Genomic DNA, 59,895 nt, shown 5'->3' on the forward strand with positions numbered 1-59,895 from the left:
GCTATAATGATGTTTATCGACACCGGTGAAGGTAGCTAACTTAAGCTGAGTTAGATTACTGGATTGTAGCACATGTAGACAGTGCTTGTGCCCGGTGGTTGGAACTCAATAAGTCTTACAGAAATGGGAGTTTGTCCCATGATGCATCTGATTTTAATCATACACATACCCATTTATTCATAGGCATAAAACGGTGGGTAGATTTTATTTTCCTCTAAAAATTCACCCAGAGGACACAGTTTGACTTACTGTGACTGCACCCAAAATTAGTTCGGGCTAGATCAGCTCCCTGTGTCCCTTACACAGATGTATCCTGAAATACGTTTAAATAAAATTGACCATGAAAGGGTTTAGACGTTCCTAGGGAGGAGTAACTTATTCTATTTGAAGTGTATGGAACCCACGGCCTGGTGTAGTTAGTATGTGTGTGTGTGTGTCCTAGGTTGCTAGGTGCTAGGTGTATTGTTAAGAGAGAGTTGTGTGCGTAGCCCAAGTGGAAACCCTGGTTGCTAAGCTAGCCCAAATCTTGTCTGCCTCATGGCCATACCTAGCTCCTTTATGTTCTGTCTCTGCTGATGGCCCTCTGCACCTTTGGTTCAAGCATGGACCCAGGCATCCACGGCTTGTAGAAATTATATAGTTGGGTCTGTACCGACCATTTACAGACATATCTTCCTTGTTATTGTTTCCTAAATCATACAGACTAGCAACTATTTACAATGTTGTGTGCAGAATAAGTAACCTAGAGATGGCTCACATCTGATGAGAGAGCAGGTTATAGGTGTACAAGCCTATATCAGCACAAACAGGATGAGGCAGGGGGATTACTATTGTGAGATAGTTTAGGTCATGTAGTAAGACTGTGTTCCAACAAAACAACATAAAAAAGCAAAAAGACAAAGAGAGGCAAGGATGCACTGTGCTACACACAAAGATTATGCCATTGGAGCAAGGGACATGGAGGACCAGCAAGAAGCTCAGAGAGTAAAAGGCCTTGCCCCCAAGCCTGATAACCTGACTTCAGCCTCCAGGTCCCACACTGTGGAAAGGGAAAACAAACTTCTGCAATTATCCTCTGACCTCTGCTTGTATTCCATGGCACCTATGTGCACAGCGTGCGTGTGCACACACACAAATAAATAAATGCAATAAAATAAGGGAGGCTGAGTGTGGTAGCACATGTCTCTAATTCCAGCACTCAGCGGGGCAGAGGCAAGCAAGCTCTCTGTTCGTTCAAGGCCTTCTTGTCTTATGTAGTGAGTTCTAGGACAATCAGAGCTACAAAGTGAAACCCCATCTCAAAAACACCTAAATAAATAAGAAACTAAGGGACTTAGAAATCTAGAGATTTTAGTGTTGACCCGGGCTCTGGGGGAAACCCCGAGGATGCTGGAGAATGGCTGCGTACCTTAGCGAGGGCATTTCTCAGTGCCCCTTCTTCACACTTCTACTGAGCTTCTCCTTGAAAACCTTTATGCGTCCATTTGTGTGTGTGTTCACACCACGGCATGCATGCTCATGGAGGTCAGAGAACAACTTCCAGGAGACATTTCTGTTATCATGCTGGTTCCAAGAATCAAACTCGGACCACCATGTGCCTTCAACTGAGTCACCTCACTGACCTCATTTTTTTTTCTTTTTATCTAGCTGAAATTCCAGTCTAACTAAGTGTCCTAAGTTTTGTCCAGCCACCCCACAAGCATGATCAGCAGGCTATCCGCACTTGCGAGTGGTGGGGCTTGACAGAGTTAGCATTGCTTCCAGTTGCTCTGAGTAACTGGTGAGAGTCTCTTTGTTGTTGCTCTTAGATTTCCCAGCCTCTGGCCTCCTAACTCAGTGAGTACTATCCCCGGAACCAGCGTTCTAGGTACTGAACAGTTCGATATTTATCACCTTAATGTCAACAGAGTAGCCCTAGGCTCGTGTAAACCTCCTACCCTAGATTAAAGAGGGCCATGGATCCCTCGCATATGCTCACACCCACACAGACACACTCAGCAATGGAGCCTAAAGTGGAGCCCTGATATCAGGTGGGCCTTAGTGACTCCTTGTGTATAGAGCACAGCAGGAATGCTTGGGCTCTTTGAAGCCTACACAGAGTTGCTGGATCTCCTACAGTCTTCTTTCTGGAAACCCTGAATCTCCAGGCAAGAAATCTGACTTCAGATGGAGATAGTCAATGCAGGTTCTCTGGAGGTTGGTGCCACTGGAGGGCAGTCTTCCATATTTTTTTTAAAATATTTTATTTATTTATTATGTATACAATATTCTGTCTCTCTTTGTGTGTGTGTGTCTGCTGGCCAGAAGGGGGCACCAGACCTCATTACAGATGGTTGTGAGCCACCATGTGGTTACTGGGAATGGAACTCAGGACCTTTGGAAGAGCAGGCAATGCTCTTAACCTCTGAGCCATCTCTCCAGCCCCAGTCTTCCATATTTTGCCATATTTGCCCAGCATATGAATGAACCTCCAGATTGGTGAATTCAGCTAGCCTGCTATACCAACTAGCCTTCATTGATGCCACAGTGATAGAAAGTGTTGGGCATGCCGAGCCTGGTACTGCCCAAATTCAGATCCACAAAATCATGAATTATAATAAGACAGAAATAAAGAGGTCATTGCTTCAAATCCTCAAGGGTTAGGCTGCCTTTGACAGCCAGAGAACCCCTACCCCAGAGGGCCCTTCTCTACCTTTCGGAGAGGGCCCTCCCCATCTTCCAGTCTCCACCTGGGTGGAAGAGGAGAGGTGATGGCTGAGCAGAGGGGACAGAGAACACCAGCTGCTGCTTGACTTCAGCCTCACCTTGGTAAAGATCTACTTTCAGAGGCACCTGGTACGGCCGGGTCCTTCAGATCTTGAAAAATGAGATCACATTTCACGCTGGCTCTTGGCTGTCTCCTGGCACCGGCTCTGCTTTCTCAGACTGGCTACTGCATCTGTCACCTGGCTTCCTGCTTCTCGGTTGCCGGAGGAGCTCTGTTGTTGCTTTTCCTCTCTGTTCCCTCAGCCTTGAGAGATATTTATGTGTATGCAGTGCTGGGGGTTAAATCCATGGCCTTGTGAGTGCTTAGCATGTGTTTTACCACTGAGCTATGTCCTTAAAACCATTGAAAGTTTTTGTTGTTGTTTTTCTTCTTTGAGACAGGGGCTCATGTATCCCAGACTGGCAAAGTAGCTGAGGACAACCTTGAATTCTGATCCTTCTGCTCCACCTCCCAAGTGCTGGGATTACAGGTGTGTACCACCAAACCCAGGTTTGTTGTAAGAAAAAAAAGTCTATCCTTGCTTTCATTCAACTTCAGGAGAAATCTGAAGTAAATATATGTTGTACCCATTTTGAAGTATGCTTGTCCGTGCACCACTTGCGTGCCTGGAACCCATGGAGGCCAGAGGAGATTGCAGTATCACTTGGAACTGGAGTTATAGATGGTTTAAGACAGCAAGCAGGTACTGGAAATTGAACCTGGGGTCTTCTCGCAGAGTTGCCAGTGCTCTTTTTATATTTATAAAAGAGACGTGTTATTTACTTTATGTGTGTGAGTGTTTTGTCTGCAAGTATGTATGTGTGTCATGTATGCCTGGTGCCTGCAAAGGTCAGAAGAGGACATTTATAGAAGGTTGTGAACCACCATGTGGGTTCTGGGAGCTGAACCTAAGTCCTGTACAAGGGCAGCCAGTGCTCTTAACCACTGAGCCATCTCTCTAGCCCCTCGTCCTGAGATCTTTGATGTGAAGTCTCTCTGAGTCCTTACATTGGACAACTCTATTGTCCTAATGTTCTGTCCTAGGTCAGGTTCCCCAGAAATAGAACAGGATGTAGATGCCCTGTTAGTGCTCCCTTGAGGACATTCCCAGGAGAACCCTGTAGGTTATTGGAAGAAGCTGTGAGGGACCGCTGGGAGCTCAGAGACAAGACTGCTGGAGGCCAGCCATCCTCTGATCCCAGATGCGTGAGCGCTGGCCAGATGTAGTCCTGGCTTCTGGTGTCCCATAAAAGGCTCAGTTAGGGACTGGAGAGATCAGCAGTTAAGAGCACTGGTTCTTCCAGAGGACTTGGGTTCAATTTCCAGCACCTACATGGAAGCTCACGACTGTCCATAACTCTAATCCCATGGGGACCCAATGCTAGTGTCTCCTCCCCATGCGGAAACTTAGAAACATTTAGGTCTTCAACAACATGAAAGGACAGGCCCAAGTCTAGATCTGTTGTCTCCTCCTGAACCCACAGCTGCTAACCACACAATAAGCTACCTTCTAGACATGTTGCTGATATAATTTAATGTAATGACCACATGGGTTTTGATTGGCTGGATAGCAAACATGGCCCAAAGCAAGCCATTCTTTGTTAAATAAAATTGAAGGTTACTGTAGAGGCACAGGCTCGGTTCTTCAAGCATTCCCTGCACCTGCTGCAAGAGGCGTGTGCCCCAGTCGGGTACACAAGTGTCAGCAACGAGAGAGCGAAAGCCAGACTGGTCAACCAAGCAACTAGCAGTAGGGGGTTCAGCAGGAAACCAGGAGCTGCTCCTAATGACAGTCCGTAAAGGTGCCTGTACCCGCCTCCCTGCACTGTTCCCAGGACTCTGGAGACGGAAACTATTTCCTTTAAGGGAGACATGGAACTGCTAGGAATTTTCTGGAACATAAGTTGTAGTGTAGAACAGAATTGTGCCCTCGGGTGTCATTTTCTACTTTTCCTGCCCACCCTGGGCGTATGAACCCCGGATGCCCGGCTCGAGCGCTGAGACTCAGGGCGATGTGTGGCCCCTGCGGTACTCAAGGCTGAGATCTTGGACTGGGGACCCGAGTGGGGTCTGGCTGTGCAGGTTAGGGGTCCCGAGTGGGTTTTGGAGGTGCATGGCCAGGGTCCTGAGTGGGTTTTGGCGGTGCACGTGCCAGATCCTTTGTTGGGTTAGAGTCGTGAGTGGGGTAGGAAAGTCGAGTGTGAGTGGGATCCGCAGCCAGAGCGTCCTCGGGCGCCGCCTGGTGCGGAATGGAGGGGCGGGGGCGAGTCTTGAATGTCTCTAGCAGTGCTCGGCCTGGGAGGGACTTTTCATCCCGTGGGCTGAGGGACAACCAGGAACTCTGGCTCAGTCTCCACCCCAGGACGGGGCGGGTCCTGTCGGCCCGAACGAGGGTGTGGCAGCCGCAGTAGGCTCACAGCCGGTCTCCGCGCGGGAGGTAAGGGGCTTGAGCCGGGGTTCAGACATTGAGGGTGGGCTCTGGGTTCTGGGTGTGGATCCTACGCTCCCCGCCGGTGTTTTAGGATCGGACCTGGAGATCTAGACTTGGTTGGGAGACTCTGGGTTCGGCCGCAGGTCCTAGGCTGGGGCCTGGAGACCTGAACTTGATCTCGGGATCCTGGGCTCCGTCGCAGGTCTTGGGCTCCTGCCTGGTAGTCTTGGGCTCCTGCCGGCTGTCCTCGGCTGTGGCTGGGGGTCGTAAGCTCAGGGACCGGGTGCTGCGACCAGGCGCTGTTCTTTGGGCCACCTGGCACTGCTCCCAGGGCGCGTGCGGTCCCGAGCCGGAGCAACCACCTGGGAAGCAGTGGGAAGGAGCAGGCGGAGCTGTACACACTACTACCCAGACCTGCCCACCATTCCCAGACCCCTGTAGTCCTTTGCTGGGTCCAAGCGCCTGTCTCCACATGAAGGAAAAAGGACAGAGTTAACACTCGTTGAAGCTCACCCCAGCACTACTTGTGTTGCCTTTTCTTCTGTACAAATAAGTTTGCTTTCTCTTATTCTTAGCGCCTTCCTTGCCCACCTTGTCCAAACGACCTCGGCACAGTGCCTGGCACACAGGAATCATCTTATTCTGAGCTGTGTGTCCCTTGTCTGCCGGTGGCTATAGTCTCACTCGGTTCTCAGAGCCTTGACCAGCCTGGGACTCTGGTACCTAAGAGGATGGCGACTTAAACACTCTGCTTGCTTGAGGTGCACCCCAAGTGTGTGGGAAGCCTCCAGTTTCTGGAGGAGCACTGTGGGCTCTGAGTATCTGTGGCTTTTGTTAAACCTGGGCTCCTGGCTCTCCTACATCCTCCTAGAGTTGTGTCTCTTTGATAAGGCACAGGCGTTCCCCTGCATTGGTGAACGCTGGCTCTCCAGTTGATGGTGGAAGGGTGGATGGGATGACCCGCTAGTTACCTGTCCCTCTGCCCATCGTTTCCAGACTCCTCGCTTTCTTAGGTGGGAAGCAACTCTCCGATTGCCAACGAATCCATAGAGAGAAGAGAGAAGAATAAGTAAGGGAACCAGAGATATACTTGCGTTGATAGAGTGACCGCTTAGCATTCCAGAAGCCCTGGGTTTCATCCTTGACTCTGAGGAAACCAGGTGTTCTCTTGCCTGAAATCCCAGTGCCTCAGGACAGTCGGTAGTTCGGGGTAAGGTTGGAAACTAACCTGCACCGCATGAGAGAAAGACCCAAACAACCTTAAACAAACACAAGAGCAGGTAGGGGCTGGAGAGGTGGCTCAGTGGTAAAGAGCACTTGCTGCTCTTCCAGAGGGCTATGGTTGGATCCCCAGCATCCACTTGAGAGGATTCACACTGCCTGCAACTCTGGCTCCAGGGGATCTGACACCTTACGGCCTTGGAGAACACACACACATGCACTAACAAAATCTTTTTATTAAAAAGTAAGCCGGAGAAGGGAGCTAGATCGGAAAGCGATGATAACCACAGGCACCCGAGAGCCGCTGACTTTGGCGATGGCTATCTTGTCAAAGCCAGTCAGAACAGGCTTTGGCTGATTGCAGGGAACACACAGAGGTACACTCTTCCATTGGTACTAGAGGCACAACTATCAGGCCAAGGGCAATGATTTCCTCCTAGCTGGACTCATTGCTTTTGTTAGGGATCATTTTTTTTTCTCTGCAAGCAGCCTGACATTCAGGGTAGCCAAGGATGTCCTCAAACTTCTTATTCTATTGCCTCTACTCCTGAGTGCTGGGATTACAGATGTGCACAACTATGCCCAGTTTATTCGGTGCTGGGGAGTCGAACCCAGGACTTCGTGCGTGCTAGACAAGTACGCTACCAACTGAGCTGCATCTCCAGCCGCCAAAATTATACAGCTTTAAAATCTAAACCAGAACGCTTCCATAAAGGTGTTGCTTGAGTTTGGGAATGTAATTTTTCCCAAGCGAAGCCTTTGGAGGTTTGTGCTCCTGCAGTTAGTGTACGGAGGAAGTTTCCTAGGTGCCGGGGTAGCCTTCTCAGAGTGTCTCTGAGTTATGCTCAGTGTACGCCATTTATTTCTAATTCTCTTCAGCCTGAGATGGGCTCTTTCATAACCCGGTTTAACAGAAGAAGAAACATGGTTCAAGTCCCGGTTCTACTACTTCCCCAAACTTCAGGGTGCATTATAATCCCCTAGGAAGTCTAAACAAAATTTAGATTCTTGCCCTACTTTTGTTTTGCTTGTTTATTTACAGGGTCTTATTATGTAGCCCTGAATGTCCTGGAACTCACCGTGTAGACTAGGCTGGGCTGGACTCACAGAGAGCCACCTGCTCCTGCCTTCCAAGTGCTGGGATTAAAGGCATGCACTCCAATGCCTGACTCTAGCACTATTCTTAAAAAGAAATTTGGGGGTGGGGTCTTACTGTGCAACCCAGGCCAGCCTGGAATTTGACACCCTTCTGTCTCAGTCTTCTGGGCCCTGTTTTTACTGACTACAGGTGTGCACCCTCACCCTCTGGAGGGTCACTGCCCCAGGTTCTGACCCAGTATGGTGGATGGGGGTCCCATCAGTGAGAAAATAGGCCTTACACACTCACAAATGAGCATGCTGAACGAAGTGTGAAAGCGTGACCTTCCATGGGCCTCTGGTCTGTCATTGCGCTACCGCTCTAGGTGATGTGAAGAGAAACACTCTTAACCCTCATTCCATGGGACAGTTCTCTACTACACAGTCAGTATAGCGGAGATCTGATGAACAACAGACACTTCTCCCTCCAACATCAATTCTGAGTGAGTGTGTGTGGTGATGGTGTGAATACACGGACACATGTGCTTGTAGAAGCCAGGGACAACATCAGCTACTGTTCCTCAGGTGCTGGCCACCTTCTGTATTTTGAGACGGGTTCTCTCATTGTCTCACCACTAATCCAGGCTGACTGGCTGCCGAGCTTCCCCAGCAGTGGGATTCTAAGCGCATCTACCACCCCTCCCTGTTTAAAAACACAGTTTCTGGAGACCAAACTGTTCTGTTTACGAGACAGCCCCTTACCAACGGCTCTGTTACCGTAGTCCTTCAATGTAGTCTCCAGTGCTCAGCACTTCTAGGCTTAGCTCCAGCTCAAGGTTTTCTGTTTGCTGCTGTTTCCAGGATTGAGGCTGAGATGGATTAATGCAGTCTGTTAGCTGTCTTAAGAACCAAGGGTCTCTGGGGCCCACTGTGGCTTAGGGGGGTATAATTCCTTGCTGTCTGGTTGTGTTTGAACCGAGCTGGGATTTTTGCTGTGGGACCATGAAATGCCATTTCTGAAGAGCGTTTTCTAAACTCAAAGGTCCCTATTCCTTGAGGTCAGTAAACTGTCGCACCATGTCCTGAGCTTGTCATAAAACTTCTGTGAATGTTATCGCCGCCATCAGCACAGGCATAAACGGTGACTAAAGGCCAGGCCATAGGTTGCCACGTAGAATCCCATGGGCTCCTCCCCACCTCTCCCCTAACAGGCAGGCCTGGATGCCACGCAGAGTCTGAACAATGAGATGCCAGGGAGCTCTTTCTGGCCAACAAGGATGTGTTGTCTGTGTGAAGGGACCATCCCCCTGGAGAGGGACCATGTGGCATTGCTATCGGAGGCTGACATGGGGTCTTGTTCTCCTGATTCACTTGTGCCTGAGCTCTCTTCCTTAGAGAAGGGAGCCTAGCCTTTACAGGAATTGGATCCCGACATCTGCCTCCCAGGGAGCAAAGGAACAAGCACATTTTCTGGAGTTTAGTGCCATTGTCTGCGGGTGTCCTTCTGATGCTCTTGAGGACCTGCTGACTCAGTGGTTCTCATCCTTGGTAGATGGGCCCTCCCCACACACATAAGAATGTAACTCAAGCCACCTGTCCCTTCTTGAGAATAATGAACGCATACTTAACATTCTCCAGAGTTTCAAAAGGTTTCCCTAGTTCCTTCTTGGGAAGGGCCAGGGTATTTGGAGAGTGCCTGAGGGTCATGGGAAGAACAGCTCGGCAATTTGGAAGCATTTGTCAAATTTTCATATGAAGACATTCTAGCGACTTCAATTCTAGGACTTTTCCCTGGATTTACACTTGGGATGTAGAGCTGCGGGCATAGGTGCAAATGCTGCGGGCTTGCTGTAGGGACAGGAAACTGGAGCTGCTTACGTGTCTGTCTGTAAAGGACAGAGTGAGTTCCAGCTCGTTTGCAGCGCACACGGCCCTGAGCTACATGGGAGTTGGTGTGATGGAAGAGTGTGAATTCTCTAAAAGGCTAGATATGGTGATGGCGTGGATATTGGAAACCAAGGGTCTGGAGAGGTGCTCACTGTAAAGAGCGGGCGCACCAGGAGGCTTCCAACAGCCTGCAACTCCAGCTCCGGGGGATCTGCCCCCCCCCCCCACATGCATGCACACACACTCAATTAAAAAAATTAAAGGAAATCCTTTAAAAAAGTGAAAAGAATAGCACACAAAATTAGTATTGTTAGATCTGACTAAGAAAAGTAGAAACAAAACCTCTAAGCCCCCAAACTGGAATGAACAGGAAAAAAGACTGTGGGTTTGCATTGCTTTAGCAAGCCCTTTTCAGGACTTACAGCTAATATAATTTATGAAAGCAGGACGGGAAATAGATTGTAGGTGTCTCCGATGTCCCCAGTTCTGAGAGTTGCGCTTTCCATCTGAAGGGGTGGACAGAGCCATTCATGGCCTCTCACGCGTAGCTGAAATAATGGCAGAAGGGAAGGCACAGGTGAGAGGGCACAGTGACAAACAGCTCCGGTCACCAGGGTCCACCCCACTGCAAAGTTGCCAAGATCGATAGACGGCAATAAGGTGAAATAATACTGTTTCTGCCAATATACACGTTATCCTTAAAATAAAAATATAAGCAAAGGGTCCGAAGCTGAGCCTGCAGCTCACTTGGCGGAGTGCTTGCTTAGTGTGTGTGAAGGCCTGGACCTCCAGCACCGCATCGAGCAGGTATCCCAGCACATGCCTGTAATCCAGCTTAGGGAGATGGAAGCATACAGATCAGAAGTTCTAGGTCATCCTCGTCTACATAGCAAGTTCAGAGGCTACATGAGACTCTACCTCAAAATAAATAAGTAACAAATGTTATTTGCTTATTAGTATTTCCTATGGTTCCTTGATATGTTAGTGTTAAATTTGTTAGTGTAATCACTTGGCCAACTCAAAGGGATGGAAAAAAATAACCACAGAAAATCAATCCTGGTGATGTTGAGTATAGGAAATTTGAGCAGAAACTGTTGGTCTCAGAGGATTTATTGATAATATTTAAGTCACCTTCCAGTGCCCTTTAGAATGTTGTGTTCTTCTAAGGCCTATAGATGTATGTGTGTTGATTCAAATAGTTATTTTGGATTGTTTAAAATAAATAAATCATACAAGTGCTTAGTTCTCCTGGGCCAAGAACAAATTTTAATGTATTTGAAGATTTTTATTTTCTGAGTGACTCTTCCGCGCAGACTTGAATTTTCTTTGAGACAGGGTCTCATGCAGTCGGGGCTAGCCTTGAACTGCTGTCCTTTCTGCACTCACTTCCCTGGTGGTGGGTTACTCTTATGTGCCACCACATCTGGTTTTATTAGCAAGCAGTGCTGGACATCGTACCCAGGATTTGTGCAGGCCAGGCAAGCACTCTGCCAACCAAGCTACACGCCAGCTGCCTTCTAGCTTTTGAGAATGCGCCCTGTATGATTAATATCCGAAGTCACCCTCTTGTGCAGTCCACACCAGACCTCCTTATTCTGTCTAACCAAAACCCAGCACCTCTGATTAATCTCTCCCCCTTGTCTCCAGTAATCACCTGTCTGCTCACAGCCTCTGTGACTGCGCCTGCTTCCTATTCCACACGAGGGAGGTAGCGTGGTGCTTGTCTTTCTGTGTTTGCCTCAGTTCCGTGTCCTCCAGGTCCATCCCAGTAGCTGTGATTCACAGTGCACACTGTGTATGTTCGTTGGGTTTTTCTTTTGTCTTGACCATCCATCAGTTGGCACATGGCAGTGATAACATTCACGGAAGTATTCTGACCACTCAGGAGGTGGTACAACAATTTACTGACCTCAAGCGATAGGAACCTTTGCGTTTAGAAAATGCTCTTCAGAGCTCCTCTGTATGGTCCAACCCTCCCAGTCCTCAGTATAACTCAGAGGAGAGAAATCAGTGTGTAAAAGAGGCACCCGCTCTCCCATGTTCTCTGCAGCCCTGGCATTGCATAGAAAACAAAATAAAAGACAAGACTTGGTTATTTTACAGCATATTCAAAGTGTGAGCATAAATAATCAATAAAAATTGTTAATGACTGCTCTTCAGTTTATGCTGATATTTTACAGTGATGACCCATTCGAGTTTCAGTGTTTGCTTGTCACCAGAAAAATTGGATGTGTATTTGGATTCACAGTATTTATAGTTTTACCGCCAATTTGCATGCTTAGAATATTTTAAACGTACTTAAGATTTTTATAGTAGCTAAATTAAGTACCAGAAAGTTTTTTCATGAGCTGGGTATGCAGTTCAGTTGATAGAGCCTCGCGCTCACAAAGCACCACGTAAAATGTCTGTAGTGAGGCAGGCCTATGACGCTAGCACCGGGGGTGGAGGGAGGAGGAGAATCAGACTCTCAGGCTCATCCTTGGCAATACAGTGAGTTAGCTGCCAGCCTGGATTGCACGAGACTCTGTCCCAATTTTTAAAAATTTCCATTAAATATTTAAAACCTCTTTTAGCAAACAGGTTCATCTTTTCCAGAAGAATTTTATTTGAACCAAAGGCCTATGGCTTATAGGACTGCATGTGTCCTAGTGACTTATGAGCTCCTGTGTCAACTCCTTCATTTTCTCTTTATGGTGACAATACTGAAGTTTCTGACATCTGTCATTTCTACATGGAGAGCAAGCTTCCATTTAAAATTCTTAAATATCAGTGAGGTGTTGTAGTGCCTACCTTTAATCCCCAGTACTTGGGAGATAAGGGCAGGTGGACTTCTGTGAGTTTGAGGTCAGCATGGTTCTAGGCCAACCAGAGCTACACAATGATACCCTGTCTAAAATATTTGCATATATAAAATATATACTATATATGTTTTATATATACATATATACCGTCATTTACCCTTTTAAGCTAGAAAATAATATAATTAAGATAACTAGCCAAATTCAAATTGCAAATGAGTACCTTGTGCTGTCTGTGAACCATATTCAAATGAACACATTAAAATATTGCTTAGTTCCTGGAAAAATATTCAAAGTGAACAAAGCTGCTGATACCAATTGGTGGTTACAAGTAACACAGACAGGACGCCTTCTGCCTGGCAGGTGCTTTGTGCACAGCGGTCAAGGCAGACTTCAGGCCTGCAGGAGCAGAAGTCAATGCGTTCTAAAGTGTTCATTCTTATGGGGGAAATAATGCTTTATAAAGAGTAAATCCCATCAGGATGATACAAACCTTAAAAACAGAGCTACTCCGTAGCTGTAGCCACACCACCCACTGCTTGCTCAGAAGCCACATGTGGTTCATGGGCAAGGTGAAGGGACTGGGAGTCAGCGGAGCACTCAGGGTCACCCGGGTGTGCTGACACCCACTCTCCTGTAGGGGAAGGCTGCTTTCCAGGAATCTGCTCTTTTTTTTTTTTTTTTTGGTTTATCGAAACACGGTTTCTTTGTAGACCAGGCTGGTCTCGAACTCACAGAGATCCGCCTGCCTCTGCCTCCCAAGTGCTGTGATTAAAGGCGTGCGCCACCACCACCCAGCTCAGGAATCTCCTCTAATTCTCAGTTTCTACCAGTTAAAAGTACTTTATTATTGACAAGCTCAGCAAAATAGTCCAAGTGCTCCTCAAACAAGTCTCCTGCCTCAGTCTCCTGAGTCCTGGGGATGATTTGATTGATGGTCATGCCTTATGACAGCCACTACTCGGTTCTCTGTCTCTGTGTGTGTGTGTTACACTTTCTCTAGGGCTGTGAGCGTCTCATACATGCATGTTGACATCAGAGGACAAATTGCTAGAGTCGGGTCTCTCCTTCCTCCCAGTGGGTCCTGGAATGAGCTAAGGTCTTCAGGCTTGGAGAAAAGGGCTTTGATCCACTGAGCCAGCCTTCTGTTTCTTTTTTCTAACTCAATGGCTGGTTCTCCGAGGGAAGAACATTCTCATATATACATGCATCGCCCATCTGTCCTGACTTTATGGTGTCCACCCCAGCACCTCCTTTGGAATAGGTTTGGGGGAGAGCAGGGCAGTCACTGGTGTCACCCTCTTCCCCCACTTTTTCCACTTCCATCCTCAGAACTTCTTCCCTCGCAGCCACCTCAGGTCGGTCCTGCTCTTTCCAGTTTTGCCAGAAGTCTTTTTCTTACACCCGCCTTGAAGAGGATTCAAATACTAAACCAGGGGAGGAGGCGTCGCCATAAATAGCCAAGTTCCCTCCATGACTCAGAGAGCCTCAGTGGAAGCTTGAACACTCTGTTTTCTGTCTTTCCACCAGACTCAGCTTGAATTCTGGAAAGAACCCTGCCTGGACCCAGGGAGGTGCGGTTGAGGGAGGTGTGGTTGAGGGAGGTGCTGCCCACACAGTTGGCCGGACCTGAGGTCACTAGCAGAGCGGAGTGCTTTCTGCTCACTTTCTTCCTCAGTCTGTGGAGGAAAAACATGCTGCTCTTCCTGTTCGTCTGGAAACCGTGTGCTCTTCCCTCCCAGGGTGGCCAGGTGGCCACCTCTATAGCAGGAAGGACAGGGTCACATAACACCTGTATCTCATTCTGTAGCAAAAGATGCCCAGTAGGACTTCTGGAAGCCTGACGACATTGTTGCCCCTTCCTGCTGCACTGTGTGCATTAGTGTGGGGGGCCAGGTGGATGCCAGGTGTCTTGTCTGGGGCCAGGTGGGTGCCAGGTGTCTTGTCTGGGGCCAGGTGGATGCCAGGTGTCTTGTCTGGGGCCAGGTGGGTGCCAGGTGTCTTGTCTGGGGCCAGGTGGATGCCAGGTGTCTTGTCTGGGGCCAGGTGGATGCCAGGTGTCTTGTCTGGGGCCAGGTGGGTGCCAGATGTCTTGTCTGGGGCCAGGTGGATGCCAGGTGTCTTGTCTTTGCTCCCCGCCTTGTTTTTACTAACAGTGTGATTCGCTGAGTCCGGACTTCACTGATTTATCTAGGCTGACTGGCCAGTGAGTCCCAGGGATCCTCCTGCCTCCACTCTCCTGCCCCCAGCTGTGCTTACAGGCTCATTGCCTTGCCCTTTTCTGTTTATTATTATTATTAAACATTGGTGCTTGGGGATCTGACTCCCAGCTCCAGTAACCACCATTGTCCTCCCTCAAAGGCCCACCCTCCTGCTGCCTCTCCCTGAATGCTGGGATGATAGACACCAGGCCCTGTGCACCCCCTGGGTTCTGAGTCTTTTTGTGCTGGGCTTATTTCACTTAGCACAATGCTCTTTTCTTTGATCTGTTGTCACAATGACCACATTCTCTTTAAAAGTAAAGAGCATCCCAGGTATGTGTTTACCACTTTTCTTTGCCCATTCACCTGCCGATGGACACTTATGTTGATTCTATGATCAGCCTTGGTGAACAGTGCTGCTGTTAACTCAGGGGCAGACTTCTGTTCAACATACTCATTTCCAGTCTTAGAGCATGGTGTAATTCTGGGCAAGTGCTCTCTACCACAGGTCGACACCCCCAGCCCTAGGTTTTCAGGTTTTTTGTTTTGTTTTTATTTTGAGATTTATTTGTTTTTATGTGTATGAGTATTTTTGCCTATATGTATGTCTGTGTACCATGTGCGTGTCTGGTGCCTTTGCAGACCAGAAGAGAGAATCAGATCCTAGAGTTAAGGATAGTTGTGAGCTACTATGTGGGTGTCGGGAACTGAACCCAGGTCCTCTGCAAGAACAGCAAGTGCTCTTAATCACTGTGCCATCGCTCCAGCCCTTCCTTCTAGCACCAATTTTGACTTTAAAAATTGTTTTTTACATTTTTTGGGGGGAGGGGGTGGTACATGCCACGTTCCTTTGCCTGTCAATTCTTTCTCTCTCCACCACCTGTATTCTAGGGCTTGAACTCAGGTCATAGGGCTTGGCAGCAGGTGCCTTTACCGGCTGAGTGACCTGAACAGCCCTAATCTTAGCATTTTGAAGGACCCTCCATGGCACTTCCCATGACTATTGAACTGGCTGCCATCTGTAACCCCACTGCGCAGGGTTCCCCTCAAACTCTCTTACTTGGATTCACGCTGTCCTTCTCCCGTGTCCCCAGGATTTTGTAAAGAAAGATGGAAAGATTTTAATCTCTTGGGGAAAGAGCACGCAAGAGTTAAGTGTCTGAGTTGTATCACCGCATACCTTTTAGTCCCAGCACTCGGGAGGCAGAGGCGGGCGGATCCCTGTGAGTTCAAGGTCAGCCTGGGCTACAGAGTGAACTTAAGACAGACTATGTAGAGAGACCCTGTCAGAAGAATAAGAAGACCCATCTTGACTTCCCTGATAAAGTGCCCTTGTTCTGAGCCTAAGACAGGATTGCTAGGATGAAAGGAGACACCAGCAGCTTTGGAATCTTGGTCTTGGTGTACGATGGCCTGTGGTTGTGGATCCATAAGGAGCGACCAGGGTGGTGCCTGTGCGGATAGTATATGAGAGTGAATCTCTGGTGAGAGATAAGAGCTAGAGACCCCTGCTGGTGGGTCCCAACCAGCCAGCTGAGGTTCCCGCACGAGATCCCCACATGCCTAGAAGAGTGTATTTACAGTCTTCCTGAGGAGGACCATGGAACCAAGGGACCTTCCATATTTTCATGAGAGCTTTTGATTCCAAAACCATCCTGGATTTGGTCAGGAAAGAGATGCACCCTGTGAAAGAGCCTGGTTGTTGACAGAGTCTCTCTTTAAGTGGTTGTTACCCTGAGGAGACACAACTTTACCCATGATGCTGTGGGAAAACCATATGGGCCTTCGGATTTCACCGAGTCTGTTTGCTTGAGAGTGGGTGTTGATCAGCGGAAGGAAAGCACAATGTGTCCCCAGAGGCGATGGCTGTGTCTTGGGCTGTAAAAATGAATGTTACTTTATTGAGGCATAATATTCATAACCAGAAATTGCACAGATTTGAAGTGATTAGGGATTGCTATAAAGGATCTTTTAAAAGGACATTAAAAAGGACACATTCCTAAGGGAATGGCGAGATGGCTCAGTTGGTAAAGTACTTGGCACCCAAGCAGGAGAGCCTGGGTTTCATCCTTTGAATCCAGAAAGGTCAGTTGGACATGGCGGTGCAGACTTGGTGGCAATAGGAAAGCCTGCTCCGCAAGCTCCAGGCCAGTGGGAGACCCTGTCTCAAAAGACAAGGTGCTTAAGGAGGAACGATGCCAAAAGTTGACCTTTGGCCTGCGCGCTCACATGCACACACATGCACACATGCCTATATGCAAACATGCACCCCAAAAAGCATGCCTGTGCACATGCCCAGAACAGCTGAGGTAAAATACACATAGGGTAAGCTAGTTACCATGCGTCAGTGTATTCCACATTATGTTTGCAGCCTTCAGTACTGCTCATTCACAGAACTCATTCCTCATGTAAGGCCACAGCTGTCTGGACCCACTAAGCTGTGAGTGGAAAATGCTAGACTTCAGAGATGCGGTGGGGAAGGGCTCTTTAGGGAGAATCACCTGCAGATTTGCCTTGGCCTGACAGCAGCCATCTTGCATCTAACCACCATGATTGCCCCTGGGTATCCCTGGTTGGTCTCCAATCCCTCCTTCCCACACGGCTTCCTAGCTCACTCCAAACAAACATTAAAGTGATGGTGCAGCTCATTACCAGACTCCGGGGCCAGGAATGTTCCTGTGTCTTTGATTTTTGCTTGAGGTAATGTGGGCGCTTTCAGGCTTGGATAAGGTAGCTTTTGTCTTAATATATTTCTGACACAAGAACAACCTGGTCTTGCTAGGGGAGGGGGGGAGCACCCTCTTCACGCACCAAGCACCCAATTAGTTTCACTCTGAGCAACGCTGGACCGTTTTCATTTGATCTCACTGTGGTGTGCGGCTGGTTCTCATAGACGGGACCTCATTATTCCAGAACAAACAGCAATAAAAGGAAGAGATAAATGCTGTCAGGTCATAATGTGTTTGCTCTTCTAAGAATGTAGAGTGGTAGCTTGATTCTTATTTGTATCACTAGTTCTTGCTATTGATTCTATGTGACCCACGAGGAAACTGTGATCGGGAAACTGTACCTTGGCCCAAACTTCATGGCTAGGGAGTATAGAGAGAGATTATTAGAACGAGTGACCCACAGGACTCCGCCCACTTTATTCTGGAGAGAGGGTAGCATGAGATTTAAAGAGACGTTTCTGCTCCGAGTGGCTAGGATGAGAAATTTTCAGCTAAGCTGGGACGCCGGTTTCGCTGCCCTTGGGTCTGGACTCCCCGTGGCTACTCCTCATCAGATAGCATGGCTCTCTGCGGCAGGGTTTACCTGTGCTGCCCATGGCGAGTCTGCCCAAAGAGCCTTTAAACTGCTACCAGGCCGTCATCGTTCACTGTGGATGAGACTGTTGACCTTCTGCAAATCAGGGTTCTGTACCGCAATAATCCAACCCTGGCAGGAATACAATTTCTCTGGGGCCCTGCATTTCCATCCCTGCTTCCTTGTTCAAAAAGATTTATTAGCTGGGTATGGTGGCACATACCTTTGATCTCAGCACTCAGGAGGTAGAGGCAGAAGGATTTCTGTGAGTTGGAGGCCAGCCTGGTCTACATAGTTCCAGGACAGTCAAGATTACATAGCGAGACCCTATTTCAAAAAGACAATCAGAAGATTTATATGTTTTTATTTTCTCTGGGTGTGTGCACCAAATGCATGCAGTGCCCACAGAGAACAGAAGAGGGCGCTATATCCCCTGGACCGAGAGTTACAGATGGTTTTAGCTACCATGTGGGTGCTGGGAACAGAATTCGGGTCCTCTGCAAAAGCAAGTGCTCTTAAAGCACTGAGCCATCTCTCCAGTCCCGAATTTCTGTCTCCTTTGTGGACTCTCATGGTTTTCTCAGCTGTGGTGTGCTTGGCAGTTTGATCTGAAATAAAGAAAACCCGTTCTAACGGAGCAACAACATAGTTGTGTTTTAGTCTGGAGGACACTGCCGTGATAACTTAAGTCAGCCACTCTCTGGGCTTGAAAAGTTGTATCATGACTTTGTCCGCCTCGTCGGAGGTTTTGCATGAAAACCCCTAGTGCTTTCAGTTCATAGCAAAGCCCAGAAGAGCTGTTTCTGCTGCTCCTCACTCTTCTGCTGGTATCTGCTGGGTATTCTTCAGTCTGCAGCTGCGCGGGTAGACGGCTGGTGGGCTCAGTCTGACTAACACACCCCCCCACCACCACAGACGCTGGATGCATACTAACCAATGGCATCATTCTCCAGTGAGCTGTGGGAGCCAGCAGAGTGTGTGTGTGCGTGCGTGCGTGCATGCATGCATGCATGCGCGTGTGCATGTGTGTGAGAGAGACACATACTACGGTCTTGTTATGTAACTCAGCTGCCTCAGACTTTCTGTCCTCCTGCATTAGCTTCCTGTACTGTGGGTACTCCTGTGACTATGGGTGTGGCTACTGTGTCCAGCATTTGCATATTGTGGGTGATTCACTTGCGTGCGCAGGATGCCCGCCCCTGCTCTGTTCTAAGGTGGGCACAGAATGTGCCTGTTGGAATCCAGCGGCCTCATCTGGAAATGGCATGCTGCTGACCACACGGCAGCTCCAAGCAGCATTTCCCAAAGGCAGGACAGCTGAGCCTCCACTGGGCGCGGCAGTCAGAAACTGTTTCTGGATTAGCACGGCACCAGCTTTTGCCTTTGACCAGCAGCCAGCCCTCAACCAGATTAAGCATGCTTCAGTCTCAGCCAATTCATCTGGGAAGAGCATTTTCTCACCGTTTTAGCTTTTGCATCCAGTTTGCTAAAGATGAGAAACAAACAAATCAGCTGATTTAACAAGAAACATGTCAATTTAATTTTTTTTATTTTAATTATGTGTGTACATGTTGCAGGGCTGGGGTGCATGTGAATATGACTGCAGATGCCTGTGGAAGCCCAGAGTGTCAGATCCCCTGGAGCTGAAGTTACAGGCAGTTCCAAACTTTGTAACATGGGAACCAAATTTGGGTCCTCGGCAAGAGCAATATAAACTCTTAGCTGCAGATCCATCTCTCCAGCCCTAACCACTTAAGTTTTTATTCCGTTATTATTTTGAAGGCTTCTAGAATTGTCATCTGCCTTTAGAGTTAATTTACATGTGTGCACTCTCATGACACAGAGAGCATGGGATCTGAGTGAAGACCCTGTCACTCCTGTGCAAGTGACCTGGGACCCCATGCTTAATTTCTCTACGGTGTACATGATAGCCCCCACTTCTCTAGACGAGAGGGACAAGTGACCTAGTCTTGATAAAATATCTGTCATTTAGTGCGACTCAGGAGTCAATATTTGTTTAAAAATAACCCCATGTTGCTCCAGAGAGCAGGTTGTGGACTGTAAGCCCAGTTTCGTGCCTCTCAGCAGGACAGAAGCTGCTGTGGAGGAGCAAGCTGTCACCTGTGGGACTGAGGGCAGCTGGGCAGCGACACTGGGAAGGTTGGAGAGTCCTCACCAGCTCCTAAATCACGACCAGAGGTTTTCATGAATTATGAATGCTCGGCCTAACTTAGGCTCATTTCTGGCTAGCTCTTTTTTTTTTTTTTGAGCAACAGTGTTGTTTAATCCACAGTACCGCTGTCTCATCCTGAGTGTACTTGGCTGTGACCTCTCAGTCTCTATACACCACAGTGACAGAATAGCTCTGTTTCAGAGGCCATCTAACTGGCTAGCTCTTTTAACTTCATCTACATTTTACCTTTCTCCTTTCTTCTTTCTTCTTTCTCTGTTTCTCGTGTCTTTTTTAAAATTTATTTATTTATTAAAGATTTCTGTCTCTTCCCCGCTACCGCCTCCCATTTCCCTCCCCCTTCCCCAATTAAGTCCCCCCCCCTCAGCCCGAAAAGCTGGCAGCTGCCTGGCTTCTGCCCCTCCCCGTGTGTCCCTCTCTTTCTCATTCTCTCCTCTTTTCTCTCTTGTTCTTCTGAAGCCTAGTTTCTCCTCCTATTTATTCTTTCTGCCTGCCAGCCCTGCCTATCCCTTTCCTGCTTAGCTATTGGCTGTTCATCTTTTTATTAGACCAATCAGGTGCCTTAGGCAGGCAAGGTGGAACAAATACAACACATTTTTACATAATTAAACACACATCCTTACATTGTTAAACAAACACAACATAAAAAATGTAGCACACCTTTACACAGTTAAAGTAATATTCTGGAGCATAAACAAATGTAACACATAGATAAATATTCCATGACATCAAACTCATAGGTCTGCCTGCCTCTGCCTCTGCCTCCCAAGTGCTAGAACACTTTTTAAAGATCTCACAACCACACTAACAAAATGATGCAGACAAACAGAATTCCAGAGGTCTCCAGTCCTTAGGTACTGCTGAGAGCTGTTGAGGAAGCGGTGGGGAGGAAGAGAGAAAGAATCTAAAGCACTGTGATGATGTATGTGAACTAAGAATAGATGTCACCAGATACACTTATAAAGTTTGTTACAATAACCCCTGTATGTCCTATGTGAACCTTATGACTGGGGAAACTGAGGTAAGACATGAATTAGCTAAATATGCAGGACCCAACCAGTTTCCCTGACAACCACCTAGGCCAGGCTGGCTCTTTTTTGTTTTAGCAAAATGTAGATTTTTTTTTTTTACTTTGCTTCTTAATACAACGCAGTCAGTTTTTGCTATTGTAGCATTCTGATCAATTTGAAATATTTCAAACAAGACAGAGGAAGCTGGGCTCAATTGCTCATGCCTGAAATCCCAAAACTTAGAAGACTGAAGCAGGATTGTGGAGAGTTTCAGGTCAGTCTGGATTATGTAGCGAATTCTGTGCTAGCATAAACTACAAAATGAGACCTCTCCTCCCACTCCTTACAAACAAACAACAACAAGAAAACAAAAAAACAAGGAACAACTCAAACCAAACAGGATGAAGTGAGGTCTTATCCTAGCCCGGTCATGAGCTGACTGTTGACCTCACACCGGTTACACAGAGTTGCTAAGCCTCAGTTTTTGTCTTAGAAAATGAAGAGGATGATGAAGACTCCCCAGGAAGCCAGGAGCATTAGTTCAGGCAATGGAGAAGCCCGTGTAATCAATGTTCCCAGGTCTTCCCTCTGCCATTTAGATAAAGGAGACATTGGACTAGAGTTCAAACTTGGTATGTTTAAAATCATATATAAAGTAATTGTTTCTCAATCTGTTAGCTAAGCTTAGTTAAACCATATGTGACATCTGTGTCTTTGAGAGATCCTGTCGTTGTTTCCCATGCTGCTGTAAGTACGTGTATAGGATTTAGACCAAACATTGTGTGCAGAGACCCGAAGTGTCTTTCTCCATTGCTCCGCACTTTACTCATTGAGGAACTCTCTCTCTCTCTCTCTCTCTCTCTCTCTCTCTCTCTCTCTCTCTCTCTCCCTTCCTCCTCCTCCCTCTCCCTCCCTCCAGAGAGCTAGGATCACAGACAGACTGCCATGCCTACAGGACTAGTGTGGAGGGTCTAAACTCCAGTCTTCAGCTTTGCATGGCAAACTCTTTGCCCACTGAGCTGTGTCCTCATCTGTCTTCCTGTTTGTTAAAGTTTCAGTTTGCTTAAGTGACATTAGCACCAGCGACTCCATTTGAGTCTGTGGGCACCCGATGCTGGAGCTCAGCCTGGAACCTTCCGTGGATTTTTCTCAATATAGGTTTGTTCCTAAACTCACATGGACATATGTATCCTGTCCTTGAGGAAAAGTTGGAAATACCTATGTCCCTGTCTCAAAACCCATCACTCCAACATCACTTGTCTTATGAAGGATTTAAGTTTCAAGAAAGAGAGTAGAGAGTCGCTGTTGCTTTTCCACGTTGCTGGCAGTTTTGAAAGGCCTCCTGCTTGGGTGGTGCCCGCTCACCACCCTTCACTGGCCCCGGAGACCAGAAGTTAAATCTGTCCTTGTGGGCTGTAAAATGAAACTGTGTTCCAGCAAAGTGAGTGGGTGAGTCACTCACATGTGACTTCCCCAGGGAAGCGAGAATGTTCCAGAGTTAGAACGTGGGGCAGACAAGTCCATTTCTGAAGAAGGCTCAGGTCGCCTGTCCTGGGGTGTGGGTCAGTGTCTGGATCTACCTTTCCTTGGGACAGGAAGACTCTGTCGTAGAGAATCTCTGTGGACTGTGAGGGAAGCTTGCGTGTTGACGGGCAGTCTCTCTTTAGATTTGCAAACCCTTCCAGCTGGCCTGCTCAGACTGGCTGTTCTTGCTGGAATAACTTTGCATATCTGCATTTTGATGTTAGTTGATTTTACTGCCTAATGTTCAGGGCAAAGGGGGCATCTTGTTTGCCTCTTTTCCAGGAGGAGGGGTCTCAGGCTGTGGCTGTGGGGTTTTGTTGTCGTTTTGCATTTTTGGGCAGAGGCTCACTGTGTAGACCAAGCTGGCTTTGAACGCATTAAAATAGCCCAACAGCAGGCTCTCGCTCCACATATGGGCAGACCGGACATGGGAAGTGTGGTGCCTGAGTGAGCCTTCAGCTCAGGGCAGTGGCGCTGCGCATGACAGGAACACAGGATGGCCGCTGGTGGGGTTGTGCATTGGCTCTTCGAGATGTCATCCTGGGAAATGAGAGATGTGTTCTTGACAACCCAGTTCTGAAGTGTTTCTGTGGCTGTCTGCCCTCCAGTGAAGCAGGTGACTGGCTGAGTCCTGAGCTTCCCTTCTGTGACTGCTGTTGTGTTATTTTGATTCCCAGCTTCCTCTCAGTTGCTCTTTAAGACGCGGTCTCAATATGTAGCCCAATCTAGCCTCAGACATCCTCCTGCCTCAGCCTCCTGAGTGCTGGGCTTACAGGTGTGCACCACCACATCTGGCTAAACTATTGCTTCAAAGCTTTCCTCTCCCAAACCCCTTATACATGTGACATCTGGACATGGTTAGGAGGTGGCACACTCTACACACGGCTCTGTATGTCCCTTAGGGGTTCCAGAAAGTTCTAAAAAGATGTGTTGCCTCCAGTTGTCACTTCTCACCTGGAACAGTCCTGGGGCTTTTGAGGTCAGAAATGTGTTTGCATTTTTCCAGAGTAAGAGCTGAGTTCTGGCTGCTCATTATTGTACCCTTCTTGTGAGAGCACAACTTAAAACCCCAACATAATCCCGACCCATTGAAAACATGGTCCTATAGTTAGTTAGTTCCGCTTAGGGAATTCTAGGCAGACCCTCAGAAAGAAAAGTCTAAGGTATCCAGGGAGTCACTAGGCAAGGATACATTGTAGCAAACCTTTGGACCCTCTGGGATGGGAAGATAGCGTTATCTTGTGCATCTAGGAAGAGATGTGACAATTCTGGCTCAGAACTTGAGGGCAGCCAGTCATGGAGAGAAAGGCAGCAGGTCACTCAGGATCCATAGTCAGGAAGCAGAGAGAGAGAGATGGCCACCGGTGCTCAGCTCTCTTTCTCTTTTTTATTCAACCCAGGAGCCCAGCCTACCAGATGGCACTGCCCACACTGAGGGTGCATCCTCCCCTCTCATCTAATCCAGCTCATAACCCCCTCACAGTCATGTCCAGAGGTTTGTCCCCTGGGTGGCTCTAGGTCCTGAGAAATTGACAGTCGATATTAAACTCTAAACCTTACTTTCCGCTCCTCTTCTTCCCCCTTGCCAAGAGTCTGTTGCTCGGAGCCTGGCACTGTTCGAGGGCGGGTTGGTAGACTAACTTCACATTACCCACAGCCGAGAAAGAATCAGAGGCACCACTTTCCCGATCTATCATCTGCGCAGACACACATGTGCACTGGTGAGGAGACGCGAGTTGCCTTGAGTAGACAGACCTAGCGTGCGTGCTGTCCATAGCTCCACATAAACTGTCCACCTAAGACTCTGTTCTTGGCTTTCTGAGTAAACTGTTCCTGGCTCCTTGAGCAGTGACTCAAGATTGCCCAAAGGCATGGCCCTGGCGTTTCCCCACTTCTTATGGAGTAGGAAGCGGTTGAAAAGTTCCTAGTCTAGACTCCCCCCTTTTGGGAGGTTCCTTCTTTCCTGCCCCTTCATTTGCCATCTGCTCCTCACTTAAGTGGTAGCAACAGCAGCTGGGTTGAACTCCTGGACTCACCCTTTGGGAGGGACACACATCTGGATGCCTGGGGGGGTGGGGCGTGTGACATGGGGGAGGGGCAGCACAGGGCAGTGGCAGGAGCTCTGCTCATGACTTTTGGTTTTACCTTCATTCATATTTGTTTCATTCACCCTTTTTAAATCTTTTAACTACATATTTGTTTGTTTGTTTTGCCCATAAATGTCACATGTGTGTTTGCGCACACATGTGACAAAGTGAATGTGGAGGTCAGAAGCCGCCTTCTGGGGGTGTGTTCTTTCTTTCCGTGAACGTGAGTGTGTTCATCTTGTTTTTCAATAACCATTTAGAGATGTGCTTCCAGATTGGGAACGCAGTTCAGCTGGTAGAGTGCTTGGCCAGCACGTGCAAAGCTCTGGGTTTAGTACCCAGTGCTCATAACCAATCGTGGAGGTGCCTGCCTGTAATCCCAGCATGTCAGAGAAGGAGGCAGGCAGATCAGGAGTTCAAAGCCATCCCAAACTACATATAGAGTGTAAGGACAGCCTAGGCTAGAGACCTGTGTTTTAAAAAAAAGAGACATGCATGCCCTTCTCCAAGCAGGGGCTCGACTTGGTGGTAGGCATATGTGGAGGGTGACTGTCCCAGTTATCACGAAGCTGGGCCCATGTGCTTGCATACCCACCTAGCAGCTGCTCTGGTTGCTGTGTCCTACACATCTCTCTCCGTGTAATCGGCCTCACTGTGGTCCCATGGCAGTGGCTTCTCTGCAGTCCCCAGACTGACATTCCCTCAGGAAAATGTGCTTGTCTGGTCATGGACATCTGCTTGATAGTTCCGCAGCGACTGTGGGGCTCCCGCAAATGTGTGCTTCTCCTCTGAATCTTTCAAAACCAAAGACACTGCCCCAAGACGTTACTCCTAATGCCTATTTCCATGAGGGTTCAGGAAGTTAATGGTGCCCACTGACAGGATGAAGCTGCTCTCCCTGGGGTCAGCAGTTCCTTGGCCCCAACCTCCTCCTCCATGTGAAGTCTGTAGACCAGGGTTTGCTTCTTCCCATCCCAGCATAACGTTCCCCCAGTGGTGGCTTTGAGGTTAGCAGCCAACGCTGCTTCCAATCTAATTCTTTAATTCAGTACCCTCCCCACCCCTGTGGGTTCATGTGGAGACCAGAAGACAAACTCTTGGGTTGTTCCTCTGATACTGCCACCCTTTCTTTTCTTTTCTTTTCTTTTTCTTTTTCTTCTTATTCTTATTCTTTTTGAAAGAGTCTCTCGTTGGCTCAACCAGTGAGCCCAGGTATCTGCCTGGCTCTGCCACCCTAGTGCTGGGCTCACAAGAGAGCACCTCTTCATGCATAGGCTCTTGGGGACTGAGCTTCGACCTGATGCTTGTAAGACAATCTCCCCAGAGCTCTTGCTTTTGATTTTTTTTTCCAGGATCTCATGTAAACCAGACTGGTCTTGACTCTTAACATCTGGTGCCATATAATACAAAATAGTGATATGGCTAACAGTCCTATAATGAGAAGTTTAACACATAAAAAGCTTAACACATTTATTTAATCAATGTTTTATATGAGACTCAAGTCTTCATAAATGAAGACCCTGAAAACCCAAGGACAATTCTGAGATTTTTTTTTTTTGGTTGGTTGGCTTTGTGTCTTAAAAGCAGGGCGCCACTGTGTAGTCCTGGCTGTCCTGGAACTCACTGTGTAGACCAGGTTGGTCTCAAACTCCTTGAGATCTGCCCGCCTCTGCCTCCCAAGTGTTAGCATTTGAAGGTGTGTGCCATCACACCAGGCCTGGGGAAATTGGGTGAATGTATAGAAATCCTACCAGGCAGAAGGCTTGATCCAGTGGTGGTTCCCTAGGAGGAGGCCGCAAGACCTCTGTGGGGATTCTCCTTGGACTGTGCATTCCTTTCTGAGCATTGTGCAGGAGCCAGCTGCAATGAGAGTCCCCGGATTTACTGTCAAACAAGACAGATAAGAGAATTTCCTTATGGCCAGCTCCTACACAGAAATACAGGGAAAGGTTAACTCAACATTCTGGGTCCTGTGGCTTACTTAAGGGGGAGGGGGAGGAACTCTAGACGCCTGGTGTCCATGACCAATTTTAAAAAAGTCAAATAGGTAAGAAACCAGAGAGACCTGGGCTCTCCGAATGTTTCTGAGGCCTTTCGTTCTCCTTCAATTAGAGGGGCTCAGCCTGTCAGCAGAGTGCCAGGCACTAGATGTGGGGGTGGTGGGTTCCCACACCAAGCAATTCTTCAGTTCTTTCTCAGCTCCAAGTGGGTACCCTGCACCTTAATGCAGTTCCAATACTACTAGGGGCTAAAGGCTCTGTCCCACCACACTGCCCACTCAGGTGCCTCTCAAACCCAGGAAGTGCTTCTGGACCACGGACAATAAACCAAAGGATCCCGTAGCTCCCTTGCCTTTGATGGCTGGAGCAGTGTGCAGAACTCAGGCAAAGAGTATGCCGAATGAATCACCCATGCTTTTAGAAAAGATGGATCTCAGAAGCAGACACAGAGGCTGGGGAAGGGACAGGGAATGGGACAGGGAGTTTCCTGTTCCCCTCCCTTTTATGAGCATCTTATCTTGATCCATAGAATCATTGGCCACACCAGCTCGTTTCTGCCTCAAGATCGTTGTACAACTATTCCCTCCACCTGGAACTTGGTGAGGCTGTGTCTGCCCTTCAGTAGTGCCTCATTCAGCTGAGCTGGGGCTGTAGCGCCATGGGCAGGATGCCTTCCCAGCATGCACTAAGCCGTGGGTTCAGTCCTCAGTACCAGATGAACAGGGCGTGGCACTGTAGTCCTTAATCCCAGCACCCAGGAAGTGGGGCCAGGAGCGTAAATTCAAGGTCATTTTTGACTATCTGGAGTTAAGGCCAGCCTGAGCTCTTCCTTCAGCTTAGATAGCATTTCCTCAGAGGTGCTTCTAGGCTACCCTATCAGGCCTGCTTCTTCCTGGTACCCTGATTATAATAGCCTCCATGTTAAAGACAAAACAGCAATGAACCCAGCTCTGCAGATCGTAATGGCTTTATGATCCTGGACCCAGGCCAGAGCCCAGATCAGATGGTCAGAATGCCCATTCGGTGGTACCAGCTCTTAATTAAAACCAGAAGGAAAGAGAGTACAGAAAGATGTACAGAAAAGGGAAATGAGATGTAAGGTAGTCTAGAAGCACCCAATTGGCTAAGTTCTCATCTGTCTTATCAGAAGGTGGGTAGAACAAATGTTGCTTGAATGTGGCTGGCATTCAGCTTCCTATTACAAGGGTAGATTCCATGCTGGGCTCTGGCCCAGAGGTTCCTGCATGCTAGGTGAGCATTCTATCAACTGAGCTATGTTTCCAGCCATGTTGTGTATTTTTTGAGACAGAGTCTCATTTTGTAGACTAGGCTGACCTTGAGCTCACAATTCTCCTGCCTCAGCCTCATGAGTTCTGTGGTTCCACCCAGCTGATTCTGCGATTTCTCAAGCTCTCAAATGTCCTCATTGTTGGTTCCAGGGTGACTCTTGGAGTGTTGAGGTGCCATGTCCACACGACTTAGATGTGGGAACTGGAGGCAGTAGGCCTGATCCTCACAAGGGAACCCCACAAGAGAGCGGGAGCACACAGGGAAAGTTTGGCACACAAGTGTTCCTGATGGAGGAGGAGCACTGGAAACTGAATGTGAAGACGTGCGGGATCAATGAGGGAAAGTTCTAGACCTGAGATGGCGAAGGAAAAATAGCATCCGGGAAATGGACAGAGTCAGTGCCGGGTGGGCTGTCAAGACACGCGGACATTTACACAGATGTATGCAGACACATGCATGCACATAGATGCAGGGATGATGCAGGCACACACACGCCTGAACACACAGGATACAGGTGCGTGCACACACATGTGAACGCATACTGGGCAGTCCTGAGTTCTCTAGTTTCTTGTTCAGAGAGCTTGTTCCTTCACGCCCTGTTCTGACCTGCAGTAGGGTATAATTCAGAATCTCTGTCTGTCCTGAGAATCAGTTACAGCACTTCACCCCAACAACACAGCACGGGCGTAGCATGCACCTCCAAACAGGAGCAATTAGGAAGCTGCGGTTGGCACAATAAACTCAACTGCTCAATCTTCCTTTAATGATTAGCCTGGCCCAGGAGCTCTGGCTCCTCCACGGGTGACCTTTCGATGAGTTATGGATCATTTCCTCTTGGCTCGGCTTCACGCAAACATGGTACCCTAACTAATGAGCAATGCCACATCCCTGGTCTCAGTAATTTCTCTTCTGCTTTGCTCACAGGAACTTCTGCCGAGGTGACTGAACTCTCAACGTGACCTACAGCCATGGTAAGTGCCTCGCCCCACCTGGTACCAGCCACCGGCGGGCACAGGATGTGTACTTAGGGAGCTGTGGCTTAAACAAAGCCCTATTTGTTCAGCAGAGGGCGGGGAGCTCGGAGGCACCACGTTTCTCCAGTGCTCAGCACTATCTATCGTCCCACCCTCTCATCTCACATCTTCCCATGGGAGTACTCACAACAGTGCCTCCCGTGTTTCTAGTGTTCCCTTGTCATTCTTTCCTGTGTCATTGTCTTAGTCAGGGTCACCATTGCTGTGATGAAAACCCATGCCCAAAGCAACTTGATGAGGGAAGGGTTGATTTCGCTCACAGTTCCATCTAACAGTTCATCATCAAAAGCAGCGAGGGCAGGAACTCAAGCAGGGCAGGAACCTGGAGGCAGGAGCTGATGCAGAGGTCACAGAGGGTTGCTGCTTACTGGCTTGTTCCTCATGGCTTCTCATGTTTTCTCATAGAACCCAGAACCACCAGCCCAGGAGTGGCACCACCCGTAATGGGCTGGGACCTCCCCCAACAATCACTAATTAAGAAAATGCCTTCCAATCAGGTCTTATAGAGGCACTTTCTCAACTGAGGGTCCTTCCTTTCTGATGACTCTGGCCTGTGTCCACAAAACTAGCCAGGACAGTGATGTGTCCTTTGCCACCTCAGCAAACTTTCCTGGTGTAGATGGACACCAACCACCCCTCTCCATCTTCCTCAAAAAGATTATTGTACACTGTGACCTGGAATTTAATCAGTACAGACACTCATAAGAACGACAATGGAAAACACCTCCTGGCCTTGCCCCTAGAATAAGGGAGAGTTGCTCGTGATGGTACCAGGTAAAGGAAACCACCCTTGCCAATCTCTCTATCGATTCCCCTTGTTAGACATTAAATCTTATCTCACAACAGTGTCGTCAGCAGTGCAGGTTAAACTTGAACTCGGTGTTTGAGAACAATCCTAAAACCTTCATTACCAGAATTCCAAAGACTTCAGGAAACATTAAAGCAGGAAGTTGAGGGTGTGAGCTGCCATATGTGAGGCCCTGGGTTGCGTCTTCAGTACATGCATACATAGTTGCACACACATGCGCGCGCGCGCGCGCACACACACACACACACACACACGAGTCTCATGATGAGCTCATAGACTAAATTAAACCAATTTAGAATTTTCACAGAAAATTACTAATAAAAGGTAAAATAAAGAAGCCAGGTGCGTATATCATGTTTCCATGATTCCTGTATCAAGTGCCACAACCCCAGTAACTTTAAATAAAAATAAATAAACAAACAAATAAATAAATAAATGTTTTGCTTCATTGGTCTGGAGGCCCAGATTCTAAACCCCAGGGGTCAACCTGGCTCATTATCTCTGAACCTTAGGGTGTGGAGACTCCTCCTTGGCCCTTCCCAATTTAGTGGTCTTAGAGTTCTTCAAATGCTGCACAGCTGCATAAATCCAGTTCTGCCTTCCTGTGAGGACACCAGCCCCATAGGTCGGGGGCCCACCCTGCACTAGCCCCTGTGAGGACACCAGCCCCATAGGTCTGGGGCCCACCCTGCACTAGCCCCTGTGAGGACACCAGCCCCATAGGTCGGGGGTCCACCCTGCACTAGCCCCTGTGAGGACACCAGCCCCATAGGTCGGGGGCCCACCCTGCACTAGCCCGTGAGGATACCAGCCCCGTAGGTCGGGGGCCCACCCTGCACTAGCCCCTGTGAGGACACCAGCCCCATAGGTCGGGGGCCCACCCTGCACTAGCCCCTGTGAGGACACCAGCCCCATAGGTCGGGGGCCCACCCTGCACTAGCCCCTGTGAGAACACCAGCCCCATAGGTCGGGGGCCCACCCTGCACTAGCCCGTGAGGATACCAGCCCCGTAGGTCGGGGGCCCACCCTGCACTAGCCCGTGAGGATACCAGCCCCATAGGTCTGGGGCCCACCCTGCACTAGCCCCTGTGAGGACACCAGCCCCATAGGTCGGGGGCCCACCCTGCACTAGCCCCTGTGAGGACACCAGCCCCATAGGTCGGGGGCCCACCCTGCACTAGCCCCTGTGAGAACACCAGCCACATAGGTTGGGGGCCCACCCTGCACTAGCCCCTATGAGGACACCAGCCCTGTAGGTCGGGGGCCCACCCTGCACTAGCCCCTGTGAGGACACCAGCCCCATAGGTCGGGGGCCCACCCTGCACTAGCCCCTGTGAGGACACCAGCCCCATAGGTCGGGGGCCCACCCTGCACTAGCCCCTGTGAGGATACCAGCCCCATAGGTCGGGGGCCCACCCTGCACTAGCTCCTGTGAGGACACCAGCCCCATAGGTCGGGGGCCCACCCTTCACTAGCCCCTCTTCCTAACGCCCTACATTTGCAGTGAGGCCTCTTCCAACTTAGGTCACGCTCTGAGGTCCTGAGGGTCAGGACTGTAGCAACTGAACGGGTGATAGTGCCAGAAGTTGATGTCATGGCTCTGCTGTGCCCTGTTGGGTAGGCAGCAGTCAATGACTAAGTGCTCATATTGACTGGCATCTGAGTAGAGAAGGTCTCTGCCTGTAATAGCTAAGGACTTTTTGTTTGCTTGTTTGTTTGTCTGTTTGTTTGGTTGTTTGAGACAGGGTTTCTCTGTGTATCTCTGGCTGCCCTGGAACTCACTGTATAGTCCAAGCTGGCCTCAGACTCACAGAGATCCTCCTGCCCTCTGCCTCCTGAGTGCCGGGATTAAAGGCGTGCGCCACCACAGCCCCGCTACAACTGAGGACTTTTGTGGAATCTTGGTCATCTTCCCATTGGCTTGTATCACTAAATAGAGAGAACAAGAATCTCACTTTAATATGTAATTTGGAAATGTGCCCGAGTTGTGTTTAGATGATAGTGATGATGATGGTGGCAGTGGCGGTGGTGATGCTTTAAGTTTTTATTTTCACTTTTCTTGGCTTCCATGCTGAGTGCTTTTCCATTTCCATCCCGTTTCATTATCCCAGCAACACCCTGAGTTGATTTAGTTGTTTTCAATATATACATGAGAAACATGAAACCCCTCTGGGGCACACAGCTGCCAAAGGTTGGAGACAAGCCTCTGGCCGGGCCTATCAGGCTCCTGTGTCTGCACTTCTGCTGTTTCTTAATAACCTATTAAATGACAAAATACCCGACAAAGGGAATATTGTGGAGGAAGGTGTATTTTAGGTTAACCTCTAGTCTTTCCTGTGGACCACTGCTCATGTGTGCTTAGCATGGTTGCCTAATAGAAAACATTTTGAGGGTAGAACTTCTGATCTACACCCTTTGTATCAGGTATGGCCATCCTCCCTCAGTGTCCCCTCTGGATGGATGACATCATGCTCACGGTACTCCTTCAAAATCTGAAGCTATCCTTGATTTTTTTTTCTGTCTTCACCTCCACTTTAATCTGTCAGTACATCTGTTGTCTTTGCCTGAAAACATGTGTGGAGCCTGACAGCGTGCTTCCGTCTTTTTAATTTCACCCTGTCCGGCATCATGTCTCACTTGCAGCCTCAACCCTTCCTGCCAACCAGTCTCTAACGTCATAGCAGCCTGAGCTAGGTCTGGGCTAGCCTCAGACTCTCTGTGTAGTCAGGGATGACCTTGAACTCCTGGTACTCCACAGAACCACTTAAACCAGGCCTGTTGTCTCACTTCTCGTGACCCAGAACTCAGGAACTGGAGGCAGGGAAGTGGAAATTCAAGGTCATCCTCATTTCAAGGTCAGGCAGCCCAGGCTAGAGACTGTCTGTCTCAAAAAAGAAAAAGAAAAAATAAGGAAGAAAGATGTGTGTGTGTAAAATTACATTATACATACATACATACACGCACGCGCGCGCGCGCACACACACACACACACACATCTTGGGGTGCGGACATGGCTCAGTTGGTAAAGTGCTTGCCACACAAGCTTGAGGGCCTGAGTTCAGTCCCCAGAACCAATGTAAGAAGCCGGTGCAGCAATGTAATCCAAGCTGAGGCAGAGACAGGCAGATCCCTGGGGCTTGCTGGCCAGTCAGTCCAGTCAGTGGACTCCGTGAGAAAAGGCACCAGGTAGATAATTCAGCAGTTAGGAGCTCTTGTCAGTCTTAGAGGGTCCTGAGTCCAGTTCCTACCAGTTCCTAACCCCCACATCTGGCGGCTCACAACCACTTCTAACTCCAGCTCCAGAGGACATGATGCCGTCTTTGGGATTTCATGGGCATCCACACTCAAAATGCACATAAATAAAATTTTAAATGAAAAAGCAAGGTGGAGTAGCGGAAGAAACACCTGATGTCAGCTTCTGGCCTCCGTGTGCACACGTGTACATGTACATTTAAAGATCTTCACCAGAGGGAAACAGCAGCCGTTAGCTGGACCAGCTCTCCTGCTCCCCACTCCCTGCTCCGTCCATCTGTAGCTGCCTCTTCATTCGATGGTTTCAATCCGAAAGATAAACTATTTGCTATTTTCCCTCCCTTAAAACCAGTGCATTAACAGGGACACCAGAGGTGGGGCCAGAGCTGGTGAGGGGGGTCTGTCTTCAGTGACCCCAAGCCTGCCAGTGGCTAACTAGCTCCCCGCCTCCGGTGGCTAACTAGCTCCCCGCCTCCGGTGGCTAACTAGCTTCCCATCCTTTCGGTTACTTCCTCACTCACACTCAATTTCGTGTCCTGTTTATCTCTGCTTCCTCCTACCTGAGCTATTTTGAAGCTGATTCCAGATATCCTATCTTCCCCCTCTGAGTCAGCTGTACAAAGGTGAACCTTTTAAGATGTAATCTGCAAGCGCAGCATCAGTATCAGACCAGGGGATCTTAGGACCGACTCCCTGTGTCAGCAGACAGCAGCTGTCCAGCTGCCTTGTAACTGTCGTGCTTCCTCACCCAGATCCTCCATCCAGATAAGGTTCCGCTCTAGGACTGATTTGTCTGATTGGTTGGTTTGGGGTTTGGGTTTTTGAGACAGGGTCTCTGTAGCCTAGGCTGGCCTTGAACCGGGTATGTGGCTAAGGTTATCTGTGAACTCTTGACTTTTCCTACTTCCATCTCCCCAGTCCTGGGATGACAGGGGCGTGCGACACTCTGCCAGCTTCTGTGGGCTGACGTGTCTTTAACCTCTTGGCCTGTCCCTCCCTCCCACCTCTCTCTTCCTGTCTCTCTTGCAGTTTATCGATTGGAGAAGCTAAATTACTGATTGGCAATTCCTTGTGTGTTATCTTTACAGCTACTGTTTTTTGACTTTACAGACTTGAACTTGATTGAATTCATACTTTTTCTCCTCTTTGGGAGATTGCATCACAGGGGGTGGTGTGATTTCTTAGATCTGCCTTCTTCCCACCAGTTCTGGCTCCTTCAAAGCTAGTGACAGCCCCAGGGCCTTTGGGATAGCATTTACTTTGTCTGTAGCTCCTCCCCTTTATTGTTGTATGGCCAAGTGTCCCGTATGAACCCTCTCTCGGCCTAGATGTCCGTCCTTCCTGCAGCCCCCATCAGACTCTACTTATGTTGTGGCTCCTCTCCTACCACGCTATTTATGGGATGTGATTTGTTGACAGCTCAGTCTACCTTCTGCAGAGAGGGCGGCAGCTCCGCCATGGTGACGACTGTCACCCTGGCACCCGGAGTAGAGCCAGGGATTCTGAATGAGAGGCCACGGTCGGTCATGCCATTTTCTGTGCTTTCAGGCCACCAAAGGGGGAACTGTGAAAGCTGCTTCGGGATTCAATGCCGTTGAAGACGCCCAGACCCTGAGGAAGGCCATGAAGGGACTTGGTAAGCATCTTTCCGAGGGTGAACTGTCCTGAGTGTGGTGTGTCACCATGGGTGCTGACATTCATGAAGAGGTCACCTTTTAGGAAAATATATCGGGGATATAGCTGGGAGTGTAGCTCAGCTGGTAGAATGCTTGCCTAGCAGGCTCAAGGCCCTTGGGTTTAATCCCCTGTATTACGAAACAACAGCACACAAACAGAAACCATGGTGACAGATTGTCTACTCGAGGTAATTTGCATGGGACAGCGTGTTGGGGAGTTTTCTGTTACTATAACAAAAAACCCAAGACAACCGTTTTTAAAAGAGGAAAGGTTTATTTTGGATCACAGCTTTGGAGATATCAAGTCCATGGTTGACTGGTTTGTTGCTTTGGGGCTGGGATGAGCTAGCACCTCACCAAGAGAGTTAGTTCATGTTACAGGTAGAGAATAAAGAGAGAGGGAAGAGGGGCCAGGAGTGAATGGTCTATGAGCACACCTCCCGAAGCCCTAACTTCCTCCCTTGAAGTTCCACCTTTTAAATGTTCCTGCACGCACCTCCCATTACTGCCTGGGGCTGCTGCCGTGACTGCACAGCTGAGTCAGTACTGAAGGCAGATGGGGGTTGTGTGTGAGCAGCAGGGGGTGGCCCTGCGGTTGTCTTCCTGAGGGCAGGAGCAGTTGCACAGGGGGCACTGCCAGCTATGCGGGACACATGGAAAGAGACATGCCTCAATTCCTAGTTATCACTGAGACTCTCCGAGGTTTGGGTAAAGGTTCTTGGCAACAAGACTTTGCTTCTCAGTCTTTCTATCTCAGATTCATCTTCCTTAGACTAACAACAGCGACCAGAGTGACGGGTGTTTGTCAGTCTCCACCGTATTAGACTAACGGCAGAGGTGTCACAAGGACTGTTGGCCTTTAACCCCAAGGGCCTGCTCAGGAGAAGCAGGGTGTGGGAAGGTAAAGGGGTGCAGGGAGGTGAGCTGACTTGCCTAGGCTGTCAGACCCGGTGAGAAGCAGGATGCTGGGAAACCAGAGGTAGCCACCTCTGGCCACCAGACTTCACCACAAGCCAGGTCTGAGCGTTGAGACCGAGCCTCTCATCTCCGAGAGAGTGTTGTCTGCACTTATGCACCCTTCTCATTTCCTTTTGTTATAAATAAAGTTGAAAATATGGGGGCCCCACCAACATTTTTCAGTCTGATTTTAATTTTGTATATTGCAAAAATTGTACAGCCCAGAGTGTGGAGCAAAGTGTTCAGAATTCCCAAAGCAAGAATCAGGGGACATTTGGCAGAGTCAGGCCTTTCTCAGGGCCTGCTGGTGTGGACTGATGAGGTGTTGGAGGAGACAGGACCATAAAACCTGTTCCTGGAGGTCAGGAATCCATGGGTGCATACAGGAGCGCTGGAGAGACTGCTCGGCTGTGAAGAGCATGTCCCTTTCCTTCAGGATACCAGCATTCCAGTCTCATCACCACAGCAGGCAACTCACAACCACCTGTGATTCCAGTCCAGGGGATGGAACGACTCTTGCTTCTGAGGCACCTGGACACACAACATGCACGCATGCACACACACACACACACACACACACACACACACACACACAATTTAAAATAAAATTAAATTAAAAAACATAGGATTAGTATGGGTAAGAACTCTGCGGGGCTAAGATTGTGGCCCAGTCAGTAGGATACCCTAATCTGCACAAAGCCCTGGGCTTGATCAACCCCAATAAAGGTGGAGGATCAGGATTTCAAAGTCATAATAAGTTTGAAGTAATTGCTTGGATAGCTTGGAAACATGAATCTGTGTTAGAAAGAAAGAAAGAAAGAAAGAAAGAAAGAAAGAAAGAAAGAAAGAAAGAAAGAAAGAAAGAAGCATGGTTCAAGGAGAGGAGATCACCTTTCAGGCTAACCTTGGAGGCGTGGAATCGGAGATGCCCTTGGGAGGTGGGTGGAATTTTAATAAATAATGAAGAGAGAATGTGTTTCTGGGAGTGAGGTTGAGCTTAGAGGAGTTACAGTGAATTCATGGAAAGTTGCAAAGAGGAATGGGCCAGGGGGTGCCTCCTGAGACAGCAAGTCCTAAAGTGTGTGTGTGTGGGGGGGGGGGTCTTAGGGCTGTTACTGAGAAAGCCACCAATTAAATCACAGCCCTGGAGGGTGGCCCAGAAGCACAGGAAACCACAGGTATCAGGATTATGAGGCTAAATTGGGGTCTCAGGAGACATGGAAATGGCTAAACTGGTAAAGAAGGGTTCCAGAGAGTGTTCACGAGTCTAAGTGGTGGGGAGCAGAGCAATTCAAAGCAGATTCTGAGCTGGGTGTGCTACACACCCGGAATCTTCACCCTGGGGAGACAGAGGAGGAGGATCAGGATCAGCCTGGGCTACATAGGAAAGCAAACAAAAGAGAGCTAAGCTTATAAGTCTGGAGGCCTACTCTCCTTGTTCATGGTTTATAACTCAGAGAATAGGGGACTGCAGAGCTGGCAGCCCCGTGTGGCCCAGCTGACTACAGGAGCCATTGTGAGCTTCTGAGCAGGCAAAGAATGAACTGTGAGTTTTCTCCTAGGAAAATGAACCTCGCTAGAAAATGAGAATTTATTTAGAAGGCTTTTGTGGGCCTGTGGAAAAGTCTTGAATCTATGCGGTAATGTCTAGGTTAAAAGCAGAGTGTGTGTACCGCGAAGGTCGCGGGGACAAACTTCGTATGGCTCGGAACGGAAGTTGAGTCTGGAGGAAAGTGGGGCATTTTTTAAAAACTCTAAGCTAATATCAGGGTGCAGAGCGTGCAGAGCTCAGAAGGTTGGGGTGGAGAGTCCTGTAGTCCTCCCTCCACTCCGCCTGGATAGCCGACCTTGTGGAGAATGACGGCTGTGGACTCAGGCACTCGAAACCGCCTTCCTGCCCTGTCTCAGTAGAGCAGTTTCTACACCCCCAACCCAGCCGTTTCTTCCAACAAACACACAGAAATTCCTCAAACACAGTAATATCTAGTTCTGAGAAAGATGAACTCCTCCTGCCTCGAATCCTCTCCCGACTTCTGGGTGATAGGCTGATGTCATTCTGGCTTCCAGGTTCTGTTTTCTTAACAAACATTCAGCCTTCATGAGGTAACTCCAGTGGCCACAGGGGAAACCATTTTCTCTCGTGACAGCAAATCACGTTCCCTCGCTGTCTCCATCTCGTCCCCAGGTACCGATGAAGATGCCATTATTGGAGTCCTGGCCTACCGCAACACTGCCCAACGTCAGGAAATCAGGACTGCTTACAAGAGCAACATCGGCAGGGTAGGCCCAGTTTCTCCTGATCCCGAAGGAGCTTTGTCAGGCAGCAGGGAAGCAGAGTCGTCCCCCGCTCCACCCTCTACCTCACCTCCCATATCCCCACCTTCACCCCAGACTAGCCTCCTGAAGTGACTGTCTGTGGAATTCAGAGTTGCCAGAGTCTAGGAAGACTGTGGGGGAGAGAGGCCAACTCCTGGGGCTCTGTAGCACGGGAGGGCGAGTGAGTAGAGAGGACCTGGAATGTTCCAAACAAGGAAGTGACAAACATCTGAAACAATGGGTGCTCCAGTCACTGTACTTGACTATCACATATTGTGTGCAGGTATTGAAATGTCTCCTGAGCCCTGTTAGTATTACAACAGTGTGTCAGTTAAAAATAAGGGTAAAACATGACGGCTCAGTGGGGTTGCCCCAGAGTTCGATGGCCTGGGTTCAATACTTAAGACCTGCCTGGTGGTGGGAGAGAACCAACTCCACAGAATTGCCAGTGACCTCCACATGTGACTCTCTCTCTCTCTCTCTCTCTCTCTCTCTCTCTCTCTCTCTCTCTCTCACACACACACACACACACACACACACACACACACACACATACACACACACACACATACACACACGAAAGGAAAAATATCTGAAAAGAAATTTTAAAGCTATGTTTGCAAAACTCAAAACAAGGTTTCCCCACATTTTAAGGAGCAGTTGACTCACAAGGCCAGGCTGGGTCACTTCCCACCCAAGTCCTCACAGGACCATGGGTTGTGTGTTCTGTCAGGAGCGCTGTGGAGTACCAGGCACCTGCAGAGCTGTGTGGGCCTCGTGTTCAAGATCTCTGACTTACAAATACTTACACGGCCAGTTTGCCTTCGCTGTGATTTTGGAATTTAGTGCCGTCCCTCGTCCATATAAATGCACATGTAGACAGAATCCTTCCTTCAATTGAGAGTGGGGCTTCCTGTGTAACTGCATGCGCATGCGTGGCAGCTTATAAACTCACCGGTCACTCCGCATGCTTTAGATTTTGTCTGAATCCCACACCCTGAAGAATCTCGACTCCGTTTGCAACAACTCCTTCACCAGAATAGTTCAGCCCGGTCTTTCCACATCACCTTGAAAAGCACCCCCAACTCTTGCGCTTATTGAGACCCTTGGTCTGAGGAAAACAGCCAATGAGTGTCCCTGTATGTCAGCGCCCAGTGACTTTATGTCCACTGCATCTGTCTGTCTTGGGAGATGTCACAGCCAGGAAGATTGAGACTCCTTCTCTCAGACGGCTCCTCACTGCTGGGCAGGGTGGTGAGGGATGGGCAGGGCAGAATTAATTAGCTGCTCTCTGGAGCATCTACAGGTGGACTCGGGGCACTCCTGTACAGAACGGGCTCTACCGCCACCGACTGTCTCCAGAGCACTGTAAACTGTCCTGCTTCCTCCAGGAACTGAACGCACAGTGGCAGACGTGGAGAGTCTAATGGGATTGAGCTATGCATCTAACCATTGTGGCGATACACACTTGGGCTTAACTTCAGAACCCAGCTAGCTTATGGAAATCTGAGGTGACCAATATTAATGGGTTGTCTGACTTCTAATTCATTCTTTCAATTCACATTTGTGGATTTGTCATAAAAATATGCATGATAGAAAGATATAGTATAATGTATATACTATACACACACACACACACACACATTCCAGCAAAGGGTAGGGACGGGGTTTGTTGGCCGACCAGCCTAGCCTACCTTTCAGTGAGAGACCTTGTCTCCCCAAAAGAAGGCAGAGAACAACCGAGGAAGACACCAGACATTGACAACTGGCCTTTTCACACACACACATGTTTATGTATGCATGTACACACACACACACACACATGTAGCTACACGCAGGTACAGAAACAAAAACGTGCACACATATGTTATATATATATATGTATATATATATATGCAAACAAACAAAAATATGGGGTCGGTGAGATGGCTTAGTGTGTAAAAGTGCTTGCTGCCAAGCTAAACAACCTGAGTTCAATCCCACAGGATAAAGAACCTTCTGCCTTAGGTTGACCTCTGACCTCCACTGCTGCACACCTCTGCACACAAATAAATGAGTGTAATTGTAAATTTTAAAAAGAGAAAAATAGGTATGTATTCAAAAGTAAAATTTAATGAGAACAACAACAAAACAAAAACAATTTTTCACGAGAAAACCGCACGCTTTGTAAACGTCACTGAAGTTTGGCCAGATGGGAAATGGCCACACTCTCCTTTGCTGTACTGTGTGGTTTAGGTTGAAGTCAATAAATAAAAGCTGGTCTTGGGCAGATTAGGAAAACTGACAAGTGTTTTAACAGCCGTCTGGTATGACTGTCGATGTGCAGATGTGTCAAATGACCTAGGAAAGCACCGCTGCCTGCTCCCAGGAGGGTGACAAGTGCCCAGGACATCCCTGCACCATAGCTAGAGAGGCTGGCATGACCGAAAATAGCAGCTAAGAGTAGACACTTCCTTCTCATTTCAGGACCTGATGGATGACTTGAAGTCGGAGCTGAGCAGCAACTTTGAGGATGTGATTTTGGGGATGATGACACCCACGGTGCTGTATGATGTGCAGGAGCTGCGGAAAGCCATGAAGGTCAGTGGTCCCCGAGCTCTCAGTGTCCCAGTGCACACGGTGACAGGAGCTGAGGAGGCTGTGACAGTCGGTATTCCCTGTGCTCTCGGTGTCCCAGTGCACACGGTGACAGGAGCTGAGGAGGCTGTGACAGTCGGTATTCCCTGTGCTCTCGGTGTCCCAGTGCACACGGTGACAGGAGCTGAGGAGGCTGTGACAGTCGGTGGTCCCCGAGCTCTCAGTGTCCCAGTGCACACGGTGACAGGAGCTGAGGAGGCTGTGACAGTCGGTATTCCCTGTGCTCTCGGTGTCCCAGTGCACACGGTGACAGGAGCTGAGGAGGCTGTGACAGTCGGTGGTCCCCGAGCTCTCAGTGTCCCAGTGCACACAGTGATGTGCCAACCTTCAGAACCGCGGCCAGCAGAGCTGGAGCGATGGCTCAGTGCTTACAGCTCTGGCAGAGGACTGTAGTTTGCTTCCCAACACACATAGTGGGCAGCTCAGAGCCGCCTGTTATTGGGGCGCTGGACTCACAGGCACACAGACCGACACACATAAAATAAAACCTTAAAGTTAAAAGCTATAGCCAAGTCCTTCTGAGAGGGGGGGAGTAGAGGATGAGAGAATGAGAGATGGATAAATGGTAATGATTATGGTGAGCACACCGGGCTTGGGCAGGCCAGTTAAAAGTCAATGGGCCCCGCTTCTGGACCCCGGGGGTTGGATTACATCCTGAAGCTTCATACCTGCAGTCTTTCTGAGTGTGGGACTCAGTTTTTAATTTGTAGATTTAATTGCATCCTTCTGTTTGTTTCACTGTGCATAACCGCTGCACGTTACTTTGATCCACTGGTTCATACCATCCTCACCTCTGGCCTCACATTTAGGGGGCTGGCACAGACGAGGGCTGCCTGATTGAGATCCTGGCTTCTCGTACCCCCGAGGAGATCCGTCGCATCAACCAGACATACCAGCAGCGTAAGTGGCATCCTCCAGGCCCTGGCACAGGTGGCCTATGACTTGAAAATAAGACAGGGACCATTTAACCTGGCACAGGTTGCCTATGACTTGAAAATAAGACAGGGACCATTATTTCTCAGCTTTAGATTATGGTAGAGTTTTCTTCCCTTTGTTTTACTTATTTTCCCTTAATTTTCTGCCATATGTATCACCCAGGGTACTAGGGATGGAGGCCAGCGTCTCTCATAAGCTAGACCAGTGCCCTAGGCTCTAACACAGAGCTGTGTCCTGGCACTACCATTCCCTGTGTTTCCATATTCAATATGTATCACTTCTGTGGAGAAACAGTCATGTAGCAGGGACTCTTGCTCAGGATACAGAGGCTGAACCTAAACGCTGGGAGTCTGGAGTTAGCCCCCTGACCATGACCTCTACCCCACTCAGGATTTGAAGTTAGCCCCCCCAACCCTGACCTCAGCCCTGTGGAGGGTCTCTGAGAGCCAGCAGAGTAAGGTGAGGCAAGAAGGCAATTTGGTTCAACATGACTGAGTCGCCAGTGTTGCTTCAAACTTTGACCCTGAGTAGCTTATTTTAGACCTATTTAAGCACAGCATAATTTAGTGAAAATTTTCCTGGTGCACAATAAGACTTAAGGCATTGAAACTCTGTGAAGTACATGTGACATCTTCTATAAAGATGTGTTCTGTGGATTGATTACATGTGACAGCTCCCATAAAGATAAGTTCTATAGATTAACAAGCTCACGACAAGGGTATTGTAGGAGGCTGCTTGTTTGTTCCCAGCTGCTCAGCCCCAAAATAATTACACAGAAATCATATCATTTGCAATACTGTTTGGCCAATAGCTTAAGTGTGTTTCTGGCTAATGTATACATGTTAATTTAACCCATTTCTATTCATCTTTGTATCACCACATGGCTATGGTTTACCAGGTAATATTCCCGTGTCTGTCTCCAGTGGAGCTACATGGCTTCTCTCTGATTCTGCCTTCTTTCTCCCAGCATTCAGTTTAGTCCCCCCCACCCCAGCTCTATTATTTTGCTCTATCACAGGCCAAGACAGTTTCTTTATTAACCAATGGTATTCACAGCATACAGAGGGGAATCCCACATCATAAGGGTCTGGGGAGGATTGAGCCTGATCTCATCCACACAGATAGTGCCGAGGTCACCAGGCTATGAACCACATCTGTTCCCAATCTTGTAGGTGGATAACAGGCTGTGCATCCCTTCCTTTCAAGGAGCAATCCTATGTGTTTAACACTCTTGGTTCCCCCTAATGCTTATCTGTGAGCCTAGGGACCTCCATGCCTCTCACACAGTCCCCTTAACCCTGGCATCTGCCCCACAGTGGCTTTTGGTGGCTATAAAGAGTGTCATTCTTCAGAGAGATCTGTTAGAACCTCTCTGGGGACCTCTGTCCTGTGACACTGGTAACCTTTCAACAGCTTCTGTACCAGGCTTTATCTTTTAGGTCACCAACCAGCTTCCAAGTCATGACACAGAGACTTATTAGTTATAAATGCTTGGCCTAGCTTAGGCTCGTTTCTGTCTAGCTTTTTCTTTAATTTAAATTAACCTGCTTCTCTTCATCTATGTTTTGCCTCAGGCTTTTTACCTTTCTTTCTGTATGTCCTACTCTGCCTGACTGCCGGCCCCTGGCATCTCCCTCTCTTTCTCTCTCATTCTGGATTTCTCCGCCTACTTATTCTCTCTGCCTGCCATCCCTCTACCCCACATAGCCCTCTACTGCCTAGCTATTGGCCATTCAGTTTTTTATTAGACCAATCATTTGCTTTAGGTGGGCAAGGTGAAACAGCAACACATCTTTACATAGTTAAACAAATGCAGCACAAACAAAAGCAATGCATCCTTACATCATTTACAAAGGCAGCAGAAACTGTGTAACACACCTTTACATAGTTAAAGTGATATTCCACAACAAGCATCTTTACATCGTTTACAAAGGCAGCAGAAACTGTGTAACACACCTTTACACAGTTAAAGTGATATTCCACAACAAGCATCTTTACATCGTTTACAAAGGCAGCAGAAACTGTGTAACACACCTTTACACAGTTAAAGTGATATTCCACAACAAGCATCTTTACATCGTTTACAAAGGCAGCAGAAACTGTGTAACACACCTTTACATAGTTAAAGTGATATTCCACAACAAACTTCCTTCCACTCAGACACATGCAGAGCAGAGTCTCAGACGGAAGAAAACCAGGGAGGATTCTAGTCCTGCCTTCTTGATCCCCATCATCTTAAAGAGACAGCCATAGTTCCTTCTGGGTCATATTTATTGTTTGTTTTGTTGCCATTTTTACGAGTTGATTAGCTTCATTAGAATTGCTTACAGGAACATGGGTGAAGGGTTACCCACAGGAGCAGGGATTCCTTACTGATGCTTACACCCCTGAAGGAATTGTCTCCCCTACCCCCAGCAACCATTACCTACTTATAGACCCTCAGGGAGAGCTGGGACCACACAGAGTTCAGATTTTGAAAACCTCACATGGGGTAGCACTTTGGTCGGAGTCGGACCATGAGCAGGCTGCCCTGGAGGAACGGAGCTTGCTGGCAATGACAGCACTGGCAGGTCTCTGTTCTGATGTACCCATTTCTGATTTCTTGGCAGAATATGGAAGAAGCCTTGAAGAGGACATCTGCTCTGACACATCCTTCATGTTCCAGCGAGTACTGGTGTCCCTGTCAGCGGTGCGTGTCTTCCTCGGTCCCTGCTTCTGAAAGGGGGTGCTGGGTTAATTGAGACGCGTACCCTCCTTTACCCGCCCTTCATCCTTTTAGCCTCCTAAACATGGGTATTCCCCAGGTGCCAGTCTCTGGCTGGCTGTTCCTTTTTCTTATTTCTCCTTCAGAGCCCCTGGCTGGTCATGCATGCCCAACCATCTCTTCTTAACTCACTGTTCACATGTCCCATGTTGATGCCAGCTACCTCTGTTACAAAGCATCGGATTCAAAGGATATTGGGAGATAACTTCCATGTGTTTTGGATATTTATATGGTGGCAGGGCTGGAGAGGGTGGGGGAGTACTTCTTGTTCTTGCAGACAGAGGACCTGAGTTAAACTCCACACCTACAATGAATGGCTCACAACCACCTGTAACTCCAGATCCAGGAGATCTGATGCCCTCTCCTGGCCTCTGTAGGCACTGCACACACATGACACACGTACAAATACAACACACACTTTAAAAAAATCTTTTTTTAAAGAACAGCCTTCCAAACTGGGGTGCAGTGCCTGTCTGTCACTCCCTAGTGTTCCTTCAGGGGTTCCCGTGGCTGGAGCTGGTGCATTTGGTGCTGACTTGCATGAGCTCCCCAAGTTTGTCTTCTGCCCAGCATTCTCTTGATCAATGAAGACTGGCTGGTTAGGAAGGCTGAGTCAGCTGGGTCGGTGCCGTGGTTGGAATAGGGAGGAGGAAGCAGGAAGAAGTTACTGCCCTTCCACTGGAAGAGCCAACTTTGCAACACCAGGAGTCACGGTGGGGCTCGCACTCCGCTGAGAATATCTGCCTGACATAGCTCCAAGCCCTGGTGACTAAGACAGCAGTCCTGACCCCCTAACCTGAAGACCCAGCTTTTACTGCATCTTGTCTCCAGGCCTCCGGTCTTAAGCGCACCCTGGAATTGCCATGGGGACTCACTCTTGTCTGTTTCACCCGCAGGGTGGCAGGGATGAAGGGAATTACCTGGATGATGCGCTCGTGAAGCAGGACGCCCAGGTTAGTAGATTGCAAATTCCTTCTTACAGCTTCTTCTCTAAGACAGGCCTCACTCCGCTCTGGTTAGCAGGTTTCTTTCAGGGGTACCTGGAACTTGGGGTGGCTCAGGGCACCATCTCTATACTCCTGAATTCTAGGTCTCCTTCTCACCCTGGGGCCACATGAGGATCCCAGAGAACCCCCTCCTTGTGTGTGTGCGTGTGTGTGCGTGTGCATGTGTGTGTGTGTGTGCTTCTGTGTGTGTGTTGCCAGGGAATGGACCCCAGGGCTTGGCCCATGGCTAGGCAAGTGCTCAGTGCTTGAGCTAAGTCCCCAGCCATTTCAGCTGTCTACTGAATGATCCAGAGGGGAAGGAGCTGCCTCTGCTCTTCATACTTCCCTAAAGAGAACATGCGGTAGGACACTGCTCTGTCTGGAACCCCTGCTGATGTCTGTCCTAACACACGGATGTCTGTCCTGACACACTGCTGTCTATTCTGACACACCGTTGTCTGTCCTGATACACTGATGTCTGTCCTGACATGCTGTCTGTCCTGACACCCTAATGTCTCCTGCCACTCATCCCTGTGGCCAGGTAAATAGTAGCTTATAGACAGTGGACCCTCGATAAGAACCAAGCACCCCCACAAGGCTTTTCTCAGTCAAACAATTGAATCCTCACAGCAACCTTAGGACTTTGACCTCCATTGTACAGGTAAGGAAATTGAGGCTCTGGAGAAAGCTCCTTGCTTGAGTTCAGACCAAATAATGGAGTAACACACACACACATCACAGGGACAGAGGGATACAGAAACAGAGGCTTGCAATGGTATTATGTCCCAACCTAGTGTAAGCTGAAAATGCGTTTACATTGGGAGGCTTGACACAAAGTCCACTAGAGTGTGTTGCTTGCTGCCCTCGTGACTGTGTAGCTAACTGGGAGCACGGGTCTCTGCTTGATGCTCACACTTTGATGAAGTCCTACACTGTATAGACAGGTTCAAGAAAAGACCAAAGTGCAAACTTTGAAGCCTAATTTCTGCTGAACGGATGTCATTTCATGCCATTATGAGGTTAAAGTGATTGAAGAACCAAGTGTATGTCTGTATGTGTGTGTGTGTCTGTGTGGGTGTCAGTGTGTGTCTGTGTGTGTCTGTGTGTATCTGTGTGTGTGTCTGTCTGTGTGTGTCTGTGTGTGTGTCTGTCTGTGTGTGTCTGTGTGTGTCTGTGTGTATCTGTGTGTGTGTCTGTCTGTGTGTGTCTGTGTGTGTGTCTGTCTGTGTGTGTCTGTGTGTATCTGTGTGTGTGTCTGTGTGTGTCTGTGTGTATCTGTGTGTGTGTCTGTGTGTGTCTGTATGTGTGTGTGTGTCTGTGTGGGTGTCTGTCTCTGTGTGTCTGTGTGTATCTGTGTGTGTGTCTGTGTGTATCTGTGTGTGTGTCTGTGTGTATCTGTGTGTGTGTCTGTGTGTGTGTGTGTGTACACAGCATGTTTGCCTTTCCAACTAACAAAATAAAACCAAATCAGTTCACCTCTCCGACGTCTTAGAACTATTCGCCCAAGTACTGGCACATCCTATCCGGTATTTAAACTCATGGTTTTTTGGCACCAGGACCTGTTTGAGGCTGGGGAGAAGAGATGGGGGACAGACGAGGTGAAGTTCCTGAGCATCCTCTGCTCCCGGAACCGGAACCATCTGCTCCATGGTGGGTACCTGCCTCCCTACCTCACTCAGTTCTGCTAGAATGGAAGATAACCCCAAACATTTAAAGAGGATTTTATTTTGTGTATATGAATGTTTTGACTAAATGTATGTCTGTAAACCAAAGTGTATGTCTTGTCTCCTTGGAGATCAGAAGAGGGTACTAGATTATCTAGAACTGGAGTTACAGACAGTTGTGAGCCATAAAGTGGGTGGTGGGAAGGGACCTGACCCAGGTCTGTTGTAAGAGCAGCAAATGCTCTTAACACTGAGGCATCTTTCCAGTCCCTGATAACCTTTAAGAAAAATCTTTTACTTATTCTTTGATAATTCCAAACATGTATATAGTGTGTCTTGATCATAGTGCTCCCCCAGGTCATGATGACCTTTCCCCCACCGTGATACGGAATACTCAGCTATTAGATTTTTACCTTGCAAATGTGGGAATCAAATGATATGAATGAAGGGCAGTTTTGAAAGATTAATTTGTAATTGACAGATATACAACATGTTCGTAATAATTTAGCATTCTTTATCCCAGGAAACCAGCATTCCTAGTTAGTCCTTTCTCTAGTGCTTCCTCAAGACATTCATTTCCCTTGCTCACATAAGGAAGCAGCCTTCACTGCCTGAGGGACCGGTTTAAATAAATGTCAGTTGGTAATTATTTCTGTTTAATATCACTGATCGATCTGTTCAGAGGTTACATTGAGTAAAATGAGTCGCGGGTAATTTCACTTTTTATTTCCTTTGTGTGATGTTCCTAATTTGCTTCTGGTAATTTCTAAACTTTGCAATGTGCTTTTAACTTCTTTGGTGGTGGGGGAGGGACACTAAACCTTTATAGGATATTTGTTGCCAGGCTGAGTCTTCTTATAAACGGCAGTAAGGACTCAGTAGGGCTGTTCGTCTTGTAGATGAGCTCTTTAGACTTTCATGGGCATCATAATTTTAAAAACTACCATCTCCCTGTCATAGGCATGGAGTTTCAAAGCTTGTGGGGCATTTGAGGAGAATGGGATTGCTAAATTGAAAACACAATGTAGCTGCAAAGTTTGACACATTTACAAGTTGTAATTATTCTAGATATTCCTCAGTGGCAATAATAATAATAATAAGCAAATATTCCTGTCCATAAATCATACACCAGGATGAAACTTGGAGGCCTTATGCTTTCTTTTATTGGCTCCCCTTGCCTGCTTACAATGTGAGCGCCCCCTTGTGGCATGTTTCCAGAATTGCAGGTCCTGGGAAACATTTACTAAGAATTTGTGTATCTATAGTTGGGCAGTTAAAAATTACCTATTCATCAGGGAGGGCAGCAGAGAAAAATGTAGAGTTCAATAAAAATCAATAATAAAAAATTACCTATTCATAAGTTACCAAGAGACAATATTGAGGGCGGCGGTTCAAGACAGGGTTTCTCTGTATCTTTAACTCACAGAGTGCTGGTATTAAAGGCATACACTACCACCACCCAGCCCAGGAGACAATATTTTAGGCACTATTTAGGTAGTGTAAACTGAATAATCTTGTTACCAACCAACAGTGATGGTCAGAGCTAAGGGCATTCACTCCAGTTTACAGCAGGGGTCTGATCAGTGTCTTTGAGTCTGGACATATACACTGGCAAACAGTGGCTCCCAATATTGGAGGGGGATCTGAACCCCTTCATGAGAACAGAAATAAAGGTGCTTCTGGGGACCTCCCTGGGAACAAACAAAACGCTGGTTCCAGCATGCGCCAGGAATCCTAGGCAGAAAGGATGGGAACAGGTGATCCCTGAGGCTTGTTGTCCGGCCAGTCTGGCTAATTGTGAGGTCCAGGTGCAGTGAGGACTGTCTCAAAACAAAACAAGACAAGGTGGCGGGCTGGGGAAGTGCTTGCTGGGCCAGCAGGAGGGCCTATGCTAGAATCCCATACTCTCACATAAAAAAGCCAGCATTAGAAGGCAGAGACAGGTGGATCCCAGGAGTTCACTGGCCAGTCAGCCTAGCTGACAGGGTGAGCTCCTAGTTCAGCGGGTGCACCTGTCTTAAAAGCAGTAAGACCCTGGGTGAGAAAGGAAGATTCTCAGCATCCTCCTGTGGCCTTTGTATACACGAGTACAGGCGTAAGCAGTGGTGAACACGGTCCAAATTAATTCATTAAACTAAATTAAAAATAAGAAGGCAACTGACACCTGCTTCTGGCTTCCACATGCATGCACACACATTAGAACATACTGTACCACACCCCATACAACTCGTTTTGAGATAGAGTCTCACTGTGTAGCCCTGGCTAGCCTGGAACTCACTATGTAGTCCAAGCTGACCTCGAATTCACAGAGATCCTCCTGCCTCTGCCTCCCAAGTGATGGGATCAAAAGTGTGCAACCACCATGCCTAACCACACACAACTGAAAAGAAAAAGAAAGAAAACCATCTCCTGGAGGGCAGGCCACTCTGAGGGCCCCTACTGGGCCAAGGTTATGATGTGCGTTGCCGAACATTGCTGTCCCTTAACTGATAACCTATGAGAATCACATGGATGGAGGGGACAAGACGGGATGCCAGCAAAAGCCACTAAGGAGATAAATAAAACAGATATCTGTCCTAATAAGTCTCTGGAAGAAGAGAAGAAAACATTCATCGCATTCAAAAATCCTGGGCAAAAAGCAAGAAAAAAATTACGCGAAAAATTTATTTAAACATGTAACTGGCTGCTCCCAGAGGTGACTCAGCTTTGAGGAGGCTGAACTGCTCTCGTCCTAACGAGCCGAGCCGAATGGAGAGGAGTACACAGCTGACGTCAAAGCTGACGTTTCACAATGACAGGGACTCAGTAGTCCAGGCTGGCCTTGAACTCAGGGTGTGACTGAGGAACTGCCAATCCTGCCTTCACCTGCCAAGTACCGGGACTATAGGGGTGAGCTGCCAGACCCTGTCTGCTGTCACAAGAAGAAAACAAATGTACCCAAAGATTCTCTTAGTGCCTAATGTTCTCTAGGGAGCTCAGCACTCTTTCTCCTGGATGGGCCCAGTCCGCCAGACTACACCCTGCCTGGGCCCTCATCCACAGTAATAGTTGGTTTCCTCTTGAAATATGCCAAAAATACCTAAGTAGTGTAAGCTTGTTAAAATGTGTTCATTCTCTCCATAAATTTTAGTTCCCTGCATTTAAATTTTTATTACACTAATTTATGTGTTTATTTATTTAGAGCGTATGTTGTTTGTGTTATGTGTGTGGATTTGCAAACGCCACAGATAACATGTGGAGATCGGAGAGCAATTTGCCCAAGTCAGTCCTCTGCTTCCAGAATATGGGTTCCAGGGGTCAGTTCAGGTCATCGGGCTTGGGGGCAAGTGCGCTTAGCAGATCAGACATCGCAGCAGCCCCGGTTTCTAAATCACACTCCCTTGTTATTGCTTCTAGTGTTTGATGAATACAAAAGGATCTCCCAGAAGGACATTGAGCAGAGTATTAAATCTGAGACATCGGGGAGCTTTGAAGATGCCCTGCTGGCTATAGGTAAACTGGTGAGCCCCAGAACTAATTCTGTTAGTGGTCTTCCTTAGTCTCCAGATGTTGTTGCGGAGATATAGAGTGGTGCTTTTCTGAAATTAAAGTCGTTCCCCTCACTGAGGGTACGTTCTCGAATCTCAGAAAATGGATTCTCAGTAAATTGGCCAGGCTGGTCTGGCATTCCTGGATTAATGTGATTCTCTCACCTCAGTCCCCAAATACCTGACCCACAGCCACGTGCCACCACACCAAGATGATTCTCCAGAACTGCTGTTGTTTTTTTTAATAATTTTCTGTGCACAAGTATTTTGGTTGCATGCAATGTGTGCAATGCCCGTGGAACCCAGAAGAGGGCGCTGGATCCACTGAAACAGGAGTTACAGAGTGTTGTGAACCACTACATGGGTGCTGAGAACCAAACCTGGGTCCTCTGTAAGAACAGTTAATGCTCTTAACCACTGAGTCATCTCTCTAGTCCCAGACTTTTCTTTTGCTAGATGTTCTCTTTCAGTAACCAAAGCTGGCTTTGAATTTGTAGCAATCCTCCTATCTTGGCTAGGAGTGCTAGATTCATAGACATGAACGACCCCATCTGACTGGTCTACAACTTTAAAGAAGAAATACTTGCAAAGCTTGACACTGTGCACACCTGTAATTCCAGCACTTGGGAGGTAGAGGCAGCCCTGAGGATCAGTAGTTCAAGATCACCCTTGGCTACATAATGAGTTCAAGGCCAGCCTGGGCCACGGGAGAACCTGACTGAAAAAAGCAGCTATTCCGTGTGGCCTGACTCTGACTGCTGTTGTGCCAGGGGTCTTACGACTTTGTCTTTGATACTTTTCTATTTCATTATAAGAGAAAGACAACACCATGTTAGCTGCATCTGGCAAGTCAATTGACTTTAACAGCTCATTTTGAAGCTTTTTGATTGTATGGGTGTTTCGCATACATGTGTATCTGTGTGCCATGTGTGTGCCTTGTACCCTCAGAGGTCACAGAGTTCATCAGATCCTTTGAAACGGCAGTTGTAAGCAATTATTTGAGTGCTGGAGATTGAACCCTAGTCCTCTGCAAGGACAAGTACTCAACCCCTGAGCATCTCTCCAGCTCCCTAAGAACTATGTTACACGGCAGATGTACTAATCATTTTGGAACCGCTAGCCACCCTTGCTTTGAGTGCATCATTAATGACTTCCCTGAAACCTGATAAGCTGAGGACCCTGGCAAAGGGTCCGGAGTGCAGACCTTCTTCACCCAGCGCTGCTTGGCTCAAATGGGTCTAGCAAAGCAATCAGGAAATAGTTCTTGGGACTCTGTAGAAACAGAGAATGGCTGTCAGTTCTCTTTGTTCTTGGATTTTGTTTCTGTGATCTTTTCATTCTGTTTTTATGGAAATAGAGTTAATTTATTAGGAGAAGGGAAAGCCCTCCTGAGAGTGGGCGTGGGTGTGGGCAGGGGAGCAGGCAGTGGCACAGGCAGGGGAGCGGGCAGGGGCACAGGCAGGGGTGCGGGCAGGGGCTCAGGCAGGGGCACAGGCAGGGGCGCGGGCAGGGGAGCGGGCAGGGGCTCAGGCAGGGGTGCGGGCAGGGGCTCAGGCAGGGGCACAGGCAGGGGTGCGGGCAGGGGCGCTGGCAGGAGAGCAGGCAGGGGCGCGGGCAGGGGAGCGGGCAGGGGAGCAGGCAGGGGCGCGGGCAGGGGAGCAGGCAGGGGCGCGGGCAGGGGAGCAGGCAGGGGCGCGGGCAGGGGAGCGGCCCATGCTCACTTCTTTTTGCTCCTTTTCTCCACAGTGAAGTGCATAAGGAACAAACCTGCATATTTTGCTGAAAGGCTTTATAAATCCATGAAGGTAAACGATTTCACTTTTACCGTTTGAAAGACTGTGCAGTATTGTTTTTCAGCTTCTTAGGCTTGCCACCCGGATTCCACCCTGGAGTATCCAGCTCGACGCCACCCCTCACTGAATACTGCTGCACTATACCGAGTGCTTCTGTCTATGAGCTTGTGATGTGCGGAGCCCTGCTCCCAGGGCCTTGCATGTATGGATGCATGTATCCCCACAGCAGGAGCAGGGCACAAACTATCCGGGAGCTTTGCATGTATGGATGCATGTATCCCCACAGCAGGAGCAGGGCACAAACTATCCGAGAGCTTTGCATGTATGGATGCATGTATCCCCACAGCAGGAGCAGGGCACAAACTATCCGGGAGCTTTGCATGTATGGATGCATTTATCCCCACAGCAGGAGCAGGGCACAAACTATCCTGTTTTACAAGTGGAGAAACTGAGGCATATAGAGTATACACAGTGTGTTTCCACTGTTCACAGAGGCAGGAATGCCCCAAAAAGACAAAGTCTGGCTTCAGAGCCAGGTTCCCAGGCCTGTGTTATACCCTGTGCAGGCAGCCTTGCCAGGGCAACAGGAAACTGGAACCTTAGTGCCTGGGTTTTGTTGTTGTTCTTCTGAGACAAATTCTCAGTAGCCCAGGCTGTCCTTGAATTCTCTTCGTAACTGAGGATGGCCTTGAACTTCTAATCATCTTGCCTCAGCCTTCCAAGTGATGCTATCACGGGCCTATGCCATCGTACATGGTGGGGAGTCTTTGTTCTTAAAGACTGTCTCTCCTCAAAGAGAAAAGCAAGCATGTAGACACTAACGATAAGATGGCATGAGGACACAGTTCAGCATCCCACTACTAAACAGATACATCGGCAGAGTGTTGATTTTCAGTATCCTTGAGGGATGATTTGAAAAGAACGTATAAGGAAACGCGAGCTGGGTGTGCTGGCACACACCTGAAATTCCAGCTCCTGGGAGGCTGAAAAGGAGGGTTTCTTAGTTTGGGGCCAGACTGGACTATATAGCAAGGCCTTGTCTTAGTAATGAGAGAGAGAGAGTGAGAGACAGAGAGGGAGGGAGGGAGGGAAGAGGGAGGGAGGGAGGAAAGAAGGAAAGAAGGAAAGAAGGGAGGGAAAAAGCAAAACCAAACCAGCTTGTTCTGTTGAGGCAGAACCTTGAGGGAAGCTTGGCACAGGGTCGGGGAGGAGGAGAGTAGACGGTTCAGGTGGCTGAACAGCTTAGCGCCTGTCTTTGGAAATGCAAAGCATCGGGTCACGACATGGAGTGTTGGAAAGGTGGGCTGTGTCAAGCCTTGCATCCCAAGTTAAGGCATGAGGATGTTCCTCGGGCCTCCCAGGTCATCAAGCACAGACACTGTAGCAGAATCACTATTGCCTTGTCTTGCCTTTCTGGACCACGAAGAGCATCACCTGATATAAGATCTTGTGCTCCCTCCCTCAGGGCTTAGGCACTGATGACAGCACCCTCATCAGAGTGATGGTTTCTCGAGCAGAGATCGACATGCTGGACATCCGGGACAACTTCAAGAGGCTCTATGGGAAGTCTTTGTACTCTTTCATCAAGGTAGGGTACCACAGTGAAGACAGGGCCTGGCCTTGGGGTGCAGCACCACAGGTCTCTCCTTGTAGGCATATTGTTCCCAACCAAGATGGCCCTCTGCCCATCTGGGGCCCCTCCTTTCTCATGGTGTACAAGCAATAAGTTCATGCTGGCCCCAAACATGGATGAAAATTCTGGAACAATGATTCAACACTGCTTTTATTCAAAGCCTGTGTAGTATAACAAGCCCCAATATTTTAAGGAATTGACCTGTTGTAGTGAACAGAGTGTAGAGAGGAAACGTCACCCCTGACATCCATCTCAAATATCCTTCTACCCAAAGGTTAGAATACCAGGGGTTGGAGATAAGGGGTAAGCAGTTAAGAGAACTGACTGCTCTTTCGAGGGACCCCAGTTCCATTCCCAGCACCCACATGACAGCTCACAACCACCTGTGACTCCAGTTCTAGGAACCCTACTGACACCCTCTTCTGGCCTCCATGGGTGCTTGCATACATGTAGTACACAGATGCATGCATGCACATTTGTGCAAAATACACAATAAAGGAAAATGTGTATTAGCAATAATCTCACACAATTTATTCCCGTGTGTGATATTGCAAACCTTAGGGCCTTTGTATACCAGTCGTAAATACAGTTTGTCTGTAGACCAGTTACAGACGTAAAAGACCTATCTATGTCCATAATTGAGCTCTCAGTTGCTTTTATGATTTTGATTTCTTTCCTCCAAGATCTGTCCCATGCCTGCCATGGCAAAAGTTGTATGTGATCATTTGCTTTCTGTTGCTGTGTAAATGCCAAAAACCACTTAAGGAAGACATAGTTGATTTTGGTTTATAATTCCAGAGGAGGGAAGGCATGGGAGCAGGCCAAAGGAGCAGGAAGCTGGCTGGTCACATTGCATCTGAACACAGGAATCAGCATGAACAGTGAACAGAATAGTAAGGGAGGGCTATAAAGCCTCCAAGCCTGCCCTTAGGGACGACCTTCCTCCAGCCAGGCTCTGCCTCCTGAAGATTCCATAGCCTCTCCTACCAATGCCCCCAAAACACACAAGTCTATGGGAGGCATTTCTCATTAACTAACCCACCATAAATTCCCACGATCTACATGTTTCTCACACACAATGCTTTTCTCTGTAAGAAATGGACAGATTCTCACAGTTGGTTACCTGTTCTCATGGGAATAGCCTCTTCTCCACAACACTGAGTTCTGGGACCTGATGCCAACCGCAGCTATTCCCCAGGGTGAATACTTCTTCCTCCTTAGATCCCTGCATACAGTAATTGCTGTTGCTCATGGTTCCTCATTCAAAGACAAAAATTGAATGAATACTTCTCTGTGCACACATGCGTACGTGCGTACGTGCCTGCTAAGGATTGAACTCAGGGCTTCAGGTTCTGTACTTCTGGTACATTCTCAACCCTTAATGAATACTTTTCAGAGCACAACTTCCTCATCTGCCTGGTAATGATGGTAGGAGCTGAAGCTAGAATCGCCCAGCATGGTCTGCTGGGAATGTGAGCCAGCATGCCCCTCCCGCCCGCACCTGTTTGCCGTTCTTGGTACCAGACAGCCAGGAGTTCTAAGATGGCGTGGGTGTGGGGAAAACTGACTCACCCCGCACAACCCCTCATTAACTCCTTTGCTTCTTTAAGAAGCCTGGAGAGTCTCGTAAACACAAAGCTGAAACTAATTTCCGAGACGCCTCAGTTGCTTACACAGCAAACTTCTCATCAAGATTTGACCTGTGAATTAAATATCCTGAAAAATAGGGAATCTACTGGTCATGTGAGGGCCGCTATCAAAAAGAAAGAGTCTCAGGCATGGGGACATAGGGCTGGGGGCGGATGGCTCAGTGGGCAAAATGCGTGCCATACAAACGCGAGGCTCTGAGTTTGGTTCCCCAGCACACCCACGGAAAAGAAGCAACAGCAAGCATTGGTCACCCCAGTGCAGGCAAAGGCAGAGACCTAAGGATCCACGGGCTCACTGGTTCACGTGTCTCTGTCCCATCATCCCTCCCTCCTCTGTGGTTTGTCAGTACAGGGTTTCTCTGTGTAACAGCCCTAATTGTCCTGGAACTAGCTCTTGTAGACCAGGCTGGCCTCAAACTCACAGAGATCCCCCTGCCTCTGCCTCCAGTGCTGGGATTAAAGGTGTGCACCACTACCACCCAGCTCCTATGCTCTTCTTTTAAGTATTTTTTAACACAGAACAAGTATTATTTTTAAAAAGATTATTATTTATGTATATCTGTGTATATGTATGTAAGCGTGTGTGTGTATGGATGTTTGTATGTGCCTCATGTGTGCAGTACCTCATGTGCACAGTGCTGAAGGAGACTAGAAGAAGGTGCCAGATTCCCCTGGACCTGTAGCTGTAGACAACTAAGAGCACCAAGAACCAAACTCAGGTTCTCTGTGAGAGCAAGGGGTGCCCTTAGTATACAAGCCCTCTCTCCAGGCCCAAGTGTTACTTTTGTAATAAAAAAATAATTGAGGACCTGAGAAAAATCTAGCCATGTTTGAAAATGAACATGGGTGATTTTGAACTGTGTAGCAGGCTAAGAACCATGTGACTGCTGGTAACTGTGTTCTCCTTTCTTCCAGGGCGACACTTCCGGAGACTACAGAAAGGTTCTCCTCATTCTCTGCGGAGGAGACGGTTAAAACAAGACCCAGGACAGGAGGCTTATTAACGCTGATTTTTTTTTTAAACTTCATTTTTCTGCACTGCTATTAACATTATCTCAAATGCTTATTTCCAGTTAAAACGCCTCCAGCTGCCTCCTGTGATCTAGGCTGTGTTATTATTGTCTATAGTTAGTCATTTTGATGCCTTAAACCTGTACTTTCAAAGCTTTTAAGACCTAAATGGAGATTTAGAATTAGAAATTAAAATGTTCTCCATGTCTGTAACAGATTATTTCCTCATTTGTGTTTTGCGGAGACTGAATGCACCAATTCCTTTTGGGTTTTCTTTTCAGTAAGAATTTGACAGGGCAGAAGTGTTCTCTTCCCTGGGCAGCCAGTCATTTCTTCACGTGGGAGCCTGGGCATCTGTTACTGATAATTTTCACCCCATTTCCTCTTTTGCACAGCTGTGGATTGAAGTTCCCATGAGCCTCCTTTCTTTGACTGTATCCATCATGTTAACTGCTAAGTACTGTGTTTGGTGTGGCAGGCTTCATGTCCCCTTGCACTGAGACCACCTTCTTCCCAAGAAATGTAGTAAAGTCACCAACTCCGCAAACAAGTTCAATCTCAAGAGTGGTTCAGTGGAGCCCAGGAGTCTGGGCGTCACTCACACCAAGCATTCCACAGTCTTAGGGCTCCTGTCCCAACCTTGCTCAAAGGTGATGGAAAAGAGCAAGACTCGGATGAGGTTCTGGTTCACAATGCTTTGGGTTGTGGCTAACCTAAGGGAATTTTTTCTTCAGTTAAAAAAAAATAATCTCTTTAGATTGTTGATTTGATTCCCACTGTGCCTTTTTGCTCCTGCAATCAGTCAGACATGGTGCTTGCATGTAATCATGAAGTTTGGTTTGTATACAACCTAAGAAATTTTTAATTAAAAAACAGTGACTTTAAAGGGATGTGTATTCTTTCTGTTTGATTTTTCCATGTCGGAGATGTTTTTCTTCCTGAGCCATGGAAGGAACTATTTTGAAGGAATCATGATATTAAACATCAACATAAAAGAATTAACACATTAATCGTATGTTAGCCTGCTTCTATAAGACCAGTGTTTACACTGAGAGGTGGTGCAGGAGGATCAGAACCCTCCCTGGCTACATAGCCAGTGTGAGGCCAGCCTGAGCATACGAGTCCCAGTCTCAAAAAAGCAAAACAAGGGCTGGGAAGATGGCTCAGAGAATAATACGCTTGCCGCTCAAGCACGAGGCGCAGTGTTTGGATCCCTGTCACCAATGTGAAAGCCAGGCACAGCCAGTGAGTATGTGCCTGTAACCCCAAGGCTGGGATGTGGAGATGAACGGATCCCGGGGGCTCAGTAGCCAGCACTTATAGCTGAACCAATGAACTTCAGGTTCAATGGAAGACCCTGTCTCTGATGATGATGAGGAGGAGGAGGAAGAGGAGGAAGAGGAGGAGGAGGAGGAAGAGGAGGAGGAGGAGGATGTAGAGAGTACGACACTGATGTTGTCTTCTGGTTTCCACATGAGCACATGCAGGCACTCTCGAGTACACACACACCCAAATAAATAATAAGATAACACTGAGAAGGGTCAGTAGGTAAAGGCCTTTGCTGCCAAGCCTGAAAAACCAAGGCTGAAACCCTGAGTTTAATCCCCAGAACCCACATGGTGGGGAGAACAAGGAATGGCACCCCCTCACACTAAAACAAAGTAGCAAAACAAACAAAACCAACAAAATCATTGGTATTTATGTATGCCAAACACTACTCAATGACATTAAATGACTCTCTGAAAATGAGTGACACTCTGCTCCACTCAGTGGAGCATTTACAGTAAACGTTACGTACACGGTCAGAAATGTAGCTCAGTGGGATCGAGTCATCCCTTGCTTTCTTAGCACCACAAAGGACTGAAGTTACAGGTGCACAAAGAACACACTTCCCTTTGTTCCCGCTGCAATGGGGCCTGCACTTTGATGTGGGAACCACAGACAACATGCTGATGTGACCCGTCATTCCAGTTAACACAGATTCGGGAACCGACGCTACCTCCTCAGAACTGTGGAATCTCTACTCCAACTTCATTACCTTTTGGAAGCATTACGAGGTTCTTTGTTCTAATTTTAGTAGATGTTTAACCTTTAAGTGACATCTTAGCTAGAATTTTAAACATTTCTGAGGTTGGGACAGTGTTTTGTGACTGTGTACTTTCAGTGGGCTGAGTTTTTCTTGCTTTAAGAGTAAATTCAGAGGGAAGGTAGAAAGTCACAATTCTCATGTTCATGATTAGCTTAAGGAGCTACAGTTTTGTTTCGCATATGCCAGTCTATTCCTTTGCAGCCACCCTTCAACGTTTACCTCAACTTGCCTCAGCTAAGGGCCCTCACAATTCCTCAGGGATGAACAAAAGCAAGGTGGCCTGCAAAGTACATGGCCAAAAAGGAGTGCAGATGGCGCGTTGATGCGGTCAGTTCTGGGAAGAATTTGGCAAGACCTCAGAAAGTTGAAAATTTCCCAGAAAATCTGTTTCCAGGGATCTGCTTGATGAAGCTTTTATGGATAATGTTCATGTCTGTTCTAAAGGAGTGTTAAAGAGGAAATAACGGAAGCCCCTCGGCGAGGAACTGGAAAATCATGGGTCTTCCCACAAGTGGTGACCATAACTAAAGATTTAATCCAAAGTATAGTTTTAAGAGAGGAGAAAGGTTCTGAATCATAGGTTTGGGGAAGTCTGATTTCATTTAAATTACATGTCTGAATGCGCTGCAGAAAAGGGCATCTGAGTGGCGTGTAAAGACATGCACAGAAAAAGCATGGAGAGGCGAGGATTTAAGCAGAGGGGGGTACACAGGGGGGGTTTTCCTTTTCTTATCATTATCCATTATATCTCAATCAAGCTGAAGGAGGAAGGAGAGCGAATCAAAGTAAGTGTGATAAAAAGTCCAAGCCCTTAGTGGGTCCGCAAGTATTTGTATTGCTCTATTTGAAACATTTCATTATGAACATTTTACTTTGGAAAGTATAGAAGGCCGGCTTGGTAGCTCATGCCTCAACTCCCAGCACTCAGGGGCTAGAGTTCCAGGCCAGCCTGAGCTTCAGAGTGAGACCCTTCCTTAAAAAAGGAAAAAGAAAAAAAATCGATGTAACTGAATTGGTAGTGCTTAGCATTCATGAAACTCTGGGTAGGATACCCGGCAATTAAATAGGCTGGCAATGTTGCACGTGCTGAAAATCCGAGAAAAGCATTCGAGAAGTGGACACAGGAGATCAGAAGTTCAAGATCATTCTACAGAGTCGAAGGTCAGCATGTAATACAAGACCCTGACACAATAAAATAACCAAATCGAAACAAGGCAGAAGAAAGGAGCCAGGAACTGGAGGCTAGTTGTGGTTCCCGATCGACACCTCTCAACAACGCGGGGTAAAGGCCGTCTAGCCAGGACAGTATGGTCCCAGAGCCCAGAAGGGGAAGCAAAGGCCATAATAACAGGTCCGTCCACAAACTGACTTCACAGTGCTGGAGAAGACCCCAGGCT

General features: G+C 48.1%; 1 protein-coding gene across 1 annotated transcript; it reads left to right on the plus strand.

Moving 5' to 3' along the window:
• The first annotated feature begins 5,080 nt into the window (after positions 1 to 5,080).
• Positions 5,081 to 57,297, plus strand: Anxa4 (annexin A4). Its single transcript, XM_075983590.1, has 13 exons — positions 5,081 to 5,183; positions 28,691 to 28,737; positions 34,409 to 34,496; positions 37,679 to 37,773; positions 40,276 to 40,389; positions 41,256 to 41,346; positions 43,992 to 44,071; positions 45,043 to 45,099; positions 46,689 to 46,782; positions 50,193 to 50,288; positions 52,070 to 52,128; positions 53,582 to 53,704; positions 56,314 to 57,297. Exons 2-13 carry the CDS (start codon positions 28,735 to 28,737, stop codon positions 56,371 to 56,373), a joined length of 960 nt encoding a protein of 319 aa, XP_075839705.1. The 5' UTR covers positions 5,081 to 5,183; positions 28,691 to 28,734; the 3' UTR covers positions 56,374 to 57,297.
• Positions 57,298 to 59,895: the final 2,598 nt, after the last annotated feature.

This window comes from Microtus pennsylvanicus, chromosome 8 (assembly GCF_037038515.1).
Source record: "Microtus pennsylvanicus isolate mMicPen1 chromosome 8, mMicPen1.hap1, whole genome shotgun sequence".
NCBI classification, from domain to species: domain Eukaryota; kingdom Metazoa; phylum Chordata; class Mammalia; order Rodentia; family Cricetidae; genus Microtus; species Microtus pennsylvanicus.

Bases quoted from the DNA above. Each gene is read 5' to 3' on its own strand.
- Anxa4 (XM_075983590.1), top strand. The intron at 34,497-37,678 runs GTAAGCATCTTT...TCTCGTCCCCAG, and splicing joins GAAGGCCATGAAGGGACTTG to GTACCGATGAAGATGCCATT. The intron at 44,072-45,042 runs GTGCGTGTCTTC...TTTCACCCGCAG, and splicing joins TACTGGTGTCCCTGTCAGCG to GGTGGCAGGGATGAAGGGAA.